This window comes from Hippoglossus stenolepis, chromosome 14 (genome assembly GCF_022539355.2).
Source record: "Hippoglossus stenolepis isolate QCI-W04-F060 chromosome 14, HSTE1.2, whole genome shotgun sequence".
NCBI classification, from domain to species: domain Eukaryota; kingdom Metazoa; phylum Chordata; class Actinopteri; order Pleuronectiformes; family Pleuronectidae; genus Hippoglossus; species Hippoglossus stenolepis.
Window position 1 is genome coordinate 22,539,443 of NC_061496.1, and position 51,141 is coordinate 22,590,583.

The window sequence follows — 51,141 nt, forward strand, 5'->3', positions numbered from 1 at the left end:
GGAGCCCAAGCAGATAGTGGGCACAGTCCAAACAGGACGGGCAGGGCTTGGATGGAGTGACCCATGGGTCTTGTGGTCCAGAGCCAGCAAGAAGAGAAGGAAGGATCTCGTTATTTCTGAGGTCACGCGCATGGCTCAGAAAGAGAACAGAGTCATGGCCATGGCACAAGGGGCAACCAGGGTGCTCGACAATGTGGGAGGGGGTGTTGAGCCAGGCAGTTAGCTGGGCAGACTTATGGAAGCTGTCACAAGCCTGAGTCAGTCTCCTCATTAGGGCAGCCTACGACTCCCTGCCCTCCCACCGCAATCTGCACAAGGGGCTGAGGACAGAGCAAGCCTGTGACCTCTGTGGGACCACCAACTCCTCTGTCCACCACTCTTGCAAGTTGCAAGACCGCTCTCACACACGACTGGTTCAGGTGGAGACACGGCCAGGTACTCAGAAAGCTGGTTGCGGTGGTGGAGAGAAAGAGGCAGGCCAAGAGAGCCAGATGAAGACCCAACAGTGGAGCCATCTCAGAAGACAAGGGGAGTCCACAGATACCACCAGCAGGAGACCAGCACCCTCGCCCCTCTTGTCTGGGATGGAGTGGAGATTAGAAGTTGATCTTGGCAGGCGGCTCTATTTTCTATGACAGATCTGCAGGACCACACTGCGACCTGACATGTTGCTCTAGTCAGCTGGAATAAAATCAGCGCTGCTGGTGGAGCTGACTGTGCCATGGAAGGAGGGATTGGAGGCACTGCATGAAAGGAAGGGGACAAAATATGCAGACCTGGTTGCAGAGTGCAGGGAAGGTGGGTGGAATATAAAACTCTGGAGATCGGTACAAGTGGCTTTGTTGGAAGCTCAACATTACACCTGCTCTGAGATCTAGGGCTGTGTTGCAAGGAGCTACACAAAGCCAATCAGGAGCTCTCCAAAGAGGCAGAGAAGGCCAGCTACTGGTTATGGTTAAGAAGGCGGGACAAGACTCAGACAGATCCCTGTTCACTGCCTGTTCTTTTTCTTTATAAGCATGATTAACAATACAGACCAACATATTATTTGAATGGTATGTGTACAGAGTTTTACAGAATAAATTGGGCGGAGCCTTTTATTATGAAGGTGTTTTCTAATCTAACAGAGGTTAGTTTGAATTCAGAAAGTATTATTGTAAGAAACAGATACCAACTCATCATTCGTCCATGGTCAGACCATGAATGATTCAATTTTAAACAGAGCTGAAATGATCAGTCAATTATTCAGTTATTTGTCTGACAGGAAATTAATGGCTCACTTATATATTTTAACTGCTTGATGGTTCCAATATTTATTTTAAGGAAAAACATTTCCAGTGTGAAGGCTTTATTTTTGTAAATTAAATGTGATGTAGGCTTTTGGTTCAAGAAAACAACACATCTGAACAGTTATAGACAAACTTATTAATTAATGGGGAAAATAACTGGCAGATTAACTAACATAAAAAAAAACCTGAGTGTATTAAAGATTCATGGCAGAAATTGTATGAGGGCAGAAAAAAAACTAGATATTTTATAAAAATACTGACACGCAACTAGTGAATGTTTCAGTTTTATTCCTTTAAAATGAAACAAATTGAACCAAACACATTAAACACAAAAATAGGCCCCATGTAAGGACAATTAGCTGCTCAGGTCACAAAGCATCACCATTCAACCATCTCTGACACAGAAATTACTGTAAACAGTTCATGATTATGAAAATAATAAAAAATCCCCAAATTGTAGCCATAACTTGTAGCCACATTTAACATCTCGATAAAACAATTATTGGTCAGTAATCAGTAGTTCACATTTGGTGTATCCGCTTTACAAATCATCCATTAGACAAAACACTCATTCATTGTTGATCCTCATGTTGTAAAGAACAAGAGACCACTTCAGAAGTGTCACTGATTGATTGACAGGCAGACTGAAGAAGTCAAAGTGTGGGTGATCCTACACTGAGACAGTCTGGCCTCAGCAGAAAGGAGAGAATAAGGGACCTTTTAAAGACACGAGAGGAAAACTGTAGATATAAGTAAACGGAATAGTTTGTAGAATTATTTGTGTTTGAGCTCACCTGAAGTGAAAAACAATCTCCATGAGGATGGAGACTCGTGGAGACTCAGGAATGTGTTTTACTGTTTGTGATGTTTGAGGATTACACTGTAAGACCTGTTCCATAAGAAACTGCATAATTATAATGTTAAGAGAAACTAGTTATAAATACACTGAAGCTTTGGTCATGAACCTGTCGTTAATATGGTACAAAATAAGTATAAACTCTTTACAGTCATGTAAAGTAGCAAACATCTCAATCAGTCTGTCTTTTCTCGTGCCTCCTTCTTCCTCCAGGTAATCAAAGCCTCCTGGGAAATGCGTAGTAACACGACCCCGACACACACTGTTGTTAAACCACATAGCATGGCAAGGCAGTCGGTTAAAGTTAGCGCAGTCCACTCTTTGAAGAGCAGAGCAGAGGCGAGAATCACAGTGGACGTGAACGTCACATAGTAAATGGCCTCGAACGTGTTGGAGCTGAAACACTCCAGGGCCTTATTGATGTAGAAGAACTGGATGAGGATGCTGACAGCCAGCGTCCCCAGCAAGCCCAGGAAGAGAGCCAGAGCTCTGCTGCTCAGCGGCCCTTCACCAAACACGTCTGGGGCCACCAGGCCAAGTCCTTTGCTGCTTGGAACAGTGAAGCTGCCCAGGAGGGAACATATAGACACATACACCATGATGTTTGATGAACCGTGAGCCGGAGCGATCCACGTGATTAGAGTGATCAGGAGCAGGACCACAAGGAGGGCATACGTTACAAACACTGCGGGATGACAAAGTCGTTAAGTCAACATAATGTATTTTCATGAGAATTAAGAAAGCAGCTTGAATTGAAATGTTAACCTGGGTCTGACAGCCTCTCCTCCAGCTCCAGTCTCGACGTCACAGCCTCTGATTTAGGTGCATGAAGGATGAGCACGACTGAGCCACAGCAGCACAAAACACAGCCAAGTTTCCCCAGGATGTTCAAATGCTCCTTCAAGATCCAAGAAGCCAGCACAGCCCTGACCACACAAACACAGCACCTCTTTACACACACAGAAACCCATGGAAGCCATTTCACGGTGCAGCCATGTCTAGTTTGACTTTTGACACCCACTATCTTCACATTATGATGGCTCACAATCACGGTACCAACATTATTTACACAACCTGAAATTGTATTAATGATGATTATGATGATGATCATTTTTAATACAGGGTTTCTTCAGTTTTCACAGTGTTGAATTGGAGACTTTTCAGGACCACCCCTTTTAACAACATGTGGTATGCAGTTATTATATATTACTGTGATTTATTTGAGACAATCTGTATACCAGTAAAACCAGGTAAAAAGGCCTACATATATTTAATAAGTACATGCACTTGTACTTCCAAACTGTATAAAGGAATAATTCCAAGCTATAATAATAATTGGTTAATATGAGCTAGATTGAAATAAGTGGCAGAGAATGATTAGATTAACCAACAAAAAGGAGTTGTTTGATAAAATACTTGCAAATCATGAGACAATAAACTTTAGAGTAATTTTCAACAGAAAGTGACGAATATTTGCTGATTATCACTGAGTAAAAAAAACAAGCAATTTGAATGTGTCACCTTGGACCCCTAGAATCTTTTTTTTTTTTATTACTTTCTGAAACTCTGATGATATTCATTTATAAAATCATCCACGCCCTAAGTGATGATGAATATCCATCTGTGGCTTTACAAAAAAGCTATGAGATAAGGCCAAATCCCACTGATAAAACAAAACGTTTTTAATTCAGAAGGAAATACTTGAGTCAGCTCTGGCTCCAAAGTTACAATAACAATTTTTTTTTATAAAATAACCACTTAAATGTAAAAATAATAATAGTATAAAAAAACATGGGTGGAGAAAAAGCATCTCAAGAATATTGAGGAGTAAGAGACGACCAGTGCCTAAATATATAAAAATACAACTAAAATGTTACAAGAAATATAAGAATATAGAAAATAAACTTCAAACTCAACTAAATAGAAATTGAAAAATTGGTACTATAAGTGACCAATGAGAATATAATACTATACTTGATATTATTGGAAGTGATATTCTACATGCACACAATATTGCACATGAAGTTGTTGTACATGTTGAAATGTAATATTGCACTTGAAGCAATAAGTTCACTGTATACTGTTCTAGTTTGTCAAACCATATCACCTCAACCTGAATGTTTCTTTATAAAAAGTAGGAACACATGTCTCACCCGAACAACACTCCGAGGGCTCCTAGTGGTGTAACTATCACAGCAGGGGCCGCATTGTATGCCAGGAAATTCCCAATCTGACCAATAATCACTGATGAGGTTCATAAAAAGATGCGTCAGCAGATTTAGACTCCAACACGAATGGAAAACAAGAGAAAGGGGGCATGGAGCACCAAACTCTACTGACTGAACTGTGCATCTTCAGTCGCCAGATGGCGCCATACTCACTGGCCAGTGTACCACTCCACCACAGCACATCGGTGAGGTAGGAGCCCCCTACAGGACACACAGGGAACAGTTCAGTTTGATCGTCTCTGTGCTGATCGTTAATATCATTTAATGGCTTCCATCGCTTCCATCGCTTCTACCCGGCTGTTAGGATTAATCACACAGTGTACCTCTGTCCCGGGAGCGTAATATCCCCTTTCTCTGCAGCACAAATGTCGACCCATTGATGACACTTGATATCACAGCTATTAGTATCCCGGTAACTGGAAGAGAACTGGCGCTTGGATCCGAGTCAAACGCCATGACTGCGCCTTTATATAAAGTCTATGATGTCTGCGCCTGTCTCTCATTTGTCTTTAGCCGTTAGCTGTTAGCTGCTAGCTGCTAGCTGTTAGCTTCACTGCAAAGTCCACTGTGCACAGTCACATGGTGGTGCGCATGCGCGGTCCCAGTGGTTCTGAAGGTTGCATTCACATAACAGCAGGTTTATGTGTCCATCACATGTCCAGGTAATGATCCTGTGAGCTGCTTCAACAGCCACCTCCACCCTGCACCGACACTCAGTCTGATACAGAGAGTTCCTAATGTCACACTGACGCTCCAGAGGCTGTCACATCACACAAACCCCACACTACTGTTGAAGCCATAATACACTTTTGTTTGTATTATTGGATGTCCATGCAGAACCCCGATCATGTGATATATTACTTGAACGCTGGGTGGAGCACAAGGGTAAACGGGTGATGAGGAGGAGGCCTGTGTGATCGGATGGTTGATTACACTGTGTTAAACTAGATTTGCCAATGGTAGCTGGACTGTGATGAATTGGAATATGCACTGGTTCTTATGTGCTAAAATCACAATGATGATGGTGAACAACATTGTCAGTGTTGTGGCGTAAATAAATGGGTTATACATATATATTACATATATATATATTTATATATATTTGGGGGATTGCAACTGGTATGAAAATGAAAATGAATCCAACCGCTAAACAAGGACTAAGTTAAAAAGATAGACATTATGTTAGACTTGCTGCTGGAGTGCTTTTGAGCAAGGCATTAAATGCTCAAAGGACTTTTTTTCTTCTTCTTTTTAGCAGGTTTGTAGATGGACAGATAGATAGATAGATAGACAGACAGACAGACAGACAGACAGACAGACAGACAGACTGACTGACTGACTCACTGACTCACTGACAGACAGACAGACAAATGGCACACAGACAGATATATATATATATAGATAGATAGATAGATAGATAGATAGACAGATAGACAGATAGATAGATAGATAGATAGATAGTTAAAATACTATGCCTGTACTGAAGTAGACCTTAACTTTCCACATTAAATCGAATGGGATAAATACGTGAAAGTGTCATAACAAAGAATAGATTTACAATAACAGCAGACAGACAGCAGACAAATTATACAATATTTAAATAAAATAAATGTCATTCAATTAAGTTGTAATGTTATGGCACTTTACATGATTGTGATTGTGAAATAAATAAAGTGTAGAGTTAAACAACCATCAAACACCATATGAAACAATAACTAAACCCCTCCACCCGCTCCTGGACACAACAGCGCCCTCTAGCCGGATGTTTGTTGTCCAACCCCGCCCCAACCAAGTCCCGCCTCGAATCCAAAAGGAGCGCACAGTTTACAACACCGGTCAACACGAGTGGGCGGGGTTAGACTGCTAGTGCCAGGCGGACCGCCTCGCACCAGAAGCCCCGCCTCACCGGGCTGTGTCGGTCCGCATCAGTCGCGTTCAACCCTCCAGCTACGACTACGTAAATTGTTTCCATGCCTCGTGCCTCAGTGGAGCTGTCAATCACAGCCATGATGAAGGACTGAGTGATGCAGCAGAGCAGCAGAGGGGACGAGAGGAGCCCGAGCAGAGACTGCAGGTACTCGCTGCTTCAGTCCGACCTGCGGCCCGTCGACTGCGCGGAGTGCGGCTGACGCTGCTCGGTGCACTGTCATGTCACCGTGTGCGAGCGGAGCTGCTGCAGCCCGCTAACGCCGTGTTGGTATTAGCTGTGGAGCAGGCTAAGTTGTTAGCCTGTAGCCACAGAGCTAACGCGAGCCTTCCCTTGCGTTAGCTGCTGCGTTATGAGCGCAGTGGTGCGGTGTCAGTGCGCGAGAGGAGGCGTTGGGGGGGGGGGTCGGTTTGTGTGGGTCGTTATATGTGATAATTATGTTATTACCACGTAGTGAAGGTGGATGGAGACCGTGTCCTTGCTAGCTCGCAAAGCTAAGATAGTGTCGTTTTCTGCGATGGTCTCATGTGTCGTTATAGTTCTGGACACATCTGTGGCCTCAGCGTTAAACATCTAAAAGAAGCTAATGCAGGGTTTAACCTACACGTCACAGGGATGTTGTGTAGAGAGTCATACAAAACATTACTGTGTTTATACAGCCGGAAAAGGTGGAGAGCCTATGGAGCATGAATTGTAACGTTGCATTAACAGAAAAATTCATGATTAAATGAAATCACACGTAATGTAGATGCTGCATACATTTAGTTTGAGTATTTCAAGACTCAGCACTGAAGATTGTAATGATTTAGTCGTGTGTTTCTAAAGAATCGTGTCGGTGTTCCCTTTTGTTTACACTTGAGTGATGACACTGGTTTGTCATGTTTCTTTTCCCTGACTGGGAGAGTTCACCTGTTTTCTACTGAACGTTACTGTGAGTCTTTATCTTAAAATAGATTGTGTTCAACTTGTATTTGATCTAAATCAAGTGATACTAGAAACGTGTTCCTTACAGTCACTTTGTTTTAATGAGCTCAGCCCTCATTGATCTGCAGTCACTTAAGAATGTCACTCATCACTATCTAAATGTCATCCAACTGTGGGTTTGTGAATTTGTGCTTTAACACAGTTTTCGTCTCTTTAATCTTGCAGGCTGGCTGCGTTTGCAGCCAGGAGAGGGGAGGGGAAGATGCCTTCTCCGTCTTTTAGCCTCGATGCTCAGATGAGATTTCATGATAAATGGCTGAAGATAGACTTACAGGTACATGTTTCCTGTTAATGACTGACATTTTGATATGACATTGATATGACTGCATGTACGTTTGTGGGTTCAGTCAGATGAGACAGAGGTGAAGTGACACTTATTTCAAGTTAGACAAATTCTATTACTGTTCTATTTTATACACATCCTTAGGGCAAACAGCTTCATTCCCCACTGTTGTCAGTGAGGGTGTGTTGCATTATGTTGAGGCTGATAAATGTCATGTATTATCCTTTTTTCCCTAAAACAAGTTTTATCTGATGCTTATTACCTGGGTTGCATGTGCTCAGGTGTGTAATAAACTGAAACACATGATCTCTGAAGACATGTCTGCAGCCACTGTCGTGTATCAAGCCGCTTGCAAAGATGATTATTGCTTTTGATGTGCAGTTAGTATCCTGTAATTACATAGCAGGTAAAACTGTATTATTGTAAATGAAGATCTTTGTTGTGAAAACAAACTCATGTTGGAGGTAATTTCTGAGATGGGTTTTATGATGAATATAGAGGTGGCTGTGAGACTGAATTGACTCTCATACTACACAACAGACTGTGGTACAAGCTGGCTGCTCTCACCTCCACCATCTGCAGCCTGTCTGGACTAGAAAATTAGTTTACACTACCAAATGAGGAATGAAATAAAGGAAGGGTGTCAATGTTTTCCTGTAAGTTGCACTCTGCAGTGCTGAAGGTACCTTTAGTGTCTGGTCTAATGTCGTTGGTGACCTAACATGTTTTTGACATTTAAGACATTAGATCCTGGAAAGGAAGAGCTGGCTTTTCACTTGAGAGTACATCTTAGTAAAGCAAAGCTGTGGATGAATGGTGTCACACTAAGGCAATGACACATAATGTTACTGCAGATGTACCCTTGAATCATTTAGATTATGGGGATCATGCACATGTTTTGTACTCTGTGTTTATTATCTTTGGTAGTAGTTTGTTTTAATTCATTTTGGTTTATTAATACATAATACAGAAAACACATTGTTTTTAAGGAATAATCACTGGTCACATTAGATCTATTTCAGCTGCAATTATTTCAGTAAATTCATCAAACAGTGATGGTACCTGTCACTGACACATTTATGCAGAATTTTCAGAGCAAACACTCGCATAAAGATGTGAATATAAATTAACACTTAAAAGTGTCGACTGATTTTCGGTTTCTGACTTCCTTTGACAGCGGGCGTTTTCTCCAGAGGGACTAAGTGAGATGTGGAATGAAATGGTAAAAGATGAGGAGATAACATTCAACGGAGAAGAATCAGCTCACCCAGGTCTGTCACTGTGAGATTACACTATTCATTTAGCCTCTTATGTTTCTGACAGCTTCACATGCTGCTGCCATCTGTTTATGATAACATGGTACATTTAAACACAAACACAACTTGCTGATGGGAGCGAAGTTGATGTGTAATTTTTTTTTTTCTTTCCGCTCTTAGAAGATTGCGACTGCTTTGGAACTCAGAAGAAGGATGAACCCAACGACAAAGAAAAGAAAGAAGAGGAGGAGACGGCAGCATCTGTCCATCACTCCATCATTGAGTCCTGGGACTGGGGGCGGCAACCAGGTGAGCGTGCACCCTGAAGCGAGTGAAACCTACAATGAATGCTGTTGCTGCAAACTACAATGTGTCCCTGTTTTCCTGGTATAGGTCTTGTTATGTTACACCTTTTTGTTTCCAAGTAGGGTCACTAATCTCATGGTTTCACAACACCTAGATGTTGACTAGATGCATTGACCATTTCGACACATGGTCATCATCTGTATTTATTAGTGTGAAGTCTGTCAGGCCCTGCTGATGTGCACATGTTTTGCTGTCACGTGAGTTGTGGAAACTCTTAAATGACAACTTGCAGGCCGCAGGAGTGAGAGGTTATTTTTACCCCTCCGGAGAGTAATCTTGGTAGGTGTCATAATGTGGTCCAGTGAGGGGTAGTGTCTCTCACCCAAGCTGTGTTTACTAGAGGGAGTGGGTGGGACAGTGTTGTGTTGGTGTCAGATAAGTATTGGGTCGGGGGATGGTCTACTGCCTTATGAATTTTGGCTTTGCTTCTAGCTGCTTGGCTACTTTTCTGTTATCGTGTGGACTGAGCACAGAAATCACACAGGTGTGATTGTACAGTGTGTGTAACTGGATCACTACATGACCAAGTCATTGATGCTTTAAGTTCAAACAACATACTTGCTGCTTTTCCACTGAGCGCTCAGAAATCTGTAATATGTCGACCTCAGCAGTTACAGCCCAGACCCAGGCTATTGTTTTGAAATTAGGATGGTCCAGGGACACATGGCAGATTTACTCTGATTTACTCTTTTGCATATGAAATCAACCTTTCTGAATTAATCAACCTCTTTGAATGTAATACTTCTATAGCACAAGTAACTTTTTAGGTTTGATAATGTATAATAAATAGCAAGCGACTTTGTCTGACTGGGATACATATCTGTCTTGACAGCCGAGCACAGCTGACTCTTATGAGGCTCATACAACCTCAGGCCAGTCTGGCTTATATAAAGCTTAAGTGGATTTGCGACTGGCTATTTTGGCCCTTCTTGTCTTCCCTGCAGCGCTTCTGTGTAGACACATAATAAAGCATTTTCTCCTGAACCAAATCAGAACAAAGGACTAGTTGTGATGAAGGCTAGTGGGGGGGAATTTTAAATATGGTGTGTTAGCTTTCTTTTCGGTGAGGTCTACAAGTGATAATCTCAGTATCACAGGACCCTTTATGTAACACTGTTTTTGTTCTTGGTGTTATTAAGTACTGCGATGTGACGATGATGAGATGCTCTTTTAAAAATGTAATTAGTCATTTCATCATTTATTGAAGTATATAATGCAACTATCTGTGCACATGTTAACTTAAAAATCCCTGGTTCTTTTAAACTTTAGAGTGAAATACACAAAATTTAACGCAGCATTGAATTTTAAATAATTAAAATTAAGCAGCATGTTAATAGAATGGAAAAATATTTTGTTATGTTTTGTTATTTTAAAATTATTTGATATCAAAATGTTTTTTGTGGGTTGTGTGGAATCCTTTTTACAGCACAGTAGACACTTATTCTTTAAGGTCAAACAAACTCGCGTGATGTTTTTGTTTTGTCTTTTGTTAACCATGCTGAAAGCCTGGGATAATATAAATTGCTCGTATATTCTCGGCATTCACTTTTCATGTATTTTGGGCAACTTTCTCAAAATCACTTGCATATTTCAGAAGTAAAACCTTGATGGAAAATAAATAGCTTAATAATACAATGAAAATGTATCTGGCTTGTCTAATCATAAAGGAAAAGTAACATAACTGGGCAATTTAGATTTATTGTGAATTGTTTTGTACTTGTTTAATTGTTGTGGATGATAATTTTTTCCATTGCTCATTTTCCTGTGTGTCTAGATGAGATTGAATTGAAGGATTGTCTGATGGTCCTGGTGGACGATCAACAGAAGCTCTCCGCTCTAATGGCCAAAAGCACTCTTTCTGCCCAACGCCTGCGCCAGCGCCTGGTCATCCTGGAGCGCTACCTCATCTCTCTGAGCCACAGCATGATGGAGGAGAAATATGAGGTCCGCTGGAAGACGGCCCCCAGCCCACAACTGCCTGCTGCTGACAATAAGAGGTAAAAAAAATCAAATAAACGTAGCTATAGATTAGTGTGTTGTATCTGTGGTTACTTCTGCCACCTCACAGCAGGAATGTTGAAGGTTAGATGAATCAGAGATTTGACTGCAAGTGTGCAAGTGGTTAGTCCTGTGATGACTGGTGATGTGTCCAGGATGAACCCAGCTTCCTGCTCTCATAAGCTGTTTTCACCTGGATAATGTCTGGACCATTGGGTCGGGACATTACCTGGACTTTGCATTTCAAATATGAAGAATGCTGTCGGGCTGCATGATATATCGAAAATATATCAACGCCATATCAACGTGTGCACTAGACGTATCGCAAAAGATGGCAAAAACTCACTCTCTCTCTCTCTCACACACACACACACACACACACACACACACACACACACATACACATACATACATACATACATACTCACACACAAACAATGTGATCGGCCTGAAGTTAAGTCCATGTCTGAAAGCAGCTAGACTGTACTAATGTAGCTGAATTATATGTAGCTCTAACTGCAATTTGACTGGTTGGCGGAGGCATACAGCTGTAAATCTCAAATCCATGTTTCCTCTTTAGCATTACATTACATTTCATTTAGCTGACGCTTTTATCCAAAGCGACTTACAATAAGTGCATTCAACCATGAGGGTACAAACCCAGAAAAACAAGAATAGAGAAAGTACAATTTCTTCAAAAAAGCAAAACTACAAAGTGCTATAATTAAGTGCCATTTAAGTGCTACTAAATTGTTAGTTTAAAAATGTTATTCAAGGTATAGTCGGAAGAGGTGTGTTTTTAGTTAGCGGCGGAAGATGTGTAAACTTTCTGATGTCCGGATGTCAATGGGGAGCTCATTCCACCATTTAGGAGCCAGGACAGCAAACAGTCGTGATTTTGATGAGTGTTTAGCTCGCAGTGAGGGAGCAACAAGCCGATTGGCCGAAGCAGAGCGGAGTGAACGGGCTGGGGTGTAACGTTTGACCATGTCCTGGATGTAGACTGGACCCGATCCGTTCGCAGCACGGTACGGAAGTACTAATGTTTTGAAACGGATGCGGGCAGCCACTGGTAACCAGTGACGGGAGCGGAGGAGCGGAGTAGTGTGAGTGAATTTAGGTAGGTTAAAAACCAGTCGAGCTGCTGCATTCTGAATGAGCTGCAGAGGTCGGATGGCACTAGCAGGTAGACCTGCCAGGAGGGAGTTACAGTAGTCTAGGCGTGAGATGACCAGGGCCTGGACCAGAACCTGCACCGCCTTCTGAGTGAGAAGGTGGCGAATTCTCCTGATGTTGTACAGCCTGAATCGACAGGAACGTGTTGTTACAGTAATGTTGGCAGTAAGGGAGAGTTGGCTGTCGAGTGTCACACCCAGGTTCCTAGCAGTCTGAGTGGGGGTTAACACGGAGTTGTCAAAGTTAATAGTCAGGTCATGGGTGGGAGGTTTGTCAAGGTTAATTTTCAGGTGGTGTGCAGACATCCACTGAGAGGTGTCAGTCAGACAGGCAGAGATTCGTGCTGCTACCTGTGTTTCAGATTGTGGAAAAGAGAGGATTAGTTGGGTGTCATCAGCATAGCTATGGTAGGAAAAGCCATGTGAGTGAATGACAGAGCCGAGAGAGTTGGTGTACAGAGAGAAGAGGAGGGGACCCAGGACGGAACCTTGAGGGACCCCAGTAGTGAGAGGACAAGGTTCAGGCACAGATCCTCTCCAAGTTACCCGATAAGTGCGGTCATTGAGGTAGGATGAGAGCAGGGAGAGAGCAGAGCCTGAGACACCCAGGTCCTGAAGGGAGGAAGTAAGGATCTGGTGGTTCACTGTGTCAAATGCAGCAGAGAGGTCTAGAAAGATAAGGACAGAGGAGAGAGAGGCTGCTCTAGCAGTGTGAAGTTGCTCAGAGACAGCAAGGAGGGCCGTCTCAGTTTAGCACACGCCAGGATGTATCTTGTGTGTATAATATACTATATGTAGCACTTCCTTGTTGTCTAGTGTTCTAATGTGTTCCGCACTTGTTCATATGTGAACGAGTTTGTCAGCATTTAAATACTTTGAATGTCACTGAAGAATGGACACAATTTGAGTTGATCCCATTGTTGTTGACTTTGTTATTTCAGCCCTCGTCCAGTCAGTAAAGGCGTTGAAGGTTTAGCCAGAGTCGGCTCCAGGGCAGCTCTCTCTTTTGCCTTTGCCTTCCTGCGTCGGGCCTGGAGATCAGGTAAGAATTTGATGATACTCTAAGAGTGAAGACCTTTGGCCCCTTAGTAATGATGACTGCTGTCATAGTAATGGATATTTGCTCAACAGCTGTTGATGAATGTGTTGCACCATTTTACAAGCTGACCATAGTAATGAACTCGTGGATACTATGAACCCAACATATTTCGCAATGCTCTGTTTTAAGTAACATATTTCGCAATGCAATGTTTTTAGCTACTGCTACTGCTAAAAATATCGCATTGCAAAATATGTTGGGTTTGTGGTGTCCACGGGTTGAAGGACTGCAGGAGTTAATGCAGGACAGAGCCTGGGTGTCATGTTGGAAAAACAACGCTCTTTGATGTGAATCTATTTAACCTGAAAAGTTATCATTTGGTTACATGTAGCTCTGAATCTTCATGCAGCTGGAACTTCATGCAGCTGAAAATAAAAAGGTGGATAGATTTGGAACTATCAGTTATCAATGTTTGTCATAGGTGTTTAAAAATGTATACATTTTTCATTTCAGGGTTTACTTAAAGGTTCAGTGTGTAAGATATTTTAGCTGAAAGGGATCTATTGGCAGAAATTGAATATATAATAAATCCAATGATGTTTTCACTAGTGTGTTTCATCTAAATTGTCTTTATCCTAGAAAGGGTCCTTTATATTTACATACTGTATATTTACATCAGGAGCAGGTCCTCTCTACGGAGGCCGCCATGTTTTTTTACAGTAGCCCAGACTGGACAAACTAAACACCTTTTGAGGTTTTAGGACAACTGAAGGCTCTTGTTGATGTTTGGAACAGGAGGGGGAGGTGAGGGGTATTCAGTTGCAACATGCAAATACACCATAAGATGTCACTAAATTCTACACACTGAACCTTTAATGTAGTTTAACATAATGTATTCTAGTAAAACAGTCCAGCGCAACAACACTTCAGACTATGACGTATTCTGATCAAATCAAATAATTACCGGCTTTGGCAGCAGCTGTGTTTGTTTAAAAGTTCTTCATTGTCAGCTTTGCAAGTACAGATGCTGTTTTTTTTTAATCATGCACTGATGTGAGGTTGAGAGCCGCCTATCCACAGGGACTGGGTCGGAACAAAGAGCCGGCCTCTTGTCTGTAGCCTTCCTGTAATATGAGCAGTGCACACACACTCACTCCTAAGCCTCTCATCCTCAGTCTAGCTGTGTTCCTGGAATACACTGCAAGAACAACAGAAGTGTAACAATGTGCTCTTTCATTCACCACCTGCTGAGTGAATATTTGTCCAAATGCTTGGGAGATATGAAGAGATTTTTAGTGGGACTGTAACAGACAAGACCAGAAACAGTCAATTTGATCGGTTGCTGGTGAAATTTGCTGCTTGAAGGTTATATCCCATAAATTCATGCAGGATGGAATGGGCTCTCATTCAGCGAGTATCTCAGATTGAATAAGTGATTTAAAAATAGTTATCCTATACCATTTCCCTAAATACTAAGGAAATCTGTTTTGGACCAACTTGTGGTCAGTTGCAATGTATGTGTCATTATATGCTTATGTGCATTAACTGCTTTTTAATTTTAGATTTAGGAATATATTGTAAATCAAAAATGCTATAAATTCCACATTTGTGCGGTGACTAGGTCTGTTAAACTGTTTATAATGTTTATATCTCAGGGTAACCTTTATGTTATGCACTGTATAAATGCTACATTCAATTTATAAAATGGAAAACATTTGTGCTTTGTTTCAGGAGATGATGCAGATCTTTGCAGTGAGCTTCTCCAGGAGTCTCTGGATGCCCTGCGAGCTCTGCCAGAGGCCACACTGTTTGATGAGGGAACTGTGTCATCAGTGTGGCTGGAGGTTGTTGAGAGAGCCACCAAGTTCCTCAGGTTTGTTTTTTCTAGGGTTGTTGTCCTGACCAGTGTTACACGTTTTCAGACATTAACTCTGGAGAATATCTGCAGAATGAGGTCTGGACTTTCTCCGGAGTTTGTCTTTCACACATGAACATCGCAGCAGCAGATTCTCTGCTCAGATGTGTTCAAAACAAAATGGAAATCTACAATAAAGCAACGGTGCAAAACACCAAGTTGGAGATCAAGTTAATATGAGTGAGCCGACACAGTCTAGGTGTGGGTATGGGAGTTATGGAAACACTGCATGCAACACAGGCCTTTACTTCTTCAATGTCTGGTGTGATCAGTATCACTGGTGTTGTTATGAGTGTCCGGAAAAACATTCTACACTGGCATCCCCTGTTTTTTATGGTCAGTTGCTACTGTACTTTAGTACTAAAATATATAAATATATGATCATCTTGATGATTCCCAATGCTTGTCTCTTTTTGGGACTAGTGACGTACATGGAAGTGCCGCCACCAAAGGCAACATTCCTCTACAGGACCAGCACCTAGTCCTGGCCATCCTGCTGGAGCTGGCTGTGCAGAGGGGCACTCTCAGGTAACCACACACTCTCCAGTCTCCAACTGTTTATTTGTTATCCTCGTATCACACTGCAGTTGAAATGCACTTCTTCTTCACTGCTCACTTTGCCCTCTCATCTTCATGTTTTTCCAGTCAGCTGTTGTCTGCTGTTCTGTTACTGCTGCGTCTGTGGGAAAGTGGCACAAGAGAGATGGACAACGAGCGCTCCACCCAGGGAACCAGCGCTCCTCTACTACCCCTCCTGCAGCGCTTTCAGAACATACACACCAGCAAGGAAGAGCCCATTCCTGAAGAGGAAGCTGAGGTGAAAACTTCCTCTATATCTCACTAGCAGTTCAGATCTATACCAAACAAATATTGGAAATGGAGCAGTGTCCTTTTTCTGTATAATTTTAAAATAAGACTATGAGAAAACAAGAATCCTTTCAAACAAAATGTTTGAGGTGTGTTGCTTAACTAGGGTCTTGCTTTCACCCTTTTTTCAAATACATGGATCTCTGTCCCCCTATTCCCGATTGAGAATAAAATCTAATTAGTTCTCTGTGGTTAATTTCTGTGATTTCCAGATCCTGACAGCACCTTTGAGTCCAAATGAGAGTTTCCTGCGCTACTTGACCTTGCCTCAGGATAACGACTTAGCCATTGACCTTCGCCAAACAGCCGTTGTGATCATGGCCCACCTGGATCGCTTGGCTTCTCCTTGCAGCCCTCCACAGTGCAACTCTCCCACGTCACACAAGGTGAAGACTCTTTTTATTTAGTGGCAAAAGTTAACAGATTTGTTAATTTTTGTTATGGCATGTTATGCTACTTCTGGAATTTCATGATTGTTTAATGATCTTTGTGCTAGTTACTGTATGCCTGTGATGTGCCCCCTATTAACTGGTATTAGTATGGTGGGATAAACATGGTCACCCTCAGACTAAACCCAAGTAAGAATCCTTTTGTGGGAAAAAGTAGGAACAGCAGTTAATCAAATGTGATGGTTATGTAAAACACATAACCATAAACAAATAACACTTGTATGGCATAAAAAATTAAATTTTCATGGTCAGGTATTTTTGCTAGAGGAGAAGTCACAGCAAACAATCATGTGACTGACTTTGTTTCCTTCTCTGACTTTGTTTTTTTCCCAGGGATCCTTACAGGAGGTGATTGCATGGGGCCTGTTGGGGTGGAAGCTTTATCCCAATCTAAGTGGACCCATTCAGTGCAAAGCCCTGTCCAGCCTCGGAGTCACACAAATCGTCTGTTCAGAGAAGGGCTTTCTCATCCTGTCCCGCAGCAGTGCTGTCTACACTCAGAACTACAAGAGCACAACCCTGGTCAGTTGTGTAATGCAGTTATTTTCTGTCAAGCAATCTACACCTGCCTAATAAACATCCTTTATTCTGCTATAGATTAAGTCACTAAATTATTATGTTGCAGGCTCCTATTCTGATGCACTTTCTGAGCTCCAGAAAGATTGTGAAGCTCGCAGCTCATCCTGACGGGCAGCACTACTTGGCCCTGTCAGCCAACGGGGAGGTGTTCTCCTGGGGCTGCGGTGATGGTGGCCGCCTTGGACATGGAGACACAACGTAAGTTACATGAGAATACCCTGGTTGATATTTCAATTCCTCAGAGGTCATCCAGTTTGATGTTTCCCCCTTGTCACATAATATAAAATAATTAGAGAGAGAGAGAGAGAGAATGTATTTCAAATCGCTTCTTTGATACAGGACTTTGTAAGTGACATTCACAAAAAGCAGATTTAGCTCCATTACATTTTTGATCAACCAGATGGTGAAAACATATTTCACTATATGTGAACATTATTTCCCAAATCTAGGACATTCGTATCAATGTTTTATGCTTTATAGATCAAAAGAGCTGAGCTGACCTGAATATCTCTGTTTTAGACAAGAATGAAAACATAAAAAATTGACAGTTTTATAAATAGAATTTGTGTTATTAATAATTCCTAAAAATATAAACCTTTCACCAAAATGAAGGTTACTTAAAGGCCTATTGTTTTTTCCCAAAATTATTAAAACAATTTGGGAAAAGTATTTCAGTGCTCTATCATCTCTGTCTCTATCAGGTATCTTGAAGAGCCTGCAGTGATCACAGCCTTCAATGGGAAACAGACAGGAAAGCACGTGGTCCATATTGCTTGCGGAAGCACATACAGCGCTGCCGTCACGGCTGATGGAGAGCTCTACACGTGGGGCAGAGGGAACTATGGCCGACTGGGCCACGGTGAGTTCCATCTCCACTGAACCTGCAGTACACTGCCTTGCTTTGATATAATTCCTGTTGGTGTGTGTGATAAATCTATGAAAATCGGTTCGTCATTTGATCTGGTTTTAGGCTCTAGCGAGGATCAGACTACGCCCATGCTGGTGACAGCACTGAAGGGACTGAAGGTGGTGGATGTGGCATGTGGAAGTGGTGATGCACAAACACTTGCTGTGACAGAAAATGGTAAGAATAGTGGTTGTTGGCTGGAACTCTCACCATAGAAACCTGCAGCATTACCCAAACTATTACAGTATTGTTTATAATTCACCTACTATTTTTTCCATAGGTCAGGTTTGGTCCTGGGGGGATGGAGACTATGGCAAACTGGGCCGAGGAGGCAGTGACGGCTGCAAGACACCCAAACTTGTGGAGAAGCTTCAGGACCTGGACATAGTGAAGGTGTGCTGCGGCAGCCAGTTTTCAGTGGCCCTCACCAAAGATGGCCAAGTGTACACCTGGGGAAAAGGAGACAATCAACGACTCGGTCATGGCACTGATGAGCACGTCCGCTATCCAAAGTTACTCGACAGTTTAGAGGGTGAGTCGCCTATAAAAATGCAAATCGTCAGTAGCTTTTAAAATGCAAATACTGATTTCTGTCTTTTTTGTATGCAATCAGGGAAGAAAGTTGTGGATGTTGCTGTGGGATCTACCCACTGCTTAGCCCTGACAGACGATGGAGAGGTGCACAGTTGGGGCAGCAACGATAAACTCCAGCACTTTGATACACTCTTTTCTAACAAGAAGCAGCCCAAGGCGCTGCCAGGGCTCAACTCCAAACAAATTGTGGGGATCTCCTGTGGCCCAGGACAGGTAATATACAGGACTGTCTTTTCAATAGTTATAATGAGTGTAGATAGATTCAACACCGAGTATTTGTTTGTTTTCAGAGCTTTGCCTGGTCCTCATGCTCAGAGTGGTCTGTTGGGCAGCGTGTGCCCTTCGTAGTGGACGTATGTCCCATGTCCTTTGAGCAGCTGGACCTGCTCCTGAGGCAGGTCAGCGAGGGAATGGATGGCAGCTCAGACTGGCCTCCCCCGCAGGAGAAGGAGTGTATGGTAGTAGCCACACTCAACCTGCTCAGGCTCCAGGTAGGCAGGGGTCTGTCAACAGATCAGACCCTTCTCTAACGCAGAGTTTACCACATGACTCTGCCTCGTTATTTCTAACATCTCAGTTTGTCATAAAAACAACAGCAGATGACCCTTCTGAAATCTTCCCTCTCTGTCCATAGCTCCATGCGGCCATCAGTAACCAGGTAAATCCAGAGGAGTTGGGATTAGGGCTTGGCAGTGTGCTGCTCAACAACCTGAAACAAACAGTGGTAGTATTAGCTAGCAATGCTGGGGTGCTCAATACTGTGCAAGCAGCTGCCCAAGCTGTCCTCCAAAGTGGCTGGTCAGTGCTGCTGCCCACTGCGGAGGAAAGAGCGAGGGCATTATCCTCACTTCTGCCTAATGCTGGTGAGTGCAAATCACAACATTTGCTAATACTGATGAAACACTTGGTAGTCCATTAATTCTGTTAATTTTCATGTGCACAGAAGACAAGATGGGGCTGGGTAGATTGAAGTTTTATGTATTTATTTCAGCATCTGGAAATGAGATGAGTGTGAGTGCGGGACGTCGCTTCATGATCGACCTGCTGGTCAGCAGCTTAATGGCTGATGGAGGGTTGGAATCTGCACTGAATGCAGCCATCACTGCTGAGATACAGGTCCGTGTGTGTTATCACTCTACTCTTTTACAAAATGTAGATGAAGATTTTCCTTTGGCCTGAGAGGCTGATTGAATTTGAAAGACCCCAAAAGCCAGGTTTCAAGGTTATTTTTCAGTCAGCTATTTGGTCTATTCAAAACAGAGCTACAATAGACTCGTGGTAAATTAATGACAGATTTCTGTTTGCAAATAACTGTTATTCTGTTTTTTCCCTCTTTGTTTTTCCCACTCATGTTTCTCATGACAGGATATTGAAGCCAAGAAGGAGGCTCAGAAAGAGAAGGAGATCGATGAGCAGGAGGCCAATGCCTCCACCATGCATCGTTGTCGCACCATGCTGGACAAAGACCTCATCAACACCGGCATCTACGAGTCAGCAGGGAAACAAAGCCTGCCTCTAGTGCAACTTGTACAGCAGCTGTTGAGGTGAATGCGCTGTGCCTGAATTTATAGTGTAGACTGTACAGCATAACCCCTCACTGCCTTCCAACAGATTTACATCTTGGTTTCTCCAGGAACATTGCTTCCCAGACCATCGCAAGGTTGAAGGATGTTGCTTGCCGCATATCCAACTATTTAGAGGCAGAGCATGTCAGCAAGGAACGTTCTGCATCTCTCGACCTGCTGCTGCGCTTCCAGAGGCTGCTTGTCAGCAAACTCTACCTGGGAGTCAGTGGCACAGAGAATGTGAATGGATACAGTGAGTCATTCTTTCTACCCAAATGCTTTCTGTACTCATCCTGGTTTAAAAAAGGTTTTATATAAGAAACATTTGATTCCTCTGTTTTTGCAGATCCAGAGCTTCTCGGTGTTGGTTCCCTGTTAAAGAAATACATAGCTCTTTTATGTACGCACATTGGAGACATCCTCCCAGTGGCGACAAGTATTGCCTCTACTGGTCGCCGCCATTTTGCTGAAGTCTCTCGTGTTATTGAAGGAGATCTAACTGGTAATTTCCTCTTGCAGAAATGTGTGTGCAGGATGAGAATTACATCTTTTAAAACGCTCGTTCGACTCTTATAGATGGCTTTCTGTCTTTTCACTTGTAGGAGTCCTTCTGCCTGAGTTGGTGGTGTCCATCGTCCTCCTCCTCACCATTGATGCAGGTCTGATGCAGGAGACTGGTTCTATCCCTCTCCTTGCTGGACTCCTTGAGCACCTCGACCGTTTCAATCACCTGGCTCCAGGATATGAGAGGGACGATAATGAGGATCTGGCATGGCCAGGCATTATGGGTAAAACACTGACAGTATAGCTGCTCTCAGACATGTACTTAACTCCGGAGATCCTCCACATTTCCTCCCTGAAAATGGCTTATCTTACTTGTCCCTGAAGTGGATTTATTAGGATCAAGATTATAAATTTGATGGTTATTCACACTATTATGATTTGAGCGTAACTAGCTCTTATTCTGCTGTGGCAGGGTCCTTCTTCACAGGTCAAAGTTCCAAGAACAATGAAGAAGTTTCCCTCATCCGCAAGGCTGACCTGGAGAATCACAACAAAGACGGTGGTTTCTGGACAGTAATAGATGGAAAGGTCTATGACATCAAGGACTTCCAGGCTCAGTCCCAGTCGTTAACAGGAAACAGTATCCTGGGTAATGATAAAAAATAAACCTTTATTGTGTAAAATTCCAGGAAGTTTTAACAGATTGTATAAATTATATTTATCTTGTCGTATCTTTCACAGCTCAGTTTGCAGGAGAGGACCCTGTGGTTGCTTTGGAAGCTGCTCTGCAGTTTGAAGACACCAGAGAGTCGATGCAGGCCTTTTGTGTTGGCCAGTATATGGAGGTACCTGCTAGCCCAATGTATAATTTTTTTCTACATTGTAATTTCTTACTTTATCACTGGTACTAATCTTATTATACTTGATCATTTACAGCCTAACCAGGAGACGGTCACCACTCCAGACCTCAGCAGTCTGTCCTCCCCTCTTATTGACACAGAGAGGAACCTGGGACTGCTACTGGGACTCCACGCCTCCTACCTGGCCAAGAGCACTCCCCTGTCCCCCATTGAGCTTGAATGTGCCAGTGGGTTTCATGATTTTTAAACCAACCTTGTTTGAAAATTCAGATGTTGGTCTGCATTTGAAAAAACTGCATTTAATTTGAACTCAAATTCTTCATCTATTTGCACAGAATGGCTCCAGTCCTCCATTTTCTCTGGGGGTCTTCAAACCAGTCAGATCCACTATAACTACAATGAAGAGAAGGATGAAGACCACTGCACCTCCCTCGGAACAACCACTCCAGACAAAGCCAAACTCTACTCCCGAAGAATAACCCTCAGTGACCATGCGCAGCCTTTCCTGCAGGCCATCGCTGACAACACCACTCAGGACCACACTGTAAAGGTACAAGCACGAGACAAATGAGACAGTGAGCATGAAGCCAAAGGATGGAGTCATGCTTTCATCTTCTTTTTGTTTGTGACATTATAGGACTTCCTATGCCAAATTGAACGTTGCTGTAAGCAGTACCATCTTATTACACCCATCACCTTCCCCCTGGAACACCCTGTGGAGGAAGTTGGCCGCCTGCTGCTCTGCTGCCTGCTCAAACATCAAGACCTCGGTAACCTAGCAACTGGACTTTGAGTTTTGAGGAGCAATTAAAGGCTCTTTTTTATTTGCTGAAATGTTGTTATTATTATTGTTGTTTTTTTCATTTTTTAGTTTAGTCTTTCCTTTCTGCAACTGCACAATCTCCCGTACTATTATTAGTTTCAGCAATTTAACCAAAAATCTCCACCTGTCACAGGTCACATTGCTCTTTCACTTGTCAGTCAATGTGCCTTGGGAGTGGACCAAGGGAAACAGAGGTCCCTCCCTAAATCTGTGATTGATGTGTGCCGCATGGTCTACCAGGCAAAGTGTTCTTTAATCAAGGTATGATTCCTGCTTCATGATAATGAAATACTCATGTATTCTGCAGGTAACTTGTTGTGCACAGGAGAAGAGATGAAGAACAGGGTTTAAATGACATGTTGGCTTTGTTCCTATCATTTTAGACCCATCAGGAGCAAGGACGCTCATATAAAGAGGTGTGTGCCCCTGTCATTGAGCGTCTGCGATTCCTCTTTAATGAGCTGCGTCCAGCCGTAAGCAACGACCTGTCCATAGTGTCCAAACTGAAGCAGCTGAGCTCTCAGCCCCGCTGGAGGAGGATCACCCAGAAACTAATCAGGGACCGAAGGAAAAAAAGAGGTGGGTTATTCAAAACCCACAACAGAGTGATAAAAGTGTTGTGATACTAAACATATAAACATTTTCTGAACTAAATCTATTCTATTTTTTTAGTGCCTAAGAAGTCAGAGTCTGCTGACATTGAAGAGCCAAAGCTGGAAAATGAAGGGACCAATGAAGAAGAACTTAATGTTAACATCAGCCCCACAACTGCGGATAGAAAATCACCCACTAGCAAGACATCCAAGGTTATTTAATTGAGCTATATTTTTACAAGATTTTACCAGGTTGAAGAATAAAACACACAACACATGTTTATCAAAACGAGTTTCCTTTTTTTAAACTTATTTTTATGTTCCACTACCATGGCTTCCTTGTTGCTGTTAATGTTAGCATTAACAGTTGTTTACAGTGCAAACTGACATTCCTGTTTCTTTTATAATTTTTGCAGCAAAACAAATGGCAGCCGATTTTAAACACTGTGGCTCATGTCCAGAAGTACCGGTGGCTGAAACACAGTGTTGTGGGGGTCTTCTCCAAGTCCAGCCTTATGTCAACCATAGTGGAGTTTGTACTGAAAGAAGAGCCTCTGGATGTAGAAAAGATGAGGAAGTGCCTTCTGAAACAGGTGACAGTTTATGAAAGGAGGTGATCTGTAATTTCACTGTCTGTCTGTAAAACAAGAAAAGTCAAAACATAACCACTGTGTTACCTCCATCTCGTCACAGCTGGAGAGGGCTGAGGTGAGGCTAGAGGGCATCGACACCATGCTGAAGTTGGCCTCCAAAAGCTTCCTACTGCCATCGGTGCAATATGCAATGCTCTGTGGTTGGCAGAGGGTCATACCAGAAGGGACCAACATTGGGTGAGTCTGCAGTTTTAGATCTATAATAAAAAAAAGACATTAATTTATTTCCCCTAATCCTGTAGAGTATAGGGCTGTTTTTCTTCTCAAAAATCAAGTTCAAACATGCACACATACAATCAGATAGGGTTGACACTTGACATTGCTCAGCTCGTCTGTATTCTCACAAGCCTAGGGACATCCTTGTCCGCTCAGGACGCCTTTGCTTGCTTACGCAACAAAGTAACATTAAGGACTTAATTGACTGATAGCTCAAGAGGGCGTGCAATAGGTCAAGCTGGCAGTGATCGCTGGATCAGGACACAAACTACTTCAAACGGACTGATATGCTTCTAGAATGGATATTTTTAATTCTAACAGGTCATTCGACAGTTTAAATACATTTTCCGCCCCACGTTCGAATAAATGTTCAAATTGTGTATAAAAAGTGACAGCATTATTTATTTATTTCTGACCATGTTGCGGTTTCAACTCTCCTCTTCAGAGAGGCCCTGTCTGACTGCCTGAAGGACGTGGATCTGATCCCTCCCTTCAACCGCATGCTTTTGGAGGTGACCTTTGGCAAGTTGTATTCCTGGGCCATTCAGAACGTTCGCAACATCCTGCTTGAGGCCAGCGCCCGTTTCAAAGAGCTCGGTGAGTGGTGGGAATTTGACCGTTTCTTTTCATAAATATAAACTGCTATTTGTATGATATAATATTTACACACAATGTATTGACCATCTGTTTGTCTCGTAACCAGGTGTGCAGCCTGTTCCTCTGCAGACCATCACCAATGAGAACCCAGCGGGACCAAGTCTCGGCACCATTCCACAAGCCCGCTTCCTTCTGGCCATGATACACATGCTTTCGCTCAAACACGGCTCCAATAGCCTCAGTCTCTTGCTAAATTCTGGCATACTTGCTCTCACCCAGAGCATCCTCAGGCTCATAGGTGAGTACTGTTCACATTAAATATTCAACACTCAGTTGAGCCAGAGCAGATGCATAGTGCACCTGTCCAACTTTATGGTTGCAGGTGTTTGATATCTTTTTTTATTCTTGTGTTTCCAGGACCCAGCACGGACAGCAGTGAGGAGGATCTGAGTTTATGTGCACACGGAGGCTCTGCCACAGTACTGGAGGAGTCCAGAAAGGAGGCTACCCCTGCCCCTCTTCCTGCCTCTGGCCCAGAGCTGGCTGCCATGATGAAGATAGGCACCAGGGTCATGAGGGGAGTGGACTGGAAATGGGGAGACCAGGTACCTGAAACTATTTTATAGTAATTTAGATAGCTGATGGAATGCTTTGTTGTAGCTAAAACGGGTAAGAAAGGCACTGCTGTTCAGTACTTGACACCGTGCATGCTTTGTCCAGGACGGTCCAGCACCAGGTCTGGGTAGGGTCATCGGAGAGCTGGGTGAAGATGGCTGGATCAGGGTCCAGTGGGACACAAGCAGCACCAACTCCTACAGAATGGGCAAAGAGGGCAAGTATGATCTTAAACTGGCAGAGCCACCACCTGCTGCCCAGCCTCCCACCGAGGACTCCGATACAGAGGATGACACAGGTAATTTTAATATCACTGTCTCAGTAAAGACCACAACTACAAACCAGATGAGAGCTTCAACCCCTCATCTCTACATTCTGCTCTTTGTTACAGAAGGTGAACTGATGGAGAAGAGCAGCCACCCGACAGCTATGATGCTGACCAGCACTGTCAACCTGCTGAAGTCACTGTCTCTTTCAGCTGGGATCTACGCAGAGGTGCTGCAGACTGATGCTACACGCACCCTGTGTGGGCTGCTGAGGATGCTTGTGGAAAGTGGAGCTAATGACAAGTCAGGTAGCTGAACCACTATGTTGGTAAACAGCTTTTCAAAGAATAACGTATTTGTTATGATCTTATTCTAACTCGACCCTTACATTTGTTTTCAGGCTGTCACTCCCACAGGTTGGTGTCTCGGGAGCAGCACAGAAGCTGGTGCACACTGGGCTTTATACGCAGCATTGCTGTCATGCCCCAGATTTGCAGCACACTCAGCACCTGTGCATGGATCAACCTGCTCATCCGAATCGTTGAGGGACACCAGTCCTTCAATGCCGTTACTCTGCAGAGACAGGTGGGTTACTGTAGTTGTGTGGAAGGAGTTCATGATATAGATTCTGCAGTCCAGATGTGGAGTAGAGATGTCATAAAAGAGCCTCGTGCTAAGTTGAATATTGTTGGAAGAGGTTTATTCATACATTTTCTGATATTGTTGTTCTATTTGAGTAACTGAAATGGAGAGCATGCAATCAAGTTAGGATTCAGGTAGTCGTGCAAAAAGAGGCTGCTTTCATAAATTATTATTATTATGGAGTTGACACCCCTTTGTCTCATGCATCTTGCATCTCTCCAGATCCTGGCACTACGTCTCCTGCAGGCAGTCCTGCCTTCATGGGACAAGATGGAGCGCTCTCAGGACATGAAGTTCCTGGTGGAGAAGTTGTTCACATTCTTGGGAACTTTACTGAGCACCTGCTCGTCAGACCTGCCACTTCTCAGAGGTGCAGCATTGATTCAGGTTTAAAGGGGAAAATGTTTGTTTTTGCTGTAATATGTCTTTACAAGTCGCTACTTCCTCCTCACAGAGGGTTCCCTGCGAAGGAGGAAGTCCCGCCCTCAGGCATCTCTTACAGCCACTCACAGCAGTACCCTGGCTGAGGAGATTGTTGCTGTCCTGCGTACGCTGCACTCTCTAGGCCAGTGGAACAGTCTGATCAATGATTACATCAACGCTCAGCTCAGTGCCATCGGCGATGTTATGGCAGGATGCCAATCTGAAGCAGTAAGAATTCTTTCATTCACAGAAATGTCTGTGTTAAAACATCAACCCTCAGCAATACTTTTATTGTGACTTTATTTGTAAATTCAGTTCTATAAAAATTTTGAGTTCAATCTGCTCGTATCCTTATTTCAGTGTTTCCTGGAGGAATATTTTCCTGATTCGGAGGGTCCCAGAGTGGGCAGTCTGATGGCCGTGCTGTCAGTGATTGGAGGAATTGATGGGCGCCTCAGGCTTGGTGGCCAGGTCATTCACGAGGAGTACGGAGAGGGAACAGTCACACGCATCACCCCTAAAGGACGAATCACTGTGCAGTTTTATGAGATGAGGACCTGTAGGGTTTGCTTGCTCAGTCATCTCAGACCGGTATGATGTTTAGAGGCTCATTTCAGCACATACAACTCACACATTAGTATTACTTTCACAGTCAAATACTGACTTTATTAAATGGTTGTTTTCCTCAGCTACATGCAGTATCCTTCAGTGTGCAGAACCTGCCCTTCACTGAGCCCATGTTGGCAGTCTGGGCTCAGCTGGTCAGCCTGGCTGGAAGCAAACTGGAGAAACAGCGCATGAAGAAATCCCTTAGCCGAGGACTGACAGGTACAGAGACTGCTCAGGGACACAACACAAATCTTAATGGTCTCATATCTGGCTCATAAAATGAAAACATTATTAACTGTATTTAAATTATTGTTCAGTCAAGTGATGAGGCTTTGTGATAAATAGTTACTTGTCTCATTCCCTCTCAAATAATGACCATAACAAAAGGTTCTATGCTATGGAAGATGTTTTGATTTAGTGTTAAGTGTCTTATTGTCGTGTCAGGTGAGTTATATTCAACCTATTATGTCTCCAGCTGACCAGGTGGACATCCACTTACTACGCTGTCAGCAGCTGAGGCTGTATATTTTGAAAGCAGCGCGGGCTCTGCTCTCTCATCAGGACAAACTTAGACAGATCCTGTCTCAGCCGGCAGTCGTGGACATTGGACCCAACCCCAGTGGTGAGACGTCAATAAATTAAGCAAAGGAAATAAGTTAATACACTACTTATATGTTTCTTAGGGTCTTAAGTAGTCTTTTGTTGTGTGTCTTCTTATTTAATGTATTTTAGATTTACTTCCATAGATGGTTTTCCCAGTTAAGTAATCTTAGGAAAAACCATCAGTGGTTGAAATAGAAAATGTAATCTGTACTCTGCTGCTTTGGGGTTTATATCATAGCACCCAGTGGGTGGACTTGCACAATTAGTGAATCTTTTTGAGACAACACAGCTCCTGTGTGGGAGGACAAATTCAGCAGTGTCTGATTAGCCAGCCTGTTTACCTAGCACACTGTCAAAGTTCTCCTGAGATTATAAGAGATGTGGGTGGATGTAAACTAAGTTGAAGAGCACAGTTTTAACAAACATTTTATACTAACAGATAGTATGTACCTTGGTTAAAAATGTAAAATTTGATTTTGTTCTCTCAACACTCCCTGTCATCTCTTTGTGTTTGCAGAGGATCCAGTGGTGTCATCTCCTGATGTGGGAGACTTGTCTCCTGAGGGTCCACTGCCTCCACTGATCCTCCTGCAGCAGCTCCTGTCCGCTGCCACTCAGCCCTCCCCGATCAAAGCCATTTTTGACAGACAAGAGATGGAGGTGAGTCAATAGACCTCTCGGTTGCAACCTGGTCATAAGTGATACCAGCAGAATGGTTCAGCTGCTCTGTCTAGTTTGACCTCAGTTTTATCTTTGTATCTCTGGACATATAGGCAGCGGCTCTGGCAGTGTGTCAATACCTGGCTGTGGAATCAGCCCACCCATCTTCTCCCCTGTTTGAGGAGAGCAGCTCCAGTGAGGCCACCACACCTGTCACCATACAACATGTCAGACCACCTAAACAGAAGAAACAGAAGACGTCCCCTGTCCCTCCATTACCCTTAGTCCTCCAGCTCATGGAAATGGGGTTTCCACGCAAGAATATTGAGTTTGCATTGAAGTCTCTGTCTGGAACTACCAGCAGTACCTCTGGTGCACCAGGTATTTGATCATATACCATATAACTAAATTAGTGAATATGTTGGAATGCTTGCTTTTGAAACTTTCACCCTCTGTCTATATCACTGTAGCTAAGACTCTGTAACTATCATAGCAACTGTGTGTGCTATATTTAAATCTCTAAATTTTAAAGTAATGTTTTGAAATATACTTTGGAATGTAACTGAGCATGTACATCAGGTGTGGAGGCTCTGGTGAGCTGGCTGCTGGACCATCCGGACGTTCAGGTCACTGAGCTTTCAGATGCCGACACTGTGTCAGATGAATACTCTGATGAGGAGGTGCTTGAGGAGCTGGAGGAGGCTGAGCCGACATTCTCTGTGGTACTTTAGTCCTTTTGTTTTTTATTTGTGCCATAACTCACTCGGTAATGGACGAGCAGATGTAATATTCCTTGTGTTTTATATTAGCCTGCAGGTGCAGTCGTGACTGAAAGCCAGACATTTAAGAAGAGATCAGATTTCCAAAGCAATGATGATTATGCTGTGTATATCAGAGAAAACATTCAGGTAAGAGCAGCAGCATTTTTCTGAATCTGGTTGAAAGAAACATGACACGAGCCTGAATGATCACGGACTTCTGTGCAGGTGGGGATGATGGTGAAGTGCTGCAGAACGTACGAGGAAGTGTATGATGGAGATGTGGGGAAAGTGATTAAACTGGACCGAGATGGACTCCATGACTTAAACGTGCAGTGTGACTGGCAACAGAAAGGAGGAACGTACTGGGTCCGCTACATCCATATTGAGCTACTTGGTAAGTTTGAGATTTCATTGTGATGCTGGTAATTATGACTCACTCTGGAGAAACATTGGCCACTTTTTTTTTTTCTAAAACCCTTTGACCTGTTTTGGGTCATTATTTCCTTTACCAGGATTCCCACCACAAACTTCTCCATCCCATATAAAAATCGGTGACAAAGTGAGGGTGAAACCCACAGTCACAACGCCAAAGTACAAATGGGGCTCTGTCACTCATAGGAGTGTGGGAGTTGTGAAAGGTAAGCCGTCACATGTAGCCCTTAATCTTGTATCATATCCATTTTGAACTGTTTTTATAACCTGCTTCTGATGAACAAATCTTTTGGTTTAATGTTCCTCTGTCCTCTACTAATAGACCTTAACATTTTGTTTTAGCTTTCAGTGCCAATGGAAAGGATGTAATAGTAGACTTCTCTCAGCAGTCCCACTGGACTGGCTTGTTGTCTGAGATGGAGCTTGTGCCCAGTGTTCACCCGGGAGTGAGGTAAGGATATGTTTAAGATTCCTCTCTACCCAGTTACAGTATCTATGTATCACAACATGCTGTTTCAATGCCATCTCTGCACTATCTGCAGGTGTGATGGCTGTCAGATGTTCCCAATAAATGGTCCCAGGTTCAAATGTAGGAACTGTGACGACTTTGACTTCTGCGAAAACTGCTTCAAGACGCGCAAACATAACACCAGACATTCCTTTGGCAGAATCAACGAGCCTGGTTGGTCACATGTTCTGTCAGATATTGTGGTGTGTGTGTGTGTCTGTGTGTACATTTGTGTGAACCTGTTCATCTTACCTTCCATCAGGCCAGTCTCCTGCATTCTGCGGCCGCTCAGGAAAACAGCTCAAGAAGCATCACAGCAGCCAGCGCGGGATGCTGATTGACGATTGGTCTCGTGCCGTCAAGACCCTCAGCGTCTCCTCCTCGGTTAACCAGGCCTCACGGCTCATTGACTGCAGTGATCAGTGCTGGCAGTCCTCCGGCTCGCAGGGAAAGGTAGGAGATTGAATTCCATACTCTAATGAGATGAATGACAGCTATTAAGCTTTCTTTGTTGAAGTGTAATGCATCAGCTGAGAGGATTTGTCATTCTTCACTCTGCAGCACTGGATTCGTCTGGAGCTTTTCCCTGACGTACTTGTACACAGGCTGAAGATGATTGTGGACCCCGCAGACAGCAGCTACATGCCGTCACTAGTGGTGGTGTCAGGTCGGTTATTTATTTGTATCTGTTGCCCCTCAGTTCACACAGTGTGCATTCTTGCCAGTAAACAGTTGTTTTGTGCAGGTTTAATGTTTGTCCCTTGAGGCGTTGCTCTTGAATAGTCAATATGGTGATTGTGACATTGTTAAAAAGAGACAGATGTTTATTTCTTTAGAAAGAAGAGACATTTTTCATCCACATATGTACATTTGATTTAATATACAGGTGGAAGCTCTTTGAACAACTTGATTGAGCTGAAGACAATCAACATCAATCCCACAGACACCACTGTCCTCCTGCTGAGTGACTGCACTGAGGTTGGTTGGTTTAGTTTGACATCAACTTCTAATCGTTGCTTTTTACTGTAGAATTAGTGTTGTGATAACCCGAAGGATCTTTTCAACAGTATCACAGGTACATGGAGGTCGCAATCAAGCAGTGCCGCAGCTCTGGTATAGACTGCAAGATTCACGGACTTGGCATTGTAGGGCGCATCAGAGCTGAGGATGAAGACCTTGCCACGGTCCCTTTCCTGGCGTCTGACAATGAAGAAGAGGATGATGACAAAACTGCCACTGGGAGGTACAGCCGACCACAGAATGAATATTTTAGAAGTGGATGAATGCTCTCCATACCTTAATGAATGTGTTGGCTGTTGTCGTAGTTACAAGCGAACAGGCTCTTCTTTATTTCAGTTTGGGTGCAGAACAGGTGTCTGCTGACACACCAGTATATGCTCACAGGTACATGGCTTAATGTCCTTATGAAAGGTTACCATTGGTTGACCTGGACCATTAAGCTACATTAAGAGTATGTTGATATATTCCTGTAAATTCAGGAAGCTATGTCCACTAGAACACAGCAATGTTTTTTAAATGTTCAGGTAATCAAGGCAAGAAAAATGAAGTAGAAATGACATAAGTTAATATTCATGCTCTCGCTGTGTGTTTTGTTTTGTCCCTTAGTCTTGCTCGAAAGAAGTCATCAGGTCTAGAGTCAGCGGCCACCATCAGGACCAAAGTGTTTGTGTGGGGTCTGAATGATAAGGATCAACTGGGAGGACTAAAGGGTTCAAAGGTGTGTAGCCTGCTACATAATAAAATCATATTTCAAGTTCAAGGCTTGTGTTTACTTTTCCCAAATTACAAACAAAAAAGCATGAAGTGGAAAGACTGTTGGTAGCAGAATAAATGCAAACTTTGTTTAATTTAGTACTTTTCAGGGTTTGCATATTGTAGTTATTTTTCAGACACTGACATGTAATCTACTAAAAAGGTGCCAGTCATATTTGCTGTTTCAGTAGGTTGTTTTTCCTATGTCAAAATGCCACATTTTTATAATCTGCTAGGGCTGTATCAAAGTATTGAGAACATCTTTTCCTGCATATTATAATAATAATAATAATAAAAATAACAAAGTACTTTGTAATAAAATTACTCATGCAGCACAATGATACATTTCAGTGTTGTGTATAATTGCTCATCAAATAATTGGATTATCTCTGCTTCATTAACAGACAATTCTAAATATTTACACTGCTGCTTGATAGTTAAATCTATAACTTTGTATTTTTTAAAACTGATGTCTTGACTGTAAAAGCGTTGCCTGCAAAGTAGGAAGAATTACTTAAGCTATCAGGTGAATGTAGCAAAGGAAAAACTGCAGAATTTCCCTTTTTAAAATGTGGTAAAGTTGCAGAAAATACTAATAATGAAGTTAAGTACAAGTTCTCTAAAAGTGAACCCTAAGTACCGTACACAAGGTTAATCACTGGGTCTGTGGCAGAGGCTCGGAGCCTGTTACATTCTCTAATCACTGTTTTGTGTGTTCTCCACAGATTAAGGTTCCTTCATTCTCTGAAACCCTATCTGCTCTCAATGTGGTACAAGTGGCCGGTGGTTCAAAAAGCCTCTTTGCAGGTGAGTGTGTAATGATTTACGGGTTGATTCTGTAATGTAACTTGCATGTATGGCGTATATAAAGTAACTCTGTCTTCGTCATGGTGCAGTGACAGTCGAAGGGAAGATCTATGCTTGTGGAGAGGCCACTAATGGCAGGTTGGGCCTGGGTCTCTCCAGTGGGACCATCCCCATCCCCCGTCAGATCACTGCGCTTAGTAACTACGTGGTAAAGAAGGTCGCTGTGCATTCTGGAGGGCGCCACGCCATGGCCCTGACTGTGGATGGGAAGGTGTTCTCCTGGGGAGAGGGAGACGACGGCAAACTGGGACACTTCAGCAGAATGTATGTTATTCTATACAGATACACTACTTCTTTCTTAGAGCGTAACATTTTTTAAATCCTTGTCATTGCTCTGCCAGAGAGATGATTTGTTTCAGTCAGCAAACACTACTATATCTTTTTGGGTCTCATTCACCATGATTTCAAATGTCTTTGCTCCAGGCTTTTAAACATTATGAGTTAACAGTTAATAATTTTCCTTCAGCATCTAAAAGAAAACGATGATTCTTTTAACAGGAACTGTGATAAACCTCGGTTAATTGAAGCCCTGAAAACCAAGCGCATCCGTGACATTGCCTGCGGCAGCTCTCACAGTGCGGCAATCACCTCCAGTGGGGAGTTATACAGCTGGGGTTTGGGGGAATACGGACGCCTTGGACATGGCGACAACACTACCCAGCTGAGACCTAAACTGGTATGTAGCTTTCAAATTTTTTACAGCTGTTGCACTAACATCAGCAGATATTCGCACTCAGTGACAGACTGTTTTGTATGTTTTTCCTGCTCTAAATTCATGTATACTATGAAGTGTCTAAATTGACCATGCACTCCTGGTTGCTCTGTCTTCATCATCTAGGTTAAAGTGCTTCTCGGACATCGTGTTATCCAGGTGGCTTGTGGGAGCAGGGATGCCCAAACTCTAGCTCTTACTGATGAAGGTATTTTTGTTGATGCACATAAAGATATCATGTGCAGTCAGGGTTTTAAAGAGCCCTAGTGTTGCTTGTATCTCATGTTGTAAAATCATGTCCACAAGGATTCACTTGCACGTCTCAAGCAGTAAACCATCAGGAGTCATAATGCTCCAATGTTGGAATATTTAAAGAAAAAAGGTCACAAAGGAAATGTTCACTCTCTTTAATTAACACAAAGACTCCACAAATCACCTTAGACAGTCCCTAGAATTACGTTTTCTTTTGACATGGACGTATGTGTTTCAGGTTGGTAATGTATGTTTTTATTTCTGTCAGGGTTGGTGTTCTCCTGGGGTGATGGGGACTTTGGAAAGCTGGGTCGTGGAGGCAGCGAGGGCTGCAACATCCCACAGAACATAGAGAGGCTAAACGGACAGGGCGTCTGCCAAATAGAATGTGGAGCTCAGTTCTCCCTAGCTCTCACCAAATCTGGAGTGGTGTGGACCTGGTAAGATGGATGAATGATATAATTACATGATCAATCATTGTCTACTCTTTGGCTTTCATGTGACTGTTTACTGTTCGTGTTCCCTATCAGGGGAAAAGGCGACTATTTCCGATTGGGCCACGGCACAGACGTCCATGTACGGAAGCCCCAGATGGTGGAAGGACTGAGAGGCAAAAAGATAGTCCATGTTGCTGTTGGAGCACTGCATTGCCTAGCTGTCACAGAAACTGGACAGGTTTGCATTGACCTCCACTAACTCCAGGCAAGAGTAACAGCACATCATTCAGGTATTCTGCTCATTCTCTTGCAGCCATAAGTACTGGTCCAGCGTGCTTAGTTCCTCCTGTAGTGGGAGTTTCTAAACCTACTCTCAAACACCTCTGACCTTTGCTGTTATACAGATTATTTCACCTTCCCTCAGAGCAAATTTGTTAATATTTGCACTCTAGATGATGAGAGGAGGCATGTTTAAACAATTTTCGAGGCTATTTAAATTTTGTACTTGGAGCAATGCCTGCTATATTTTTTTTGTGTGTTGTTTTTGTCGTCCCAATCACTCTGCATTCCCACACTGTTCACCAATGTATCTAAAGCTAGGGAATATTAATTTGATCATTTCATATTTTAAAATGTAACAGCATCACAGTCTTTGATTAACTCTAACATGTTTTTGAGTGCTGTAAACTAAACTCTGAGCCAAATGAAACATATGTGATGAATTCTGTGTCTCTGTCAGGTGTATGCGTGGGGTGACAATGATCACGGGCAGCAGGGGAACGGCACCACTACAGTCAACAGGAAGCCCACCCTGGTTCAGGGTCTGGAGGGACAGAAGATCACCCGAGTGGCCTGTGGCTCCTCCCACAGCGTGTCCTGGACCACAGTAGACGTGACTACACCCTCTGTTCACGAGCCTGTCCTTTTCCAGACGGCCAGAGACTCCCTTGGAGCTTCCTATTTGGGTAATCCTCCCCCCCTTAGCCTCTTAACACTAAACTGCCGCCCAATCTTTGTTTTATGATTATAATGATTGTTTTTCAAGATGTGAACTAGCTCTTAAAAGTCATTTCTAGACTCAGCAGAGAAACTTTTGCTCCTAAATTGGCTTTTTAAAATTAAATTATAGCCTGTGCCACCTGAATTTAAAGATGATAATAAAGATGATAATAGTAAAAACATTATCAGACCTGCACAGACAGGCAGCCACTCTACATGAACAATCTACAGAAAAACCTGCAGTTGTAACATTCTGTGCCACTAGGTGGCTGATTTAGCACAGAAGCAATGACTCTCCCTGCCTGAAGTTGGCGGCTGTGAACATGACAACATCTGCTGGTGTAACCGTCTGTTGCAGTTTTGATTAAGAGGTGGCACAGGTCAGACCAGAACTACAAGCCCAGACATGCAGGGCTAAATGATGATGGCTGGAGTTTCTTGAAAGAGCCTCCAACCCGTGTGTCTCATTGTTTTGGTGTTGTACACCACAGGTGTCCAATCAGACATTGACTCATCAGCGGTTAACAACAAGATGAGCGGTCAGAGCAACGTGAAGTCCAATCGACCCTCGCTGGCCAAGATTCTTCTCAGTCTGGATGGAAACCCGGCCAAACAGCAGGGTCTGTCTCATGTGCTGTCCGCTCTGCAAATCATGTATGCAAGGTATGTCAACCACAGAGTTTAGAAGGACCTCTCCTGATGGTCCAGAAGACGAACATGGTTAAAGTGCAGCTCTTTCAAATTTTCAGTATGAGGCAGTCTGAGAAACCTTGGCTGAGAATGCAGGATATAGAAGATCTCACATTTATCTGAGCTTAGTTAAATTATAGTATCATCATAGCATCTCGTGCATGAATACAGCTGAAGATTAAAATGAAAAACATGGCTGCATGGCTCCCTGGGTGTCTGCCCCGGACTTGGTGGCGCTGCGGCCGGGCTGTGTCATACCGTCATCGCGATATTTAATAATGTTATTCCATATCGCATGTTTTCCTAATATCGTGCAGTCCTATATTATAATATATTATAATCTTTAATTCCAGGTCAAGATATCTTTAATTTGCAAATTTAGGAAGTTTAATCAAAGTGAGATAATACTCTGCATGGCCTCTAAATTAATGAATGTGTTGAGTGGTACCATTAATTTGAGTTGGTCAGTATTACAGTTAACTGATGTGTTGTGTGTTTCTGCAGGGATGCAGTAGTTGATGCTCTGATGCCAGCCTGCATGATTATGCCATTAGAGTGTCCCTCCAGCTCACCTGTTCCCCCATCAGACTCCTCGTCCTCATCAAGTGTGAGTGATGATGAAGGTCCCCCAATCCCGCCGGATACTGAGGATCGGATTAGCCCCAATCCCTGGCAGGACAAGAAGGGCGAGGTAAGGAAGATAACAGTGTGGCTTTCAATATGGAACACCAAACTTTGTCTCTGTAAAATTAAACTTTTATAAATAAGTAAGGTCGTTAGTATGCCATTTGTTTTATTTATTTTATTAATTTTTGTCATGAAATTGCTGCCTCCACTATGTTTTGTGCTGAACTCATAGAAAAAAATTACACCATGCTATGTGCATTTTTATCCACAATGACCAGGTGTGTAAATAGAGACATCAGCAATTTGTATTCGGGTCCAACTCGGAAATAGCAGAAACTCTCAAAGGGCTTTGTCCATAATTATAGTTCTGTTTTCCACCACAACTTTCTCTGTTTTTATCTTTGGTGTTAAAAGTTGTAATCCTTGGTTCTGTCATTGTGGTTCAGAAGGCAACAGCAAATGTGGTTTAATATTAAAGAAAACACTCCCAGTCAGTAATACAACAGAAGAGCAGCCGATGTGTCCGTTTACAGTGCAACCAAACAAACTCATAGCATTTTAATAAAGAAATCTGTCAGATATCATCAATTTTATATCATGATGTACCAGCTATTGAGAATGAGTACTTCCTATAGTACATTCAATATAGCACTCAATATTAAAATAAATATAGCTTAAATAAAGTTCTGGAATAAGCTCATACAAACATATATGTAACACCATTAAATAGTTTTAAGTGTCTGAATGTAACGTACATGGCTTGTAAAAAGGCCAAGCCAATACACAAACTAGGCTTGTGCTCAGTAGAGCACATACTGTACCTCCTCCAAGGCCCAATAGTCAACTAATATTTAATCAAGCTGGACCAAATTACAAAAAGTCATTGATATCAGTTCCCTTAATGTACCGGATTTTTTTTTCCCATCCATGAATTATTCCTTGGGAAATCTGAGAGAATGTTAAAAACAAACAAATAAAAACTATCTCACAATGTTAAAGACAAAACAATTCCGCCCCCTGATCCGGATCTGCACCAAAATTAAATTGGTTCTTCCCTGACCCATCATTATCTATTCTGTAGTTTTTGGGTAATCTTGCTCACAAACAAACATACAAACCAACAAGCAAACAAATGGGCAGGGGGGGGGGGACATAATCTCAATGGTGGAGGTAATGGTTAATTATGTGTTTTTGTGGGTGTAGAATCCTTCTTCAGAAGATGCTCTCTCACCATCATCAGCTGTGACTCCGTCTTCCTCTGGCGCCTCCTCACGTCCCTTCATCCCTGTCACTGATGATCCAGGAGCAGCCAGCATCATAGCCGAGACCATGACAAAGACTAAAGAGGTCGGTCAGTCTAGGGATAAACCGATATGCGTGTTTGGTGAAACCATTACATCTCAAGTATATACTTAACTCATTGTGTTCATCTCCAGGACTCAGAGAGCCAGAGCAAAGTGGTCGGTCCAGAGCCTCAGTACCTGGACGAGTTCACCAGCCTTCTTGTGCCTGATGACACACGAGTAATGGTGGACGTGCTCAAACTGGCTGTGTCATGTCGCTCTGGAGAGAAGGGCAAAGAGGTGCTGTCTGCTGTGCTGTCTGGCATGGGCACAGCTTATCCACAGGTAATGTTTTAGACTTCATGTGTGTGCAGGCCTGTGATAAATTGGAAGTCAGCTGTTAACGTCAGATGTTTGGCTCTGGATTATGTGCAGGTTGCTGACATGCTGCTGGAGTTGTGCGTCACTGAGTTGGAGGACGTTGCCACGGATTCACAGAGTGGCCGTCTGTCCTCCCAGCCAGTTGTTGTAGAGAGCAGCCACCCGTACACAGATGACACCTCTACAAGCGGCACAGTGAAGATCCCAGGTAAACAGAAAAATCTGGCACACGCCTGTAGTGATTATTTGTTTAACACATAAGTTAGTAAATATTTTTAACTTGAATGAACAAAACAATTTTCTCTGTTGAATATAAACCGTTTTCCTCTTTTTTTTCTTTTTTTTTAAGGCGCTGAGGGTCTAAGGATAGAATTTGACCGACAGTGTTCAACTGAGAGACGCCACGACCCGCTGACAATCATGGACGGAGCCAATAGGATTGTCTCTGTTAGATCAGGTGATGAGAGGAAGGCAGTGAAACATATTTGACATCATACACGAGTAAAGCCAATGGATCAAAAATTTGCATTGTAACATGCTGTGCATGTGTTTCAGGTCGGGAGTGGTCTGACTGGTCCAGTGAGTTAAGGATCCCTGGAGATGAACTCAAGTGGAAATTCACCAGTGATGGCTCTGTCAATGGCTGGGGCTGGCGCTTCACTGTCTATCCCATCATGCCTGCTGCTGGTGAGCTACAAACATGGTGGCATTGGTTTTGATACCACATGTTTACATACTCTGAGTGGCATATCATATACATAATGTATTGACAAAAAATACACCAGATTTTGCACTTTTCACTGCATAGGTTTCTGAAATCAAACTACAATGGAGAGGCATAGAAAGTGCAATATTTCTTAAAACATGGTCAGATCTTCATCAAAGTACATCGAAGGCTGTTATAAACAAGTGTACATGATGCTGTGGAATGAGGCAGTAGTTAACTGAACCTGGAGTCTGATCGATGAAACCATCCAGCCTGGATATGATGATTTTTTATGTTTCTGGTTTGATCCACGGTTGACTAAAGTTTTCCAGCGACCATGTTGACACTGCAGAATGCTACTGAAAAACTGTTTTGTTGACTGATGAAACTACGAATGAATTGTATGGTATAAAGAGGGAGCTGTTCACCAACATGAACACATCATCCTAGCAGTGAAGTACAGTGGAGGAAGCATCATGGAGCATTTGGGTCTCCTCTGGGCAGCTCCACATCACTGAGGAGAAACTGAATTTCAATGTTTATAAAGTATCGTATCTTACAGCATAATTTTAGGCTGGATGTCCACCAACTGAAGATCAGTGGAAGCTGGGTGATGTAAGAGGGTAATGACCCCAAACGTCAGAGTAAATCTATAGACTGGCCCAGTCAGAGCCCAGACCTCAAACCAACAGAGATGCTGTGTCATGAATTCAAGAGACACGCTCACATCAGACAGAGAAAATGGCTGATCTGAAGGTGAAGGTCTGATGTGCAGAGGAAACAAGGGGCGAGAGAAGGGGTTTGATAATTAGCAAAGGGCTACAGCTGGAATCAAACTGAGGACGCTGTGGTTACGTGGCATGTGCTCCAGTTGTTCAGCCACCATGGCGGTCTGAGGGAGCTCTTGTTTGAGGTAATTGCTGCCAAAGAAGATTTGACTAGTTTTTAACTGGAGGGATTCACTTACATTTTAAACCAGCACTGAGGATGTTTGATGGATGTGTCAATAAAGACAAAAGATTATAATTGTATAAATGTTATTGGCTGACCACAATGACAGATACACACGCTGTGAAGTGTTATGACCCTTAGCTTTTTTTAATGTCTTCTCTCAGGTCCCAAAGATTTGCTGTCTGATCGCTGCATCCTGTCCTGCCCCTCCATGGACTTGGTCACATGTCTCCTGGACTTCAGGCTGAACTTTGCCTCCAACAGGAGCATCGTGCCTCGTTTAGCTGCTTCACTTGCGGCGTGTGCCCAACTTAGTGCACTCGGTACAGTGTGATTGTCTCTGTTCACCATGATTAAGTTTTACTATAGTCAAAATAAAGGCAGAATTCACTAGAATTTTCAATTTAATGTATGGTCAAAATATTTGTGTCAGGATTTAAATATATCATCATTTTGTATTTTATTTGATTCAGCTGCTGGACACAGGATGTGGGCTCTGCAGAGACTACGAAAGCTCCTGACCACGGAGTATGGTCAGTCCATCAACATAAACAGGCTGCTGGGAGACAGTGACGGCGAGGCTCGCTCTATGGTGAGCACAGTCTGCACATACTGTAGATGCTAAATACTCGACTGAGTTATGGTTACTACTATATTATTTTGTCCTATTTATACTGGATAATGAATGTTGTACGGATCTTACATATGTATTTTTATGCAATACCCAGATTATCAGGTTGTTTCAGTTATGCTGAGGTTCTAGAATTCAATGTGTGTCAAGTACTTTTCAAGTAAATCAGTTTTTCGTCACCTTTTTCATATTCCTGATATTATAATAACCATCTGATATTAATAAAAATAAAGTCAGTAATTTTAATAATAATTTATCAATAAATGACATGTTCTTTCAGACTTTCACAGGCAGTGCTCTGGCCGCTCTGGTAAAGGGTCTGCCTGAGGCTCTGCAGAGGCAGTATGAGTATGAGGACCCCATCGTCAGGGGAGGGAAGCAGCTGCTTCATAGTCCATTTTTCAAGGTATGATAATAGTTGCGTCTTCACACACACGGCACCATGTGTTGAGAATATAGTGTATGAACATTCATTATTAAATGCTGTTTTCTCTTAGAGGCTAATTTTAACATTTTGTCCAGGTCTTGGTTGCACTTGCCTGTGATCTTGAGCTCGACACTTTACCCTGCTGTGCTGAGACCCATAAGTGGGCCTGGTTCCGCAGATACTGCACTGCCTCTAGAGTGGCTGTGGCTCTAGACAAGAGGACCTCTCAACCCAGACCCTTCCTGGATGAGGTGGGTGTGCCAGGCTGCGCTGTCTCTGCCAGCCCTCACTTTTCTTCATCACACCTTGATCTGAGAATGGTCTTAATCCCTTTTCTTCCATCATACATTTATCTCCCTTTTGAAGGTTACAAAGAAAATTCGTGAGCTTATGGCCGATCACGAGAGCATGAACGGCCTTCATGAGAGTCACGACTTGTTCAAGCGCGAGCACGATGAGCAGCTTGTACAGTGGATGAACCGGCGACCAGATGACTGGACCCTCTCAGCCGGGGGTAGCGGCACCATCTACGGCTGGGGCCACAACCACAGAGGGCAGCTGGGGGGCATAGAGGGTGCGAAGGTCAAAGTACCCACTCCCACTGAAGCCCTCGCCACGCTGAGGCCAGTGCAGCTTATTGGGGGGGAGCAGACTCTGTTTGCTGTCACTGCCGATGGAAAGGTCTGTTCAGATTACCCACTGTCACCTTTTATCAAACACTGTACGCCCTTTGTGTGGACATGTATATGATGTCATTCTAATGTTTTTTTCTCGATCCTCAGCTGTATGCAACAGGATATGGAGCAGGGGGCAGACTGGGTATTGGTGGCACGGAGTCCGTGTCCACCCCCACATTACTGGAGTCCATCCAACACGTGTTCATCCGGAAGGTGGCTGTGAACTCTGGAGGGAAGCACTGCCTGGCGCTGTCCTCTGAGGGAGAAGTCTACTCATGGGGAGAGGCTGAGGATGGAAAACTTGGCCATGGGAACAGAAGGTCGAGATTCACTTGGTCACTTTGCACCTTGAATTTTCACACACAATAATATAAACCCATGTCACTGTAACACATAAGAACAAAGACCATGTAAAAGGATTGTGCTTTTATAGTAACTGTGAGTCCTCTTGACTTTAGCCCCTGTGACCGTCCTCGTGTAATTGAGTCCCTGAGGGGAGTTGAAGTGGTGGATATCGCTGCCGGAGGAGCACACAGCGCCTGTATCACTGCCAGCGGAGAGCTCTTCACTTGGGGAAAGGGTCGCTATGGACGACTGGGCCACGGAGACAGTGAGGACCAGCTTAAACCAAAGCTGGTCAGTCAACACTTTACCCACTTTGTCACACAAACCAAAATGTTGTGCACTTACCAGGAAAACGTCCCTTTTATAGAAGTGTGTGAGACATGTTCGTGCGTCAGTGTTGGGACAGAAATCCTACTTGCCAGCACTCCGACAAGGTTCCCCAAGCAATTACAGTGAGGTAAAGCTAGTGTTTGTGTCTTTGTTGTTTATCCAGGTGGATGCGCTGCAGGGTCACAGGGTCATTGATGTAGCCTGCGGTAGCGGGGACGCCCAGACACTGTGTCTAAGTGATGATGACATGGTCTGGTCTTGGGGAGATGGGGACTACGGCAAATTGGGCCGAGGAGGCAGTGATGGCTGTAAAATCCCCATGAAGGTAAGTCAAATTACACAGTGGTGTGTACTGGAGGTCAGCAAAGGCATCACTATACAAGTGTCTTGTTTCTTAGTTCTTTTATATAGTACAAGTCAAGCAAAAGAGCATCATCACAACCACAGCCTACATTTTCTTGTTATATATAATTCTTCAAATCCTCATTTGCTGTCCTGATCACCAAAAACACTGTTTAGTTTTCACATTTAAACCCTCAGATTTGTCTTATTCTATTTTAATGAAGCAACACAAGTTAGATTTTTAAATGGATGATCAGATAGCATTGGGAGTGATGTGGTGCATCAAACGATAGAGTCATAAATTCTTTTATTCTCTATTTTTGTCTTCAGATTGACTCTCTCACCGGCCTCGGAGTCGTCAAAGTGGAATGTGGCTCTCAGTTTTCTGTGGCTCTTACCAAGTCAGGGGCAGTGTACACATGGTATGTACAGTATGATGTTGAGTTACAGATGTTTTTTAAAGCACTGTCAAATGTTAGAATTGAGATGTTAATTGTGTTATTTTATTCTATTCTATTCTATTGTGTACTTCTTAGGGGGAAAGGAGACTATCATCGACTGGGCCATGGCTCTGACGACCATGTTCGACGGCCCAGACAGGTCCAGGGGCTACAAGGGAAGAAGGTCATCGCCATAGCTACTGGGTCATTGCACTGTGTGTGCTGCACAGAGGATGGTAAGAAGGACCCCTGTTTGTTGATCCCTGTTTGCCATGTGTTATCAATAAGTCCCAACAGTTCAGTTGGTTTGGAGTGCAGCCGCACTGAAAGCGTTGCTGTTGTGTTTGGCACAGGAGAAGTGTATACATGGGGTGACAACGATGAGGGCCAACTTGGAGATGGGACCACTAACGCCATCCAGAGGCCACGGCTGGTGGCAGCGCTGCAGGGCAAGAAAATCAACAGGGTGGCCTGTGGCTCTGCTCACACCCTCGCCTGGTCCACAAGCAAGCCCACTAATGCCGGGAAACTGCCTGCACAGGTACTCAGCTTACTTACCCACACTGTGAATGGAACTTAGCTTGGCTCTTTTATTTTTTATCGCTGGACTGAAATCACAGCTTCCAGGAGATGGCAGTAAAGCTTTGCAGACACTAGCATCAATAAAACAAGCCACTTGCATACGTCTGTCAGGCTGTCAGTTTCTGACTGTCTCTGTTCTGTGTGAAAGGTGCCGATGGAGTACAACCACCTGCAAGAGATCCCCATCATGGCGCTGAGGAACAGGCTGCTGCTGCTGCATCACATCTCAGAGCTATTCTGCCCGTGTATACCCATGTTTGACCTGGAGGGTCGGCTGGGCCAGACAGGCCACGGACCCCCTGTCGGTTTTGACACACTCAGGGGCATCCTCATCTCCCAGGGCAAGGTGGGGGGCCTGGAATTCACACCCAGAAACATGCAGATAAAGCACAAAGAGCAGGATATACAGCCAAAATGAAATCTTTTGATATGTTTGATTGGCACTAATATATTGTTTATCTGGTTTCTGTGAACAGGAAGCAGCTTTCAGGAAGGTAGTTCAAGCCACAATGGTGAGAGACAGACAGCACGGACCTGTGGTGGAGCTCAACAGGATACAGGTACATTTATTCTCTCATAATCTCACAGGGACGTTTATCTTTCTTCAAGCTGCCCCCCCCCTCTCTCTCTCTCTCTCTGTGTGTGTCTGTGTGTGTGTGTGTGTGTGTGTGTGTGTCTCTCTCTCACTGTGTGTCTCACTCAGACGGTCATTACATGACTTCTCTTTTATAAGGGATTTTTCTCTGTGAGAGAGAGCGAGAGAGAGATCTGAGCTCCTGCTCTGTGGGGGTTCCTGGACTGAGTGCTAGACTTTACTAACACTCCCCCGGTTGTAGCCACGGTGCAATGAGCTGTCATATCCAGTATTTCATGCCCTTCAGTATTCTCTATCCAGAAGGAAGTTATTAACAGAAACGAATTAAATCATAAGAAGTTTTTTTTCTTCCTCACCCTGCAGGTGAAGCGTTCCCGGAGCAAAGGGGGTCTTGCTGGTCCAGACGGAACAAAGTCTGTGTTTGGTCAGATGTGTGCCAAGATGAGCTCGTTCAGTCCAGACAGCCTGCTGCTTCCTCATCGTGTCTGGAAGGTCAAATTTGTTGGTAGGTGTCCATGTCCAACAAAAATCTCTGATGTGGAGTTTCCTGAAAGCTTTATGTAAAATTATCAACAAAGAGCCTTTACTCATCCTGGTCATTTTAACTCAACCTGTGTTAAATTTTTTCAGGGGAGTCTGTGGACGATTGCGGCGGAGGCTACAGTGAGTCCATCGCAGAAATGTGTGAGGAGCTGCAGAACGCCCTGACTCCGCTGCTCATTGTCACCCCCAACGGCCGCGACGAGTCAGGCGCCAACAGGGACTGTTTCCTGCTCAACCCCGCCGCCAAGTCCCCTCTTCACATGAGCATGTTCCGCTTCCTAGGTATAATCCAGTTAATCTCTCAGTCAGTTCTGCTGCTGTGTTAATCCTTGATAAACAAAAAACAAAAATATTCATGTTCATTTTAAAACGCACAAATGCTCCTTGTGCATTTTCACTGATAAAACACCTGGCCTGAACAGTTGAACATGCTGGCATTTTCTTCAACACTGTGGCACATGGTTGTACAGGTTTGATCTGTGGGTAATGCGCTCTGCCTTGCTGTGTCTGCAGGAGTTCTCCTGGGTATTGCAATCCGGACTGGAAGTCCTCTTAGTCTGAATCTGGCAGAGCCTGTATGGAAACAGCTGGCAGGCATGAACCTGACCATTGCTGACCTCAGTGAGGTACGTACACACCCCTGCTCCTTAGTGCACCAAGGGGCTCTCAGTGTGAGTGCAATGATGAGGATTGAATGTGTGAAAGAATAAACACTTGCATAGACATATTTACCTTTTATGACTTGTCTAAGAATATGTCACTTAAAAAGAAAAAAAATCTCTGGCCGTTTTCAGAGGTTTCATTGGTGTGTTTGCTCTGGTCTGATCTGTTGATGAGTTTGTAAACTTGGAATCAGTTAATGTTTGTAAACTTGGAGCGTTTTCCAAGGTTGAGAATGTGAGAGGGTCTTAACAATTGTAACCATGGTAATTATCTGGGCAATATACCAGGCGTAAATACACCAGTAGAATGCTGAATGCATTTAGAGGAAACATCTTGAAAATACTATACAATTTGCAAAGAAGACGTGCTGCTTCATACGATGATGAGAAGAATGGAGGAGGGATCCACTTTGAAAACCCTCTCTTGAATACAACAGACACTGCTGTTTGTCGGCTGATTTCTAACTGTGAGACGTGAAGCTTCGCAGTGTGAAATTATTTTTACTCTTTGGTAACACTGTTGTGAATGACACTTAAACCTTGTATTGTAATTTGTTGCACTAATGATTAGATCTGAAGAATGTGAACCCTCTCATCCACAGGTGGCATTATTCAGATCAAGTCTCTGCAGTTTAGAATTTAGATGACTTCAAAAAACTCACATGAAACAGGGAGAAAAGTGTTTTAGGATAATAATACAAAACATTTTCTTGCATGAGGCTCATTGTTTAAAGGGGACATAGCATGCAAATTCCACTTTGTTAGTGCTTCTACAGGTTAATGTGGGTATCTGGCATGTCTACCAACCCAAAAACTCTGGGGAAAAAACACTCGCGCGTTTTGTTATAGTTCCTCTAAGTCAGAAACGTCATGCTTGAGCGACTGATTGTGCTTCCTGGGTATTGTGTCGTAACAATACACTGGAAGTCTCCTACATGGTCTTGGCCCACCCCCCCGTCCCGTCCGTCCCCCACACTCGTTACTTCCGGGTTTACCCGGAGGCTGCGAGGCAGCGCAGCGCCGTTCCCAAGCACGCAGCCGGGCTGTTCACACGGGACGAGCATTTCTCCACTGGTCAGCCCGCGATTCACTCACATGTGGCATTTGTCTGGATCGTTGGGACTGGGAGGCTGCAGCAGCTGCTCGGGAGCGACCGCCGCTCTCCCGTGCGTGAGCTGGAATTTGTGTCAGCGCCACACAGCAGCAGTGTGGAGGACTTCCGCAGTGTTCAGCGCTACTGTAACCCCGAACCCCGACATTCCACGGGTACAACAACAAGCGGAGAAAGCAGAATCGCGGGCTGACCTTATATATACAGTCTATGGGGCTGACCAGCGCGGAGAAATGCTCGTCCCGTGTGAACAGCCAGGCGGCTGCGCGCTGAGAACGGCGGTGCGCCTGTAGCGCGGTCTTCCACACTGCCAGCTGTGTGGAAGACTTCCGCAGTGTTCAGCTCTACTGTATGCCGGGTTACAGTAGTTCCGCCGGGTTACAGTAGTTCCCCGGGTTACAGTAGTTACGCCGGGTACACCGGACGGGAAGGCCGCTGCGGGCAAAACTCCAGGACAACAAGGGAATACAAAGTATGGGATGCATATTTGATAATTTATATCATATAAAATATGTAATTTATATCGTTTAAAATCGTGGGGGGAGAGGGGGGAGGGGAGCTGGCTCATTAGCATTTAAAGGAACAGGCAGTCAAAACAGGTCACTCTGTGGAGGGCTGTTTTATACAGGGTAAAAAGGGTGCTGTTTTAAATGATCCTTGTGGTATTTTGACCAAAGTATGTTACAGACATTTCATTAAGACCCCAAGGAACCATATCAACTTGTGGTAAAATGGGCATGCTATGTCCCCTTTAACATTTCAAACCCTCATAAGCTTCATTATAACCTTTACATTCCTCGACAGATTAAAAGCATAAGCCCATTATCTCCCTGCTCTAAATGGTACAGAGTACTACAGTGTGAAAAGTGTCTTTAAACTCTACTTGCTCTTCGGGCAAATATAATTTTGCATTCATTTTTATCGAAATAAGTAAGGATGGACAAACTTTGTAAGATGACGTGAGTCCACCCGGATCCCTCACGCTGTGATCATGAGCTCCAGAACCATCTCTCAGAGAGTATTGGGGTGGGAACAAAAGGCCCCGCTCCCTCACAAAGCTTCTCTTGTTTTGCGGTTTTGCCCTTGAGATATTCCAAAGGTTAGATAAGAAATGAATCCAGCACAAGACTGGAGAGAGAGTGGAACCGTGTGGAGCTCACGGGAACTGGGCTGTGGGCATGAGTGTGCTCTCCTGCGCACACACTCAAACAGCTGATCGTACCGTACATACCAGCTAAAGGGATAGTTTATGAAGTTCTTTGTGATCTCATGTGTTCCTCCCCAGGTTGATAAGGATTTTATTCCCGGCTTGATGTACATCCGGGACAACGAGGCAACGGCCGAGGAGTTTGAGGCCATGACCCTGCCCTTCACGGTGCCCAATGCCAGCGGCCAGGACATCCAGCTCAGCTCCAAGTACTCCCACATCACCCTGGAGAACCGTGCAGAATATGTGCGCCTGGCAATTAACTACAGGTGAAAAAACAATAGCTGAATGAGTAAAAGTTACATTCTCCTGATTTTTGTGTGTGTGTGTGTGTGTGTGTGTTTACCCTCCTGCCTCTTGTGTTTTCCACCCTGCAGGCTCCATGAGTTTGACGAGCAGGTGTCTGCAGTGCGCGAGGGCATGGCTCGAGTGGTTCCTGTTCCCCTACTGTCTCTTTTCACCGGCTATGAGCTGGAAACTATGGTGAGTGGGAGCCGTTTTACCTTGTCCCATTTCTTCCGTTCTCACTCAATGGGCTGATTTTTTATTTTTTATTTGTATAATCCCTCAGGTGTGTGGAAGCCCAGACATCCCACTCCACCTGCTGAAGTCAGTGGCCACCTATAAAGGGGTGGAGCCGACATCACCGCTCATCCAGTGGTTCTGGGAAGTAATGGAGTCCTTCTCCAACACAGAGAGGTCTCTTTTCCTGAGATTTGTCTGGGGTCGCACACGTCTGCCTCGCACTATTGCTGACTTCCGTGGGCGGGATTTCGTTGTGCAGGTGAGACGGGGAAAACCAACAACTTAAAGTTTGATATTTTAAGAAATGTGTTACATTATGAGTTGTGTGATTGCTTTTAGGTCCATTTATAGTTTGTCTTTTAGCATTAGAGTTAATAGCTGTGTCCCAGCTCTGGTGCTGCCTCCTCTGAAGGCCCAACCAAAATGAGACAGGTCTACAGAGGATTTTTTTCGTGATTGGTGTCACCATCTTGTCCCACCCTTACTGCTGATGCTCAGCAACTCAGCTGCTTTTGGACACGATGAGAAAGCTTTAATGCCCCTTGGTTTTTTTTACCATGTTTACTATTGCTCGGTACATTTGAAGGGTGATACTCAAGCATTGGACGTAAAATTGCTTGCTGACATCATTACCTCTGTGAAAAATGGTTTGTCACCTAAGCGCATTGAAGCCTGGGATAATCAGAATCAGAATCTGAATTCTTTTTATTGCCAAGTATATTTACACATACAGGAAATTGCCTTGGTGTGGTTGGTGCATTTTGACATAAAAACAACAATCGGACATAAAACAACAATATATACAGAAAGAACAATAAGTTATGTTATGGGCACACGAAGGATCCACCCATTCAAGCCCTTGTTTCTCAGGGATGGAAAGATGCATATGGTCACATTTGGAATCTTGAAATGAGACAGTTAAGTCACGCAGCTGTGTTGCAATTGTTTATATTTTGCCAAATACAGTGTGAATACACAGTCTTGAATTGAATATATATAACACCACTGCCCATCTGGGAAAAACATGAGAACCCTAGTTTGACCAGAGCACAGCTCACTGTTTCCCCTCTTTCCAGTCTTTATCCTAAGCTAAGCTAACCCCCTGCTGGTTGTAGCTTCATGTTTACTGTAGAGAGTGTGTTTCTTAAAATGACTGTTTTTAAGTTAATTGTTGTGTAGTCATGAGACACTAACATTAACCTGAATCTAATTTATCTTCACCCTCTTCAGGTTCTGGATAAGTACAACCCTCCTGACCACTTCCTGCCAGAGTCCTACACGTGTTTCTTCCTGCTCAAGCTGCCCAGGTACTCGTGTAAACAGGTGCTGGAGGAAAAACTCAAATATGCTATCCACTTCTGCAAGTCCATCGACACCGACGACTACGCCCGCATCGCACTGTCCGGGGAGCCCGCCGCTGACGACAGCAGCGAAGACTCCGACAACGAGGATGCAGACTCCTTTGCTTCTGACTCCACCCAGGACTACTTAACTGGACACTGAACTCTGACCTCTGCAGAAGAACGAATAGAAGAAGAGCCGCCACCGAGAGACTGCGTTAGTGTCAGCTAATAACACACACACATTCATGTAGGCATTCTACTAAGACACAAACGTCTGTGGGGGAAAAATGTGCAATGAGCTTTAAAAGCATTATAAGCTAAAGAGAGGAACAAACACACGTTTGCTCTGATTTAGTTTCTTTCAAAATATTTGGGGTGATCAGCTGCACATGTGATTGTTGTGTTACATGGGAATTATGTATAATATTACAGTTACACAGTTTAAAGAAGAAAAAAAAAAAAGGCTCCAGCCTGGCACCGTGGTAGATTTCTCCCTCTGGTTTATGTGAATTACCTGTCCCTAGTTTGTATATAGAAAATGATGTGTGACAGAACAGTAGTATTTCTTTTTATTTCTTGGTAACAGCCATGTTTCTTTGTTAAAGTAAAAGAAAAAAACATTTTTAACTTGAAAAAGTCACTGTTTCTCACTCGGCTCACGTCAGTCGGAGCCCACTGAAGGGTCATTTTAAGATTCCTGTATTTCCCCCTCCCCCCACCATGTTTGTGCACTGTCTCCTTAAAGAATGTATATAATATGATTGTGCCATGTATTCACAGAGGGTCTCATTCCTGCATATTACATGTTCATACATTTCTGTTAATAAATACAAAAGAAAAAAAGATTAAAACCTTGAGTAAGTGACTGAGTGAGTGAGTCTTCCTTTTAGTTTCAGAAAGCAAGTCTCCATAATGTGCATTTTAAATGTTTAGGTAAGGACTTGTTTTAGGGCTATGATTATTTTAGGGTTAGGGTAAGTTTAGGTTAATATCAGGGTAGATTGGGTTAGGCTAAGATTAGGTTGCAGTTCAGTTTAGGTTAGAGTTTGGGCAAGGTTAGGTTTACATTAGACTTAGGGTAAGGTTACAGTTAAGTTTAGATTAAGGTAAGGTTCAATGTCAATGTAATATCTGTGTGTATTTTAATCTAATATTTTATACATGCCAGAAACACAGCAGGATGTGCAGGGTTCTTTCTTGAAAAAGAAATTAAGCAGAAAGAGAAACAAGGAGCTTTTGTAATAATTTCTTTTGAAACACTCGTTTCCTGTGTTGATGTTTTATGTCGTCACTCGACAAACAATGTCGTCTGGATTAAGGCTCTTGTGTAAAATGCATTGGAAAGGGTTAAAATCCTGATCTCGTGAAGCCATTGGATTTTAAAATCAGGTTTTTTCGCCCTTGATTCACGTGGAGTTTTAGTCCAAATTTTTCAGATTGGCTTTATAATTTCTCCAAGGGTCCATTTTAATATGTGGCATAGAGGTTGAGGCCGGACAAAGGTGCAGTGTTACCTGTATACTGTACATCTCTGTTAAACCTCTATGGGATTAAAGAAATCTCCCATAGTTAAGTGTAGCGTGCTGCTGTCACCAGTGCTCCAGCATCATGAGCTGGGACTGAGCTGAGAGAAGAAGGTGATGTGATGTTGGGGGTCTTAA

General features: G+C 43.5%; 2 protein-coding genes across 5 annotated transcripts; one reads left to right on the forward strand and one right to left on the reverse strand.

Moving 5' to 3' along the window:
* Window positions 1-1,560: 1,560 nt before the first annotated feature.
* On the reverse strand, window positions 1,561-5,089 carry nipa1 (NIPA magnesium transporter 1). Its single transcript, XM_035177495.2, has 5 exons — window positions 4,697-5,089; window positions 4,527-4,574; window positions 4,299-4,389; window positions 2,911-3,071; window positions 1,561-2,830 (listed from the first exon to the last, which is right to left on the reverse strand). Exons 1-5 carry the CDS (start codon window positions 4,827-4,829, stop codon window positions 2,322-2,324), a joined length of 942 nt encoding a protein of 313 aa, XP_035033386.2. The 5' UTR covers window positions 4,830-5,089; the 3' UTR covers window positions 1,561-2,321.
* A 1,195-nt stretch (window positions 5,090-6,284) lies between these two features.
* Window positions 6,285-50,345, forward strand: herc2 (HECT and RLD domain containing E3 ubiquitin protein ligase 2). Of its 4 annotated transcripts, none has more exons than XM_035177609.2 (91): window positions 6,285-6,447; window positions 7,450-7,558; window positions 8,745-8,838; window positions 9,004-9,132; window positions 10,964-11,186; window positions 13,304-13,404; window positions 15,133-15,274; window positions 15,740-15,844; window positions 15,962-16,133; window positions 16,396-16,569; window positions 16,966-17,154; window positions 17,258-17,409; window positions 17,913-18,070; window positions 18,182-18,295; window positions 18,399-18,650; window positions 18,732-18,925; window positions 19,003-19,203; window positions 19,347-19,575; window positions 19,704-19,828; window positions 20,078-20,256; window positions 20,346-20,530; window positions 20,624-20,779; window positions 20,880-21,065; window positions 21,254-21,430; window positions 21,523-21,626; window positions 21,718-21,868; window positions 21,977-22,191; window positions 22,279-22,411; window positions 22,598-22,725; window positions 22,848-23,043; window positions 23,137-23,270; window positions 23,474-23,650; window positions 23,751-23,887; window positions 24,372-24,523; window positions 24,630-24,821; window positions 24,941-25,128; window positions 25,244-25,436; window positions 25,530-25,712; window positions 25,805-25,989; window positions 26,269-26,416; window positions 26,501-26,697; window positions 26,830-27,060; window positions 27,159-27,297; window positions 27,554-27,700; window positions 28,199-28,341; window positions 28,455-28,722; window positions 28,921-29,063; window positions 29,151-29,249; window positions 29,328-29,496; window positions 29,615-29,740; window positions 29,877-29,985; window positions 30,077-30,216; window positions 30,305-30,495; window positions 30,604-30,709; window positions 30,929-31,020; window positions 31,110-31,285; window positions 31,669-31,780; window positions 32,541-32,622; window positions 32,712-32,946; window positions 33,181-33,358; window positions 33,521-33,602; window positions 33,915-34,086; window positions 34,177-34,321; window positions 34,823-35,048; window positions 35,574-35,745; window positions 36,277-36,463; window positions 37,603-37,746; window positions 37,836-38,027; window positions 38,118-38,271; window positions 38,413-38,520; window positions 38,619-38,750; window positions 39,885-40,043; window positions 40,194-40,312; window positions 40,632-40,757; window positions 40,874-41,029; window positions 41,145-41,459; window positions 41,561-41,775; window positions 41,914-42,091; window positions 42,294-42,455; window positions 42,803-42,894; window positions 43,009-43,148; window positions 43,266-43,453; window positions 43,643-43,840; window positions 43,971-44,054; window positions 44,453-44,594; window positions 44,720-44,914; window positions 45,146-45,258; window positions 47,691-47,881; window positions 47,990-48,095; window positions 48,184-48,396; window positions 49,368-50,345. In XM_035177609.2, the coding sequence occupies exons 1-91, from the start codon at window positions 6,398-6,400 to the stop codon at window positions 49,638-49,640; spliced, it is 14,574 nt and encodes a 4,857-aa protein (XP_035033500.1). In that variant the 5' UTR covers window positions 6,285-6,397; the 3' UTR covers window positions 49,641-50,345. The 4 variants fall into 4 exon arrangements, with proteins under 4 accessions (XP_035033500.1, XP_035033502.1, XP_035033503.1 ...); XM_035177611.2 differs by having other exon boundaries at window positions 35,586-35,745; XM_035177612.2 differs by having other exon boundaries at window positions 21,269-21,430.
* Window positions 50,346-51,141: the final 796 nt, after the last annotated feature.

What these genes read in the sequence shown, in the direction of transcription:
- herc2 (XM_035177609.2), top strand. Translation starts at nt 6,398, where the DNA reads ATGCAGCAGAGCAGCAGAGGGGACGAGAGGAGCCCGAGCAGAGACTGC. An exon ending in TTCCTGAAGAGGAAGCTGAG is followed by an intron (nt 16,134 to 16,395) that starts GTGAAAACTTCC and finishes TGTGATTTCCAG; the next exon opens with ATCCTGACAGCACCTTTGAG. An exon ending in GTTACTCGACAGTTTAGAGG is followed by an intron (nt 18,651 to 18,731) that starts GTGAGTCGCCTA and finishes GTATGCAATCAG; the next exon opens with GGAAGAAAGTTGTGGATGTT.
- nipa1 (XM_035177495.2), bottom strand. Translation starts at nt 4,829, where the DNA reads ATGGCGTTTGACTCGGATCCAAGCGCCAGTTCTCTTCCAGTTACCGGG. An exon ending in ATTACGCTCCCGGGACAGAG is followed by an intron (nt 4,575 to 4,696) that starts GTACACTGTGTG and finishes TGTGTCCTGTAG; the next exon opens with GGGGCTCCTACCTCACCGAT. An exon ending in GTGGAGTGGTACACTGGCCA is followed by an intron (nt 4,390 to 4,526) that starts GTGAGTATGGCG and finishes GAACCTCATCAG; the next exon opens with TGATTATTGGTCAGATTGGG.